The sequence below is a fragment of the Eleutherodactylus coqui genome, chromosome 11 (genome assembly GCF_035609145.1).
Source record: "Eleutherodactylus coqui strain aEleCoq1 chromosome 11, aEleCoq1.hap1, whole genome shotgun sequence".
In the NCBI taxonomy this organism is placed as follows: domain Eukaryota; kingdom Metazoa; phylum Chordata; class Amphibia; order Anura; family Eleutherodactylidae; genus Eleutherodactylus; species Eleutherodactylus coqui.
In genome coordinates this window covers 20,962,016-21,034,104 of record NC_089847.1, presented here as the reverse complement: position 1 = coordinate 21,034,104, position 72,089 = coordinate 20,962,016, and the positions used below count along the sequence as shown (strand labels likewise).

Here is a 72,089-nt window from a genome sequence, read left to right as displayed (position 1 = left end):
CCCCCCCATGTCCCCACCTTGGAATAAGAGTCTTGAATTTAACCCTGGGTCTTGTGCCGCCCCATACAAACTCCATAGATTGCTTGCGGAGTCTGGTCAGGTGGATTTGGGGAGCTTTAGCAGGAGGGTTTGGAAAAGATATAAGAACTTGGGCAAAGAGCACATTTTTAATGTATTTATTCTACCAAACCACAATATCAGGACGGATCGCCATTTCTTAAGGTCCTTTCCAAAGCTATCCAGCATCGATCTAAAGTTTGTGTCAAATAAAGCTTTAGGGTCACTGGTGATATTTACTCCCAAGCATTTAATGTGGTCACTCCTCCACTTCATAGCAGAGAAGCTGCTGACAGCTGAGACTACCTCCGGTGGTACAGTTATGTTTAGAATTTCGGATTTGCTTATGTTGACTTTAAAATTACTAATTCTGCCGAATCTCTCGAACTCCTCCAACGCAACCGGGAGAGCAATCCGAGGATTTGTTATGTACATTAGAAGGTCATCTGCGAACAGGGCGAGTTTGTGAACAGAGTCTCCTATCTGGAGCCCCTGGATGTTTGAGTTGTTCCTGAGGGCATTGGCCAAGGACTCCATCACCAAGACATATAAAAAAGGGGAAAGGGGGCAACCTTGCCTCGTTCTGTTGCCTATTTTAAGAGGAGAGGGACCCGTTCACTCTAACCCTGGCCGACGGATCGCGATAAAGAGCCATGATCTACTTTGTGAATCTGGAACCTAAGCCGGTCTTCTGCTTTCGTTTTAATGCAGTGGTATAAGAATAGAAAAGCTGCGCTGTGATTGGCTGTTATTGGCGACAAAGATTTTTTTATTGCTGGATAGTTTTGATAAATTAGACCTTTTGGCTCATTTTGAAGCTCTCACTCACTACGTAGCACCGCCATGATACTAAATGGCAACTCCACAACAGCATGCACAAACAGTAAATAGTGTGGTATGCCAAAACCAAATCAATAATTTCATTGGAAAGAAAATCTGCATAAAACAATGAAAGTACACATACGAAAATATTAGAGATGAGGGAACGTACTCGTCCGAGCTTGATATTCGTGCGAATATTAGGGTGTTCGGGATGCTCGTTACTCGTAACGAGTACCACGCGGTGTTCCGGTTACTTTCAGTTTCCTCTCTGAGACGTTAGCGCGATTTTCTCCCTGACGGCACATTGGGTGAATTTAGTGGAGGCTGGGACAGAGTCAGAGCCTGGGACCGCTCACGTCCTACCCACCCCCAGAATTGCGGGCCCCAGCTCGGTGGTGGTATCTGCGGCGGTGTATGCTTCCTCCACTAAAGCACCTTCCTCCTCCTCCTCCAACGCAACCTCTGTCTCGCAATCAAGATGTGTCAGCAGCACGTCGCCAGCAGTCGGTGTAACGCGGCGTGGCAGCACAGCGGTGGGCAAGCGTCAGCAGGCCGTGCTGAAACTACTCAGCTTAGGAGAGAAGAGGCACACGGCCCACGAACTGCTGCAGGGTCTGACAGAGCAGACCGACCGCTGCCTTGCGCCGCTGAGCCTCCAACCGGGCATGGTCGTGTGTGACAACGGCCGGAAGCTGGTGGCGGCTCTGCAGCTCGGCAGCCTCACGCACGTGCCATGCCTGGCCCATGTGTTTAATTTGGTGGTTCAGCGCTTTCTGAAAAGCTACCCCCACTTGTCATACCTGCTCGGAAAGGTGCGCCAGCTCTGCGCACAGTTCTGCAAATCCCACACACACGCTGCCACCCTGCGGACACTGCAACATCGGTTTAATCTGCCAGTGCACCGACTGCTGTGCGACGTGCCCACACAGTGGAACTCTACGCTCCACATGTTGGCCAGACTCTATGAGCAGCGTAGAGCTATAGTGGAATACCAACTCCAACTTGCGCGGCGCAGTGGGAGTCAGCCTCCTCAATTATTTACAGAAGAGTGGCCCTGGTTGGCAGCCATCTGCCAGGTCCTTGGAAAATTTGAGGAGTCTACCCAGGTGGTGAGCGGCGATGCTGCAATCATTAGCGTCACCATTCCTCTGCTATGCATCTTGAGAAGTTCCTTGCAAAGCATAAAGGCAGACGCTTTGCGCTCGGAAACAGAGCCGGGGGAAGACAGTATGTCGCTGGATAGTCAGAGCACCCTCCTGTCTATATCTCAGCGCGTTCAGGAGGAGGAGGAGGAGCATGAGGAGGATGAGGAGGAGGGGGAAGAGACAGCTTGGCCCACTGCTGACGGTACCCATGCTGCTTGCCTGTCATCATTTCAGCGTGTATGGCCTGAGGAGGAGGAAGAGGAGGAGGAGGATCCTGAAAGTGATCTTCCTAGTGAAGACAGCCATGTGTTGTGTACAGGTACCCTGGCACACATGGCTGACTTCATGTTAGGATGCCTTTCTCGTGACCCTCGCGTTACACGCATTCTGGCCACTACGGATTACTGGGTGTACACACTGCTCGACCCACGGTATAAGGAGAGCCTTTGCACTCTCATTCCCGAAGAGGAAAGCGGTTCGAGAATGATGCAATACCACAGGGCGCTGGTGGACAAACTGATGGTAAACTTCCCAACCGACAGCGCTAGTGGCAGAAGGCGCAGTTCCGAGGGCCAGGTAGCAGGGGAGGCGCAGAGATCATGCAGCATGTACAGCGCAGGCAGGGGAACATTCTCCAAGGCCTTTGCCAGCTTTATGGCTCCCCAGCAAGACTGTGTCACCGCTCCCCAGTCACGGCTAAGTCAGCGGGAGCACTGTAAAAGGATGGTGAGGGAGTACGTAGCCGATCGCACGACCGTCCTCCGTGACGCCTCTGCCCCCTACAACTACTGGGTGTCGAAGCTGGACACGTGGCCTGAACTCGCGCTGTATGCCCTGGAGGTGCTTGCTTGTCCTGCGGCTAGCGTCTTGTCAGAGAGTGTGTTTAGTGTGGCTGGGGGAATCATCACGGATAAGCGTACCCACCTGTCAACCGACAGTGCCGACAGGCTAACACTCATCCAGATGAACAAAGCCTGGATTTCCCCAGACTTCTGTTCTCCACCAGCGGACAGCAGCGATACGTAAGCAATACGTAGGCTGCACCCGCGGATGGAAGCATCGTTCTCTCTCACCATCCAAAACGGGGACATTTCTGCTTCATCAATCTGTGTATAATATTCCTCCTCCTCCTCCTCCTCCTGCTCCTCCTCCTGAAACCTCACGTAATCACGCCGAACGGGCAATTTTTCTTAGGGCCACAAGGCTCACTCATATAATTTTTCTAAACAATTTTTATACGTTTCAATGCTCTTAAAAGCGTTGAAAGTTTAACTTGAACCAATTTTTCGTTAAACTGGGCTGCCTCCAGGCCTAGTTACCACTTAAGCCACATTAACCAAAGCGATTAATAGGTTTCACCTGCCCTCTTGGTTGGCCATGTCCAATTTTTTGGATGTACATTAGTACTGTTGATACAGCAATTTTTGTGGCCCCTCGCCTACAGTGTAATCATAGCAATTTGTATGTTCTTCGCCTGCACTCATGGTATAGACAGGTGTGTGGGGTTGGCCTACACTTTAGCTACATAAATGTAACTTGTGCCTCGTCTATACTGCAGCTACTGAAATGGAACGAAGACTGCGCTCCCACTATACTGCTGCTTCGGAATTGTTACTGGGGCCTGTCTTGAGTGCTACTATTACTGAAATGGAACGCATACTGTGCTCCCCCTATAATGCTGCTAGTGATATGTTAGTGGGGCCTGTCCTAATGCTACGGCTGAAATGTTACTAATTATGGGCTCTGCCTATACCGCTGCTAATGGTATGTCTCTGGGGTGTGGAAACAGAGGCTTCCCAAAGACATGATGGCGGCGAGGCCATTTCCCACCAACGCTGTTACTGTTAAGGTGCATATAACCACGGACACGTGGAGAGGACACGTAGTGCCTCCAAAACATCCCCCGCCACGGCCCACTTAATCCTGGCCACATTCCGAAAACCAACAAAATAAAACCGCGCTACTAGGTCCGCAGTCACCACCACATTACCACCAACGCGGTTACTGTTAAGGTACATATTACCAGTCTGACTGGGGCATGCAGTGTTGGCCGGAGCCCACCTGCATTAAGCACGACATTACTACCTCAGCTGTGTTGGGCAATGCAATGGGATATTTTTATGTGTATCGCCGGTGGGTTCCAGGGAGCCACCCATGCTGTAGGTGCACACGGAGTTTAACCTACATGTGTCCACTTGTAAGGAACCCCAGTCTGACTGGGGCATGCAGTGTGGGCCGAAGCCCACCTGCATTAAGCACGACATTACTACCTCAGCTGTGTTGGGCAATGCAATGGGATATTTTTGTGTATCGCCGGTGGGTTCCAGGGAGCCACCCATGCTGGCGGTCCACAGGGACTTCACAATGGGGAGTTGTACCTGCCTGTGTCTATGAATTAAAAAGCCCGGTCTGACTGGGGCATGCAGAGACACCTTGACAGAATGAATAGTGTGTGGCACATAGGTTCCCCATTGCTATGCCCACGTGTGCAGCTCCTGATGGCGGTGGCACAGGATTATATTTCTCATTGCTTCTGTACAGCATTGTGGGCTATCGCCCCGCCCCTTTTAAAGAGGGTCGCTGCCTAGCCGTGCCAACCCTCTGCAGTGTGTGCCTGCGGTTCCTCCTCATGGCAGACGCACTTCTAAATAGACATGAGGGTGGTGTGCATGAGGGCAGCTGAAGGCTGCGCAGGGACACTTTGGTGTGCGCTGTGGGGGGGAGGGGGGCAGTTGGGCAGCATGTAACCCAGGAGAAGTGGCAGTGGAGTGTCATGCAGGCAGTGATTGTGCTTTGTTGGAGGTAGTGTGGTGCTTAGCAAAGGTATGCCATGCTAATGAGGGCTTTTCAGAAGTAAAAGTTTTTGGGAGGGGGGGGGGCCCCACTCTTGCCGCTATTGTGGCTTAATAGTGGGACCTGTGAACTTGAGATGCAGCCCAACATGTAGCCCCTCGCCTGCCCTATCCATTGCTGTGTCGTTCCCATCACTTTCTTGAATTGCCCAGATTTTCACACAAGGAAACCTTAGCGAGCATCGGCGAAATACAAAAATGCTTGGGTCGCCCATTGACTTCAATGGGGTTCGTTACTCGAAACGAACCCTCGAGCATCGCGAAAAGTTCGTCCCGAGTAACGAGCACCCGAGCATTTTGGTGCTCGCTCATCTCTAGAAAATATGCATCAAAATCCGGAAAGTTTGTTAACTCTGTCGTTTGTGAAGGTAGCCTGAAAGTGCAGTTCCAGAAGTTTCTCGCGACTGGAAGTGTTCTAAAACGGTCTGGGGTAGCTTGTCGAACTGTTTCCAATGAGAAAGTGGAAGAAATTCAAGCAAGGTTTTAAAGAAGTCCGTTGAAATGAATTCCCCAAGCATCAAGACAATTAAACACACCGTGAACGACAGTGCATCAAGTTCTGCATAACCGTCTATTATGTATCCTTACAAAGTCCAAATGGTCCAAGAACTGAAGACAGACGACAAGCCGCGCAGACAGGAATTTACTACCAAAACTTTTGATCGTGTCAACACCGACAGTTACTTTGTTGGAGACATTTAGTTTTTAGAAGGGGCCACATTTCATCTGTCAAGATATGTCAATCGGCATAATGTGCGGATATGAGGAATCGAAATTCTGTATGTCTACAAAGAACATGTCTGAGATAGCCCAAAACTGAGTGTTTGGTGTAATGAAGGACAGGATTATCACTTTGGGTATTTTTCACTGAATTTACAGTAACTGGCCCCGTAGACCTTGATATGTTGGAACAGATCCTGCATCTGCAGCGTCCGGGAGCAATCCCTTAGTTGAGAAGATAGCGAGGTAGAGAATTAACCTTGTCACAGGGCTCTACCGTCTCCTCCCTAAGGGTGGCTAAGAACCCGACCTCGTTACTAACCGGGGGAGATCATGTTTACTAACCTGGGTTACCTTAAGTCCTGTTTTTGTCACCGTGACGCCAACGTTCTTTCTTCTGTGGCGGTTCACCTAACTGGAATAAAGTAGTCCACACACAGAGAGTACTTTTCAAACAAGAATCGGGAACATTCGGTCCTTTTCCTTTACTTCAACGTTTTGTAAATTAACAGAAGAATAACTTGTTCACACTGAATTATTAGTAGAAGTATGCTTACATTCCTCGCCTGTTTCCTTTCACTCGTGCAGTTCGGGGTTCCCAAGGTATTACATCCACAGTCTCAGTTATCTGTTGGATCCCTCTCTCTTGGTCAAAACTCTCTCAACTGGATGTAAATCTTTCACACTTGACTTGAACATCAGGCGGTTACTCACTTTCTCGCTTAGCTTGCGGTTGTTGCTGACTAGGTACATGCGGTTCTTGTGGTTCTTGCGCTTTCACACCCACGCGTACTTGGCATGTCCTGGGTTCTCAAACCCCATAAGGGCAGGCTTCTCACAAGGAGGGTTCTAAGCTTAGCTGAGCTCTGGCAGGAGCAACAGCCCATCTCTCCTTCTCCTCCATCTCTCAACATTCTTCAACCTCTCAACTCTTCACTAGACATCTCTCTCACCACACATCACGTGTACATCAACTAATCCACAGCTAGACAAAACGACACATTTTCTAGACACTACCAGACATTATCAGACATTAACCCCTTCTTGCCAGCAGTTGCTAATACACATAACATTGACTCATTTAACACTTATGACAATGACATTGAGACATACATATAACATGCATTCAGTGCTGGAGGGAACCCCAAACTTTGGGCCACTACACTTCCTCAACCAACGATCTGCCACCTAACATCATCTTCCAGCAAGATGGGGCTCCCCCATATTGGAGTATGGATATTCGGAGTTCCGTTAATAACTTAGCTGAATTGGACGCGGCGGTCAAATCTGGAGGCTGCTCCACTCACCAGATCGTTGCTGGATCTCTTCCTCAGGTTCATGAAGGAACTTATATTCCCGAATACAGTGAATGATCCTCCAGATTTGTGAGTCCACATCCATGATATGATTGTTACTGTAACAGCAGACATGTTGGAGAGAAGGTGACAAGAAACTGAGTACAGATTGGATATTGTCCATGCTACCAATGGGGCACATGTAGAGCTTTATTAGTGTGAGCCAAAGAAAATTTTGAGTTGTTCTTCCATTTCCTGTAGTTTCATTTTCCTACTCTTCGAATTGATAAAACGTGGGAGGTTTGATTGGAACACCCAGTATATCACAGGCCATCAATAAGACAAAATCACAAACCCCTAATCTTTACCAATCAGTGCATCATAACTGGCAGCTATATGAGCTAACATAAAGTCATCAAGGGATATGCTGTATTACGTAATATGTCAACAACCAGGAAGGGTCTTCCAATCGGGGCCACTGTCTTCCATGCAGAACAGAAACCTACTGCATAAAAGTCCTTCTCTGGAAGACCACTCTCATCCGGGCAACCATTGACTTAGTGGGCATCATATTGTAAGTTACAGTACTTTCCTTGAAGTTGGCACATCTCTGAAATTCAACAGCTGATCGTAATTTAATTAATCCAGGATCACAACCAGCTTTTAGTATATTAATTCAGTTCTCCAATTTGCAGACATATGGGCAAAGGGTGAGGGCCACGAACTGCGCAGTGCTGGGTCTGCTGTGGTGGCAATTACGATATAAGGGAACCCTGTAACAAGATCGCACTCGCTCTTGCAGTTGATGAAACTGTCCACACGACCAGAAGGGCGACCAGACGTACTCATACAGGCAAGTGCGAGAAACTCGGACCGATATCTTTCTTGCAAAACAGCAATTTTCTATGCAAGTGTAATGCTATTTTGATGCATGCGAAAATGACATGTTATTTCAATAGGAAAATTTTAAAATCGCATCACACTTGTAAGAAACTCACCTGTATATGCAAGTGCAATATTATTTTTTAACTCGCCCATAGGAAATAATGGGCACATTTTTTGCAAAATCGAAGAAAAATAGGACTTGCAGCATTTTCTCTATTTCATTTTTTAACTTGAAATTACCCAACCCCTTTTAAATTACTTGAGATGGAAATCGCTGAGAGAGAAAAATCGCACCTGTCAATAGACCCATTTACAATAATGGCTTTTGTTTCTGTGTGTGTTTTGGGCGTCTCGCACTAGAAAATTGACCGTGTTCCTATGGCCTTACAGAGAAAAAATGTTGAAGTGATCATTTAAAATACTGCTAATACAACTACATAAAAAGTAATGATAAAAGCATAGAGGATAATATGAGCTGCACCTATCATCCTAATAAAAGACATGGGAAAACACTCGCTTATATCGATCTGACAATATACTGACCGCGGCTTTCTTGTATCATCCGATTCAGTTTTTATCTACATCCCATATAAGCAGCCAATAAAAAATGAAGATTCTCCGAGGCCGAGCAGTTTAGGTCATTCTAATTTGTGCAATGAGACATGTAGGATTAAGTCTTGGCCCAGTGACATCCGATCCCATTAATGTAGCGCTGAAAGGGCACACAATCCAATCCTATAAAATGCCAATTACACATGTCTGTGGGATACAAAATGCAGATCAACCTCAGAGAACTCTATCATTGTGTTTGCTAGCTCTGGCGGTTGCCTGATAATTGCCGGGCTGAACTTGCAAGCGTTGGTGCAGACTGGCAAAATTAGCTCTAAATTAGTGGCACTGTAATAGCGTCCTAATGGGGATTGACTGATGGATTGATTTACGTATTGCTTTCCATGTCTACTGATATTTAAAGGGGTTATGTGGTTGTAAGTTAAAAACTTGTAATGGTGGGGCATGAGTTAAAATGTAAAAAATAAACTATCCTCACTTGTCTTTGGCCCCCCCTGTGGCACAGTTGTAGAGCGAATGCAAGCAACAGATGTTCCATGTCAACACCACTATTAACTGAGTGATCAATGAGAATTCATTCACTAGTCACTTCTTTTCAGCTCACCGAAAAATAGTCGCTATCATTTTGTTTAATCAGGTAATTGTTGCCTTTCAACGACTAGCCAACAACTTTGCAGGGAGGTGTGTGCTTGTAAGGCTGATTGACTCTCGACTTTTCCTGAACTTTTTGCTCTCCCACTTAAGGCTCATTGGTTCCCGAAATCCCTTAACCCTTTCCAATCCAATTTGTATCCTGGTTTTCCTAGGGAGCTTACTCTTTTTCTGCCATTATACAACGGCGCTATATGCTAGCTAAAGCCAGTACTGCATGAGGTGACACGTTGGATAGGCTCTGACAGCAGAGAGGCTGGCAATATACAGTAAGAGAACCCCGATGGTCGTTTTCCAACATCGGAGCTGTACAGCCTTAAATCATAATGTCTTCATAGGTCAGACAGTGGATTGGAAAGGGTTAAATACATGCCAGTGATCGTCGACTGAACAGTCTCTGCTGATCTTCAAAAGAACACTCGTTGCTGCGGTCTCTCACAGCAGCGAATGTTCACTTCAAGAGCGCTCACACATATTTAGGTGCGTTCAGTGACTTGGCAACCAATGAGCGTGTGTTGGGGAGGGGTCAAAATTTCAAATACATGCTCGCCAAACAACTTTATGCCCCATAACTAATCAACAACTGATATTTTGGCATCCACAGGTTCCTCGCACGTTCACGAGTGTGATATCACGCTCACCCATGTGTAGGCAGCTTAAGGACATCATTCAGATTTTTGATGATAGATCCACTATAACGCTTCGGGGCATATGAATTATGAGGATATTACATGCGGCGTTGCTCTCCTCCGCACAGTGACTAAGGATCAGCATGGCTTCACACCCAGGATATTACTCCTCTTTCCATCAAAGCGTCTCCTCCTACACTTCCTCGGGCTGGTCTGGTTTAGTTTACGATGTCCGATGCAGAGACATGTAGGTGAGATGACAAAGTCAAAACTGAAGATGCAGCAAAAACTTTGAGTAGGTGATGAACTTGTTTCAAGAAAGTTCCCATTTGACCTCCATCTTACACCTGCAGCACCCAGAACCCCTGTGGTTCTACTGGACTGAGTGTGACAGCCATTTTTTAACCCCTTAGTGACGGAGCTTTTTTGCTTTCTTCCATTTTCGTTTTTTCCTACTCCCTTTAAAAAAATCGTAGTTCCTTTATTTATCCATCGACGTCGCACTATTTATTGTACCATATAATTTACTGAAAAACTTTTTAAAAATTCTAAGCGGAGAGAAATGGGGAAAAAAACTACATTCCACCATATTTCGGTGCGTCCTGTTTCTACGGCACACAAACTGCAACAAAAATGACACGATAACGTAATTCTATGCGTCAGTATGATTACTACGATACCAAACTTGTATAGTATTTTTTTTGCTGTAGTACTTGTATTTTTTTTTAAGATATTTAATTTTTTTTAATGTTTTTGGCGACGTAGTTGTATGAGGGCTCATTTTCTGCAGTATATCCCGACGTTTCCATTGCTACCATTTTCACATATAGTTGACATTTTGATTGCTTTTTATTACATTTTTTCTCGGAGATAGGGTGGCCAAAAAAGTACATTTTGGGCGTTCTTTATTTATTTATTTTTTTTGACCACGTTCACCATGCGGGGTACATTACTTTGATAGATTGGACTTTTACAGACGCAGCAATACCAAACACGTATTTTTGGTTTATTATTTTGATTTTTTTATTGCAAATATAGCAAAAGGGCGTTTTTAAAAAAACTTTTATAACTTTTTTTTTTTTAATAATAACTAAAACTTTATTGTTCTTTTTTTACACTTTCTTTCAGTTCCCAGGGGGGACCACAACAAGCGATGCTTTGATCGCTCCTGCAGTATGACGTAATGCTATAGCTGCTTTTTCACAGGCAGTCTATCAAGCCACCCCACGGGGATGGCTTGATAGGCAGTCTGCTAAGGCAGCCCTGGGGCCTTTTAGAAGGCCCTCGGCTGCCATGACACCTGTACGGCTCCCCCGATCTCACCGCGGGGGGCCGTACGGGACCCACGAACATCGTTCGGGGGATTTAAATGCTGCTCTCAGAATAGACAGCGGCATTTAAAGGGTTAATAGCCACGATCGTCCGAACGGCCGATTGCGGCTATTGCCCGCGGGTGTCAGCTGTAATAAACAGCTGGTGCCCGCGCTGTATGGAGGGAGATAGCGGCGCTATCTCCCTCCATACACGTCTTGCAACAGCAGGACGTAGAAATTCTATACAGCCGTCACTAAGGGGTTTAATAAAAGGTTCATATATGAAGGGCTTGCTCACATGATCGATAATAGTGCAAGTTTGGTGCCATGCGATGCGCACAAATATGAATTCCAATCTTTTGAATGGATTTATTCACATGAGCGAGGATGGGTTGTTTGGCGCAGCAGCTTCACATCTGTGCGAGGGTAACGCTTTCCTGAAATATGAGATCTATTTGTCTATGTAATAGCTATCGATCTAACATCTATCTATCTACTGCAGCGTCCGAAGAGCAGGCCTCCAGCTGAGGAGACAGCGGGGTAGAGAAAGACCTTGTCACAGGGCTTTACCATCTCCTCCCCTGGGGGGGTAGCTTGGTACACGGCCTTGTTACTGCTGGTGGAGATCACGGGGGTAGTAACCGGAGGTTACCTGCAGTCCTGTCCTGTTTGTCACTCGTGACGCCATTGTTCCGTCCTCTGCAGCAGATCTCCCAGATGTAATAAAGTAGTCCGCGCACTGGGTGTTTTCTGAAAGAGAACCAGGAACGGTCGATTCTGTTCGTTTACTTAAACTCTTGAAATTATATCCAAATAAAACAGTCTTTGTACAGAAGCAAATTATTGTGGTGCAGAAGGGAGGATTCTCGGGGTAGTTGTATTATCCACAGTCTAAGTTATCTCTCCCGGAAAACTCTCTCTCTCCTGTCATGCACTCACGTTCCTCTTGCTTAGTATCGGTTTTCCATTCCTCCGGATGCATGTGGTACCGGTTCTGTACACCCACGCGTTTCCATCATGTCCGGACTTTCAGTCTCTCTACAAATGGAGGACATAGGTAATCTCTTTGCAGGGCTAGGCCTGGTGGGAACAGCAGACCACCTCTCCACTTCTTCCATGTCTCTTACATTCTTCTGCTCTACTCTGGCTCACTGACTAACCAACTCCACTGTGTCAGCAGGCTCTCCAGACTCTGGCTGACTGACTTGCAATGCATTCAGTAGACACATATATCCAACAAGGTCACATGACACACATAACGATACATTTTTCAGACAGGACAGAACATACCAGACATTAACCCTTTCAGTCCTGCAGTCATCCAATACACTGGTATCAAATGCACTCCACAAGCAGGACACTGACAAGACATTGACGTGAGACAAACATAGAACATTCTCAAACTTTCTGGAAACTTGCTAGAACTTTCTTTGAACTTAACGTAAAGCACTGATTGGTGAGCGCACCGCTGGGACCCCTCCATCTTTTAGGGTTTAAACACATGGGTGTATGCGCTAATTCGCTTGCCGTTACAGAGCATATTAGCTCATGAACCCAGGGGTTTTTTTTTTGACTATTCAAAATCTGAGCTAGTGCGCACAAGTTTGAAAGAAAAAATGTGAACATAGGTCCCGCCCTATCTTACTCACATGTAAGTCCTATCTTTTCTTGAAAACAGTTTTGAAAAATGAAGCCCATCATTTTTATCTCCATCTGTTCGCAGCGCTGTGTTTAGTATATCTCTTCTACCTCTGCTCATTTGACCCCCGGCAGTGCGCTGTGTAGGGAGAAGCTGTTCTATGCTGCAGACAGCTTCTCCCCTCCATAACATGCCCGCTTCCCGCCAGACCCAATGCACTGTCAGGGTGTCAGTACATGGGGTAGTGACATACAGTACTGTACACCGATTGCATTGGGTCTGGCGCTGCGGACTGTTGATGAAGGTGAGCTGAACAACTCCAGCACCTCTCCATACACCTCACCCCCTTATACGCCTCAGAGGGTTTCTTTGAAGCCAGACGCCACCCTGAGAGTAATTTATTAATGATTAGTAAGAGACCTCTCAGCGGGCAGATGAAAGACTGCTCCCCCCCACCTTCCTGCTCGCCTCCAGCTCTACAACCTGGGAAGGACTTCAAACATAGGTTGCATTGTCTCACTGCCACAATAGGGGCTCTTATGGATGCCCCCTCAAGCGCTACCACGTGTACTGCCCACGTCCGGCTCTGATATTATCAGTGAAGCTAAGCAATGTCTTTATATGACCAGGCGCACACTTACCGTTTGTGTGAGTTGCACCCGAGAGGTTCGGGCACAACTTGTATCGGACGCCATACAGATGGCCCACACATTGACATGCATTTGCGTGTTCTAAGGCCTCTGCCACACCCGCGCTTTTTTTTATCCGTCTGTAGTCCACGCATTACACACAGACATCACTGACCCATAGAGATCTATCATGCAACACACGACCGAGTTTTTTTTCGCAGACACGGACTGCGTGAAAATACTTATCACATGCACTGTTCTCATTTGTTCTATGTCAAAGGGGCGAGAAAAAATGATAAGCACAAGCATACTATCCGTGTGCAGTCTGTATTCTGCCCATGTTGTTTTTTGTTTTTTTTTAAAGATACAGAAAAGTAGAAATAGGCTTGTGTCCGTTTTTTTTGTGGATGTGAAAAACGCACGGCATACAGAAAAAAAACTGACCGAACACAAATGTTTTGTTTAATGCAAGTCTGCCCCTAACTTAATTCTCTTAATTCTCCGTGATATGGACAAGAATAGGACCAACAATGAGTTCTTACACGCGGAAGCATCAGTGAAAAAAACACCAATGTGCATAGCCCCAATAGGCTATATTGAGTCTGCATGCTGTCCATGAATTAACAAAGGCAGCACACTGACCCAAATAATGTGCCGGAGATGATCCAGAACTAGAGATGAGCGAGCATACTCGCTAAGGACAATTACTCGGGTGAGAGGTGAGTAGCAGCAGTGAGCAGGGGGAGCGGGGGGGGGGGGAGAGATCTCCCCTCTGTTCCTCCCCGCTCTCCCCTGCCGCTCCCCGCCCGCCGCCAGCAGCCGAACCTTTTCTTCTGATCGAATAATTGCCCTTAGCGAGTATGCTCGCTCAGCTCTATCCAGAACTAATGTTAGAATAGCGCCACCTGCTGTTTATATATCAAGATGATCCAGGACTAATGTTAGAATAGCGCCACCTGCTATTTATATCTCCAGATGATCTAGGACTAATGTTAGAATAGCGCCACCTGCTGTTTATATATCCAGATGATCCAGGACTAATGTTAGAATAGCGCCACCTGCTGTTCATATATCCAGATGATCCAGGACTAATGTTAGAATAGCGCCACCTGCTGTTTATATATCCAGATATTCCAGGGCTAATGTTAGAATGGCACCAACTGCTGTTTATATCTCCAGAAGTTCCAGGACTAATGTAAAGGCCCATTTACACGCAAAGACAATCTTTCAAATGATTGAAAGACTGACAGTTTCAGCGATCGTCTTGCATAAACTGTTGATGGACACTAATGTCCATTAACACTTTATCAGCTTCATTTGTGTGTAAAAGGGCCTCCGGGAGCTGTTTGCAGAACACAGCATGTGGTCTGAGCTATGCACATAGCTCCATTGTTCTTGCACGGGCTGTCGGCAGAATACAATGTAATCTCCGACTCCTGTGCAGAACACAGCGTGCAGTCCCTGCTATCTCTCTCCAGCTGAACAATGGATTTTAGGCTCACCTTCAAATCATTGCTCAGCCAAAGAGTGAAAGATAGCAGCGTTTACACGGAATGATTATTACTCATATGCCATTGTTTGAACGAATTTTGAGCGATAATCGTTGCGTGTAAATGGGATTTAGATTAGTGCCCCCTGCTGTTTATTTCTCCAGATGTTCCGCTCCACCTGTTTCTTATATTCTGAGTCCTACTCGATAATTGTTCCATATTGGTCACTTCGGCTTATGGCCCTTTTACACGGGATGACAGTCGGGTAAAGGACCGCACGTGCGTTTGTGCAGAGCGTTTGCACAGGCACAATTCGCCACTGGATCGCGGTCTCCTTGCTCAGCGCTTCACCTCCAATGTGTGCAGGGAGCGTTTACACGAAACAAGAAGCCCGCAATCTGTCAACAGATTTTATGCTGACTGAAAGTCAACGATAACAACTGGCGAACGAATAGTTGGCCAATCGGGCATCTTGAGAGGGCCTATTGGCTTGTATGGCATTGTAGGAGCTCCTTTGAGATATAATGGTTAATGTGGCCTCCCAGGCAGTCAAGTTGACATGTTATGAGCAGAGGATTGCTGCCAGTCAATGCAAGGGTTAATCGACACACTTATTGCAGATGGCAGCCTCCGTTGTGGGAGAGGCTGCAATTAGCGCACTTCTACTTTGCAGGGATCCTGTGTGCCTGCTCTGTGCCAATCCCCCAGGGTTGGGTAGAGAACACTGTATGCTCCATTTATCTGCCGCTATGTACTATATGATAGGACACCCCGCGCCTTAGGATACAACTTCCTGGGAAGGCTGAAGAAAATGGGCATTTCTGCTAAGCAGCATCAAGAGAGGGTCAGCACTTTGCCCCTTTGAGGGTTAGTGGTATTTCAGAGGTGCGGTGCCCTCACCAGTGGTTCTTCCTATGATACAATTCCCGATACCTAGTGGAAGAAAAGAGTTCTGTCTGTTTAATGACAAACACACTTAGCAGAGCAGAGCTGAATATGCAATGCAACATCATCTCCCTTTACAACAATGCGGTCCATGACCGGCCTTAGCTATGTGCCACACATGGGGTTCCAGCCACAAGCCTGTAATGTGGCATCAGGTAGTTGTAGGCTGGAGGTGATCGCTTCCCTTAGGTCCGCCTGACCAGATGATCTTCTTCTTCCCTGCAGCAGTATGTCGTGGAGCTAGAGGAATCCTCCTCCTCCTGGTTCTGTCCCTACCAATCTGATATTCCAAGGCACTGCTGTCAGTCTATCGGTATCCCTGAACCCAATTGTTTAGTTCTGTTACTGTACTTATGGCATGGGTTAGGTTCTGCTGTTGCATTTATGTACTGAGCTTGGTTCTGGTGCTGTATTTATATACTGAGCTTGGTTTTGGGGGCTCTATTTACAGTATGAGCTTGGTTCTGGTGCTGTATTTGTGTTATGAGCTTGGTTCTGGTCCTGTATTTGTATTTGTATTTCTGGTCCTGTATTTGTGTTATGAGCTTGGTTTTGGTGCTGTATTCATATACTGAGCTTGGTTCTGGTGCTGTATTGGTGTTATGAGCTTGGTTTTGGTGCTGTATTTACAGTATGAGTTTGTTTCTTGTGCTGTTTTTGTGTTATGAGCTTGGTTCTGGTGCTGTATTCATATACTGAGCTTGTTTCTGGTGCTGTATTTGTGTTATGAGCTTGGCTTTGGGGCTCTAGTTACAGTATGAGCTTGGTTCTGATGCTGTATTTGTGTTATGAGCTTGGTTCTGGTGCTGAATTTATGTACTGAGCTTGATTTTGGTGCTGTATTTACAGTATGAGCTTGGTTCTGGTCCTGTCTTTGTGTTATGAGCTTGGTTTTGGGGCTGTATTCATATACTGAGCTTGGTTCTGGTGCTGTATTTGTGTTATGAGCTTGGTTCTGGTGCTGTATTCATATACTGAGCTTGGTTCTGGTGCTGTATTGTTGTTATGAGCTTGGTTTTGGTGCTGTATTTAGAGTATGAGTTAGGTTCTTGTGCTGTTTTTGTGTTATGAGCTTGGTTCTGGTGTTGTATTCAAATACTGAGCTTGATTCTGGTGCTGTATTTGTGTTAGGAGCTTGGTTTTGGTGCTCTATTTACAGTGTGAGCTTGGTTCTGGTGCTGTATTTGTGTTATGAGCTTGGTTCTGGTGCTTCATTCATATACTGTATACTCACAGAGGCAGAAAAAAGTCACAGTTTAGACATAATTTAAAATGACTTCTTTTTATTAAAGGAGATGTCTCGAGGAAGCAGTTAATTTTTTTTTTTGCCCAGTCCCCCCCATTAAACACACATTACTAAGCCCCCCTGTAAATGACATTTCTAGCTGGTTCGTACTTACCGTTCCAGCGTTTCAGCAAGTTATAAAAGTTTCCTCAAGATGGCCGCCGGCTCTTTCCCAGTCGCTCGCTGCAGCCCGACGTGCGCGCTCCCGAGACGCCGCCAGCTGTGTCTCCATGGCAACCGGACGCATCGCAGCCGCCGACCAGACAGCAGGTAACCGGCGCTAGCCCCCGGCTCCCCAGCGCTAGCTCCCCCGGCGCAGCGACAGCCCCCCCCATCGCAGCGACAGCCCCCCCCGGCCTAGCGACAGCCCCCCCGGCCTAGCGCTAGCTCCCCCGGCCTAGCGACAGCCCCCCCGGCCTAGCGCTAGCTCCCCCGGCCTAGCGCTAGCTCCCCCGGCCTAGCGCTAGCTCCCCCGGCCTAGCGCTAGCTCCCCCGGCCTAGCGCTAGCTCCCCCGGCCTAGCGCTAGCTCCCCCGGCGCAGCGACAGCCCCCCCGGCCTAGCGACAGCCCCCCCCATCGCAGCGACAGCCCCCCCCGGCCTAGCGACAGCCCCCCCCGGCCTAGCGCTAGCTCCCCCGGCCTAGCGACAGCCCCCCCGGCCTAGCGCTAGCTCCCCCGGCCTAGCGCTAGCTCCCCCGGCCTAGCGCTAGCTCCCCCGGCCTAGCGCTAGCTCCCCCGGCGCAGCGACAGCCCCCCCGGCCTAGCGACAGCCCCCCCCATCGCAGCGACAGCCCCCCCGGCCTAGCGCTAGCTCCCCCGGCGCAGCGACAGCCCCCCCGGCCTAGCGCTAGCTCCCCCGGCGCAGCGACAGCCCCCCCGGCCTAGCGACAGCCCCCCCCATCGCAGCGACAGCCCCCCCGGCCTAGCGCTAGCTCCCCCGGCGCAGCGGCAGCCGCCCCCCCCGGCGCAGCCCGGCGCAGCGGCAGCCCCCCCCGACCCATCACTTACCTGGGAGGCTTCTCGGGGCTGCTGGGCTGGGCTGGTCTTCTCCGCTGGGCAGCTCCAGTTTCTGCACCTTCCTCTAACAGAGGATGGTGCAGAATGGCCGCTTCAGCGCGCTCCCGAGCAGTGACAGCTCGTCTGCGCATGCGCAGAAGAGCTGTAGCGGGGAGCACACTGAAGCGGCTCGTGCTGAATGGAGAAGACCGGACTGCGCAAGCGCGTCTAAAAAAGCAAGCTGCCAGCGAATTTAGACGGAACCATGGAGACGAGGACGCCAGCAACGGAGCAGGTAAGTGGAATAACTTCTGTATGGCTCATATTTAATGCACAATGTACATTACAAAGTGCATTAATATGGCCATACGGAAGTGTATAGACCCACTTGGTTTCGCGAGACCACCCCTTTAAATAACTTTAAAAAAACATAGAACAAAAAACAGGGCACTACAGATAACCCTCTAAGTTGTCAGTATATTGACCTTAGTCAGGAGGTAAACGACTATAGCTACTTGCTTAATTTTTCATACCCTTTTAATATTCAGGAAGGGCCGTGTATTTATACGATAGTGCAGTAGCTGTCGTTATATCATAAAACTCGGATTCGGGTAAGAGCAAGTTTATTTCTTCTTACGCATTTCTTCCCATAATTTGAGTCTTATGATAAAGGTTGATCAAGACTTAGATTAAATACAGGTATCGCAGCAGATAGTCTTGTATCTTTTCCGATATCATAAGACGGAAGATTTGCGGATACAAAGGGTGTATGCCTTTGAACTTGGTAGAACAGGCGTATAGCTATTGTTTCAGATAAAGTTCAAGTTCATAAAGGCTCCTCACCTATTTGTATCTTTATAGTTTCATTTGTGACATCATAATCTCCAATTTTTTATTTTTCGTGTTTATTTAAATCTCGACGCGTTTCACCGCTTATTTTAGCGGGTCATCAGGAGATTTTCTTAAAACAGGTTATTATGGCTCTGGTTTCAATTTGATGCCGGTTCCAGAGTTTTATTAGCTCTATTTAAAGAAAATACTTATAGCTCTGTCAGAGATAGAATAGGCAGTGCAGATAGTTCTTTCTAAGTATAAAGTTTATGAGTTCTTATAAGAGGACACCTATGATATAGAGGTGATCTCTATATTTAGAATCAGTATGAGATCTATCTCTTTTTCAGAGGGAGCAGTATTGTGGTGGTCAATTTGCTGCTCTATATAATACAGGTCTCATACAGTCAGGTCTGCATGATTGTAAGAGGACAGCCTTAGGTATAGGCAATCACTCTATATAATGCAAAACTGAGATCTATATATTTTCTTTTGTTTTTTTATTATATATATAAATAGAGAAAGCAGTCTGTGATAAATAGGCAGCGTCTCTATAAAATTTAGATCTTAGTATTTTGGGCAATATGCAATCAGCCGCGACCATATATATATAAATAGGGGATATCAGTTAAAGATTTCCCCAAATATGGTTAAAGCAGCCTGACTGCTATCGCTTCTTTGATAGCACTGCCTAATGCTAATAAGTGTATTTCTGATCTATGGTAAGAGCGGTAGCGCCTCTGGCCTTGATGGCATTCATATACTGAGCTTGGTTTTTGTGCTCTATTTACAGTATGCGCTTGCTTCTGGGACTGCATTCGTGTTACGAGTATGTTTCTGGTGCTGTACTCATATACTGAGCTTGGTTCTGGTGCTGTATTTGTGTTATGAGCTTGGTTCTGGTGCTGTATTCATATACTGACCTTGGTTTTGGTGCTGTATTTATGTTATAAGCTTGTTGTTAGTTTTGTAATTCAGATGACAGGGTTGATTGAGATTGTGCATTGCTCGTACATACCGGTATTAGGGTTTCATTAAGGTGACACAAGCGTTTTGCAACATCACTTCACTTCGGACACCCTAAAATGAGGGAAAACAGGGTCTCCTAGCCCAGACCATGTGTATATCCATGACTCATACACCCCCGGATAATTATCAAACTCCACAATCACCTTTGTTCCACATTGACAGCTTTCAACATGGCAGCTATCATATCATATGCTGGGAGTCTGCAGTGCCACAACATAGTATATCATTCTGATGTGGCATGGCTAGTTCCAGGACCTCCATCTGAAGTACCTAGTAAGTTCCAGGACCTCCATCTGAAGTACCTAGTAAGTTCCAGGACCTCCATCTGAAGTACCTAGTAAGTTCCAGGACCTCCATCTGAAGTACCTAGTAAGTTCCAGGACCTCCATCTGAAGTACCTAGTAAGTTCCAGGACCTCCATCTGAAGTACTTAGTAAGTTACAGGACCTCCATCTGAAGTACCTAGTAAGTTCCAGGACCTCTATCTGAAGTACCTAGTAAGTTCCAGGACCTCTATCTGAAGTACTTAGTAAGTTACAGGACCTCCATCTGAAGTACCTAGTAAGTTCCAGGACCTCCATCTGAAGTACTTAGTAAGTTCCAGGACCTCCATCTGAAGTACCTAGTAAGTTCCAGGACCTCCATCTGAAGTACTTAGTAAGTTACAGGACCTCCATCTGAAGTGCCTAGTATGTTCCAGGGGCTTTCTCTGCATTGTATAAGGGGATCAGCACTGAGGTTGGGACCCCATCACTGAGCCTTGCACCTATCTTGAGTTAGGGCTTCCATCACCACCATCCACCTTGAATTCTTTGGTTGGAGGCAGTTAAAGGATGGAAATAGCCAAGGGCCCTGCGCTGTCCTGCTTCTGTAACTCCCAGAGAAGTCAATGGGGGTTACGGAAACAGTGTAACTGCTTCCATAACTTGGGAGTCTGGCTTTGATTTTAATTCCTAATCATTGTTACAAGGCTTATATGAAGATTCTACCTTTGGCTTGAAGGAATGCTGCCTTCCAATAGGTGGCGCTGTGGACGTATTATTTCATCTGCCTTATTTATCGGGAGCTGGAGAAACGGCATAGCTCAGCCATTTCCCTCAGCCAGTGCCCCATGGCAGTCATAATCAGCGGCATTTCTATCTTGGCACTTTTGTTTTCACTGCTGTGGTTAGGAATACATGAGTTTAGGGCACCATCTTGTGGTCAATATGAGCACTGACAATGACTATGTCTCTCACCTTGGTTCCTCTGGAACAACAATCCATCATAGAAAATAGAACAGGCTGCAGATTTTTTTTATGTAACGGTATACAATTTTCCTATTTTTTTTAGCTGCGTAACTACTAAATACCCTAAATTACTGAGGATGTTGGGAGTTGTTGTGTGGGGCATCGGCCAGGGATGCATACAGCATTTGTAGTGCAACTTTATTGAAGTTACAGAAACAGAAAAACCTCTTCTTGTTGGAGGTCGCAGCAGTGTGGACAGTGTCCATTCTTTGTTATGGTAGATAAATAGTACATGTAAGCAAGCAGAGATCTTGAAAATCATGAAAAACTGATAAAAAAATGTTTATGGGAAAAATGTTATAATGTTCTAGTATATAATAAAAATCATCATTGGCATAAACCATAGTGTCCATTTAAAAGCACACTTCAAACACAAGGCCGGGGCGCCGAATGTGGCCCGCTGGCCGTGCGTCAGTCCTAACAGGCATTTAACTCACCCTGTCTGCAGCTCTAGTCTGGCGACGGCAGTGCAGAGTTTATAACCATTGACTTCTCCTCCTTGGTGTCTGCAGTGCCACCGCCAGACTGGAGCTGCAGGTGGGGTGATTGGAAAGTGGGTAGGGATGCTTCCCGGCCAGAGGCCAATAGGGGGGTTGCTATAACTACTGGGACCAAATATAGAGGGTCACTGTTATTACTGGGGTAACTTTGTGGGCTACTATTATTACTGGGACTACTATGGAAGCCACTTACTATTGCAGCCACTATGGGGATCACTATTACCGTATTATTGTATCTTGTCACCACCAGGAAGTACTGGTGGAGACATGAGTGACAGGCCTGTGACGCCCCCTGTAGCTGATTGGCTGCAGAGCTGGTTGGCGTGCAGGTCCAGGCGGGGCACAAAGTTTCTCCCACAGTGGCTTCAGTGGGAGTGCCGGCGGCGCCAGGACATGCAGAGGATCCAGAGACAGTGTGGGCAGGGGAGGACAGCAGCAAACCTGGGAGCAGTGGAGCTGCCGCCGGCAGCATGAGAGCCACAGGCAGCGGCAACAGTCTGAGCACCGGCAGTGGCAGGAGATCCAGAGGATACAGTGGCTGCGCCTGCAGGGGAGGACAGGAGCAAGCCTGCGAGCGGTGGTGGCGCTGCCGGCAGGACATGCTGAGCCAGCGGCGGCAGGAGAGGCACAGCCGTCCGTAATCCCCCAAGTGCAGCTGCAAGGCTCAGAGCGCCGGCAGGAGACACACTGGCAGTGGCGCAAGCACAGCCGGAGCAGTGAGACAGCGGAGGCACTGGCTCAGTGCATAGGGATTGTTGCAGCATGGAGGTGCCGGCTACCGGTTGCCCAGGGGACATGCAAGCAGGACGACTGCTTCGGGGAAACTCCTAACAGCAGCACCTGTATGGATTGTTGCCTGGGCTGCACGGTTAGGTTTAGGGTGAGTTTTCATGTTAGGCTTAGATTATTAACTCTAAATGCTTTCATTTTACCCCTGTTACATGGAAGTATCTACAGCTAATAATGTAAGCCTAACAGGAAAACTCACCCTAGCCTGTGCAGCCTAGGCAACAAGCTATACAGATGCTGCTGCTAGGACCTTACAGAAGTCACCCAATCAGGAGCTGGGGGCGTGACAGGGGCATTCCTCCATGCAAGCCCTGTCAAACCCCTAGCGTCCGGTGGCGACAAGATACAATAACACCCACTATTACTAATGGGGCCACTATTACTACTCTGGCCACTATGGGGGCACTAATACTACTGGGGATATTGTGGGGTCACTTACTTCCGCAGCCACTATGGGGGGGTCACTGTTAGTACTAGATCCATTTTGGGGGTCACTGTTACTACTGTGGCCACTATGGGGGTCACTTACTACTGTGCCCAATATGTGGGTCACTATTAGTACTGGGGCCACTATTGCGGTCACTTTTACTATTAGGACCAGTATGGGGCACTAATTCTACTGGAGTCACTTCTGCAGCCACTATGGGTTTTACTGTTACTACTGGGGCCACTATTACTACTTTGGCCACTATTCCGATCACTATTACTACTAGGGACACTATGGGGCTCACTGTTACTACTGCGGCCACTATGGCGGTTACTATTACTAATAGGGCCACTATGGGGGCACTGATATTACTGGGGCCACTGTGTGACCACTTACTTCTGCGGCCACTATGGAAGGCGACCATAAGGCTGATGTGGCCCTTGCTGGAAAGGAGTTTGACCCCCCGGTTCAAGGCTGCATGGACGGACAGCGGATGGCTGTCAGTGTGAGAATGACTGCAGATTAGAGATAAGCGAGTATACTGGCTAAAGCCAATTGCTCAAGCGAGCATTGCCTTTAGCGAGTACCTGCCCGCTCGAGACAATAGGTTCGGGTACCGGCGCGGGGGAGCAGTGAGTAGCGGCAGTCAGCAGGAGAGAGCGGGGGGGAGAGAGGGAGAGAGAGATCTCCCCTCCGTTCCGCCTCTCTCCCCCGCAGCTCCCTGCCCGCCGGCGCCCGAACCTTCCGTCTCGAGCGGGCAGGTACTCGCTAAAGGCAATGCTCGCTTGAGCAATTGCCTTTAGCGAGTATACTCACTCATCTCTACTGCAGATCCTTCGTCCGCTCCGGCGCGATTCTTACCGCAGAGACCTAATAATGACTGGAAAACACGTTATTTTATGGAAACCATTTTATTTTGTACAAAAAAATATATAAGCGAATATAAACAACGAGGATCCGGCGCTTCCCGTGATTTTTGCGTTTTCAATCAACAAGGTCCTTACAGGGAGCCGCCGGCGAGGATTCATATAGTGTAAGAGTCTAATCACATCAAGTCGTTTTGTTTTTTTTGCTGCGGTGTCCGTAAAATCGCTGGAAAACATTTTCTCCGACATTTTGAGGCAGAACTCCAGTCAAGGGCTAAAAAAATGCAAAACCTTTCCTGTACGTTCCACAGGTTTTGTGCCAGAGGTGTAACTGGAAGCTCCTGGACCCCAGCGCTGAATCCGTAAACGGGCGCCAACTATTGCGTAATGGACTGTAATAGTCTCCCAACACCACGGCCCATGGAGGTGAACTTAACCACCGCACCACCTATAGTTACACCTCTGTTTTGTGCTCCCTGTATTCCCTGTCACAGTACATATTGTAGCAGCTAGTGGTTGTTCTCTACATGACACCTAGTGGGTCCGACTCCGCCCACTTATGTTATATCCTTCAGGGCCACCGCAGATATCGAGTAGGCTTTTAAGGGCTCGTTGCGTGTCCGTGCAGCCAAAATGTGCTTACTCAGATATATTTCATCCACTCCGCCGAGTATTTGTGTGCGCAGATGCATAGTGTTGTTTGCACACAAAAAATACGCACAAAGTCACATTGATTTGGTGCGCATACGCGTTTTTTTTGCGTATGCCATGCGCTTTTCTGCAAGCCCATTGATTTCAATGTAAATGTATTTTTTCACGCAGTCGCATATCACGTTAAAAAATACGCTCATGTGAATGATCCCATTGAGATCGATGGCTTCACTGCATATCACGCACGCAGAATATGCATATGTGATACGCTGCGCAAATACTCTGGAGTGAACGCGCCCTCAAACTAGCACAAACTATTCCCATAACCAAATACGCTTGCTTAAAGCGACCTCCCAGTTTCAGGACAAAACTATGGGGTTGGGGTGTATATAAGGCCAGTTTCACATCTGCGTTGGAACTTTGGGCCAAAGCCCATGGATGCGGCTCAAAGTACCGAAAAGCTGGGCAGCTGGACGGAAACCAAACTGACCCCATTATATCAAGGCTTGGTTCTGTCCTGAGGCTGAGCCGTGTGGATGCAGGGATTCCCCTTTCCTGCATCCCGAACAGAGTAGGAAAGCAGAACCAGGGGTGCAGATGTGAGACCACCCTTACCTGCACTGGTTCTACTCTGCCGCCCATCCAATCATAGAGCAGATATAGCACACTGGTAGTCTAATGCTACCAATGTACTATATGGGACTAGGCAGTCTGAAGCTCACATTGGCCGTCTTGTATAGCCGAAAACGGGACCCAAAACTGGCAATTGAATGGACGGCAGAGAAGAGCAAATGCAGGTAACATACCACCCACCCCCTCCAGTCCTGGGGTAGAATTTTGTCCCGAAATAGAGGGTCCCTTGTAAGGGGCTTTTACTCCAGTGACTGTCATGGCTGCCACCATTTGTCCATCCGACTTCTGATAGGGGAAGACCCAGCAACCAATCAGATTTCATCCGTGCAGGTGAAGGTAGAGCGTTAGTCACCAGCCGTTCTTGGGGTACATAACGTCCTGCCAGTACATTTATTTGGGGTATACATAAAAATATAAATTCTCTGGATAGAATGGTATCGAGTCTTCGTTAACATAATTAAAAGAGTCCGAAGATAAATTATACGAAGAGACGAAATCACATTGTAGAAAATAAACCGAAAAACACGATAGAAGCACAAATATAGACAGTATATGTTTGGCAAAACTACAACTCCCAGCATGCCTCAGCAGTCTGCGATTATCGGGGTATGGCAGGAGTTGTAGTTTGACAACGGCTGTAGAGCCGCGGGTTGGAGATCAGAAAGGCACAAAGGTCAACGAAAATACTCCATTTTATTACAATTAAGGGCTCCTTCACGCGGGCGAATTTGCGGATGCTAAATGCACGCGCAAATGTGCAATATGCCGGAGAAAGAAGACATTTAAATCGGGCCATGTTTGTCAGAAAGTACATTACAACGCGCTGATACGTGCGCAAATCAACCTGATACGTGCGCATTTGCACATACGCTCGTGTGAAGGAGCCCTTAGAGCTGCGTCTCTTAAGGGACGTCTGGACTTTGGACGTAGTACGACAGAAGATGACCGCCGTCCCGCGATGACATCACAGCTTCGGATATGGGGGCAGCGCAGCCGCCTCCTGTCCTGGCTCTTTTTTACAGTGCGACGCCATCAAGAAAAGTCACAGTTTCTGCCGTTATTACTCTCAGGTGTCAGCCACATTCTAGTCCTCGTCTCCTCCGTACATGTCGGCCAGTTTATTGAAGCGAGGGCCCCAGTCTTTCAGACCGCTGTAATCTTGGTCAGCATCTGAATTGGAGGAGTTCAAGGAGCTGAGGGAGGCGGCGTCCGATCCGCTGCCTTCGTAGTCGAACACAAGGAGGGAGTCGTACGGAGGGGCTGTGGGGTCGTTGTCAGCCGCCTGCAGATTCTGGTTAATAGAGGAAAATACCTTTAATTAGATTTATTCGTCATTATCTCCAGCATTAGGCCAGGCTCACACGGGCTGATGGTCACAGTGTATACACTCCACCTTCCGCGAAGTGGCACGCAGCAAGTGCACAATGACATTGTGCACTTGCTGCGTGCCACTTCGCGGAAGGTGGCACACTGCGAGTTGTGGCCGTCTGAGCCTGCCCTTACTTTCAGGTAGTAAAACTAAACCATGACATAATGGAAAGTTTGCAACACTTTAATATGCTTTGTGCTTCAATGCTTTGCCATTTCCAAGATTCTTCTTGCTGTCAGTGAATGAAAGCCTATATTGCTGAGACCTGGAGGCTAAAAACCTGCATTGGTCATGTCTAGGGTGCAGGGTTTGTTATAGTATAAGGCATATGGTTTCCTATGGGTTCTTTCAGATGGATGATTTATCGACGCGCCGGAAAATCGTGCGATAAAATAGAGCGCAGTGGGCGAGATTTTTTACGCCGAGATTTCTCTCCCTCAAAAGAAAGATCATATCCAATCTTTTGACGACACAGTGCCAGCGGCTCTCATAGACTCCTATGGGAGTCGGACGGCAAAGGAAGGGGGCGAGTGGGAGGGGCATACTCGCTAATAGCAGCCATGGCGTGCTCGCGGCTGTTATTCGTTCACCCAATTTAACACTCAGATGGTCGCGCTGTTTTATCGTGGCTGTAGTGCAGCTATCTGAGCGTTGACGCTTGTGTGAAAGAGCCCCTACAGAGCTCTGACTGGTAAAGAGTTGTACATCTGTGTCAGCTAGACTTGATCAGGGCAATTTAGAGCCCTAGTTTCCATTCAATGACAACAAGCACACAAAGCCAATAGGACCGTCAGCACATCTATGGTCACCATGTAAGGACAATCGGGTTGACCCCAATTAGATCTTCACCCGACTACAGTCTTTACAAACATGTCCCTATTAGGCCGCCTGCACACAAAGGGTCAGATTCTGCATGTGGGAGCCCGCAGTGGAATCCGGCCCTGACAGCAGCCGGCGACCTTGCGCACCTGTCTTCTTCTTTTATCTGTACAGAGGATGGCTGCAGCGAGCCGCGGTCAGACATGTGCAGTACAGATTTTTTTTAAATGTTTTTTTCCCCACGCCATCACTAGGCGATGACACGGAATCCGTCACCTTTCCGCACTCTCAATTGCAGGCGGGCCACGGTCGGACAGCTTCCATTGACTTCAATGGAAGCCGTCTGTGTGGAATCTGCATTAAAATGGAACATAGTGCGATTTTTCCTCCACTCGTGGAAATCGCGATTCGATTCCGTGAGTGTGCAGGAAGAAGCGCTTTTCCATAGCATGTAACGAACAGTATTTGCTGCGGATCCGCAGTGCGGACGCCAACCTTGGATTCCGCAATGCAAATTTGTTTGTGTGTAGGCGGCCTAAAGCAGCTTCTCTCATTGATGAAAGGGCACATAAGGGGAAATCCGGCTTGCCCGAAACCATTGCATTGGCTATCTATGGAGCCAACTTAAGCATAAAAAATAACTGTAGGTGGAGCACCCCTTTTACTACAGCTTGGAGCATCCCTTTAACTACAGCTTGGAGCACCCCTTTTACTACAGCCGCGCTACCCTACCTCGTCAATGAAGTTTCCTATTTCATCAGGATTGGCTGGACGTGGCTTGTACTGAGGAGCTGGCATCAGTGTTGGCGCAATGTCACTGCGCATGATTTCTGGGCGGGCATCAAGACCGCGGTGAAGTTGACTCAGATCAAAATCCTTTAAGAGAAGAGGATGTTATAATCAGCAGTTCAGCAATCCGTTGATACTTATGCCAGTAGATCCCCATGGCACGGTACCTGATCCTCCTCTCCTCCACCCTCCTCATCGTAGTGATATACATTGTCGCGCGTTTCATCTTCCGGGGGCAGTAAAGGCTCCTTGACAACCCTCTTCTTTCGCATAAACAGCAGGAGAAGTAACAGCAGTACTACAAATAGATAAGCAAAGAATAGATTAAAGTCTGCCAAGGATTTTATATGAAGTGACATCATCAGAACAGGTTGGACCCTGCGGCCGGTATATAGATGATGTCATATTATAATGTGACCACATGACATCTGAATGAAGGCCTGAGGAGGTCGTGCAAGACACATGGATGCAGGGAAACCATGGGGGAAATATACCATGCCTGGCACTTCCTGTGCCACTGCCTGGCACTTCTGGCACTTCCTGTGCCAGACTTAGCAAGATTTTCCCCGACGCTCATGAAGAGGAATATGCCTTCTTAGAAATGTACCCCAGGTTTCAATGAAAACCTCAGCAGAATTCTACATGTTTAATGCGGCTTTCTGCTGTGGATTTGTAAGTATAATTTCCCAGGCCCACAATGCATCTAATAGATGATGAAGCACACTCTTCTGCATGTGCCATGTTTTCCTGAAAATAAGACCCTGTCTTATATTCATTTTTGCCGCAAAAGAGGCATCAGGTCTTATTTTCGGGGAATGGCTTCTTTCACTTACCTAGCAACGGCAGTCCGGGTCCTTCCCGCTGGTCTTTGAAGTTTTGTAGCTCCGCAGCACATCCTACACTCCTTGGCCGCGGACAAAAACATCATTTCCTGGTCGTGGGGTTCATAAATCCCACCTCCAAGAAGCAATGGTTCTGATTGGTTCAGTGAGTGCTGCTCTCAGACAATCAATGTAGTGCTTACTGAACCAACGTGACCGCTGTGATTGGCTGAGAGTAGCGCTTGCCAAACCAATCAGAGCTATTGCTTCCTGGAGGCAGGATTTATGCACCCTATGACCAGAAAGTGATGTTCTGTTGGTGACGGCGGAGTGCAGGACGCATGGCAAAACTACAGAACCTGGCGAGCAGCAGGAGGGACCTGCACCATGCCTGCTAGGTAATGTATTCATTTTTTTTTTTGGAATGTAGTCTAGCTGGGGCTTATTTTCAGGGTAGGGCTTATATTTAAAGCCTCCCTGAAAGTACCCAAAAATCAGTGTATGGCTTATTTTCAGAGATACACAGTATTAGGCGCATCCGGGAACCTCTGCATGCCTACAAAGAAATGTACGTAAGATCGTACTTCTGGCATAATTTACGCCACTTTCCGGCCTTAAATATACCTAAATCTGTCGGTCTGGGGTGACCATGACCATCCCAATAAGCCCGCCCACTTTTTGGAAAACTGGCGAGCTTGGTGCGAAAAAGCAAAAAAGTCCTAAAATTTATGCAAGTTCTGGACTTCCACACAAAATTTTTGACTTTTTTACACCAGAATTCTGGTGTACAAGTTTTCAATGATGTCCCCCAATGTCTCATAACACAATGCAGCATTAGTACTGATTGAAAACTGATTGACTTACGCAAAAGTGCCAAGATGCCTCCAAGTATGCCAAGTATCACAGGTAGTTCCATCACAGAAGCTAACTTCGTTGGCGCGTTACACGTTGTACCTTTAAGGCACTGGCATACTTGTATCTTTAGCATGGTAGTGTTCTTCAGCCCCTGGCTGTCCCACATGCTGACGGTCACGGGGTACTCGCCTTCTTCCAGATCTTTATTTGGTTTTATCTCTAATTCTGCAGAAGAAAACACAAAAAAATAAGTTTGCACTGCTACTCTGCTAATAGAAACTCGTAAAGTTCAGTAGAAGTGATGACAAGGATGGTCAATGCCTCGGAATGTTACCGCAACTGGTTGACTTATGCATCGGGGATTCCACATATCTGTCTACTTTACTTCTATGCCCCTAAGCCACGTAGTAGTTGGAACGTCATATCCAACATGCACTGACTGTACGGGAAATGGGGTGCATAGCTCTGGCAGCTGTTATTTGGGGGTTTGGGAACCCTCTCTATAAATTTGGATAGCCCTCATAGGGGGTATGTATGGCGGAGGACCCCTTATTCACTGCTCCTATTTGGTTTTCTACTTACGGGTATGCAGCACAGTGACTGTCCAGTTTTCTCGGGCCTCACGGTTGATATCTGCTTTATAGGGGTCTTTAAATGGATTCTCATCTCTGTCGATTATGTTGACAAGTAGAGGCTCGGTGTTCTTCAGGCACCATACAACATTTTCATTTTCCAAAAAGGGACCATTATCGTTTACATCCTGGAGAGCAAGCAGGAGGGTCCCGGTTCCAGTAGCAGTTGGGAAACCTGTATAGACAAGCGTAGCATCAGTTACATAAGTATGTTTAATGCAGAATTACACATAATTATATATAATTTTTTATTCCATTCATGGACAGCAAGCAGAGATCTTGACGTTGTTGAGAAATTGAATACACAGTATATCAGAGAATGTTTCATTATACAAGCTTTGAAGGGGCTCTGCCAAAAAAAAAAGTCCACAGGATAGGGAATAGGTTTCTAATCGGTGGGGGTCCAATGTTGGGAAAGCCACCAATACTAAGAAGAGGGATAGCAAAGGTCACCGCATGAATTGTGAAGCAATCATGGACAGGGCATGACCTTCTGTCTTGGCACAATTTAATTACATAAAGCAGGAAACCTTCTTTACGCTTGGCATAGATATGAAATGTTTTTTGATAGACTCGTCCAATGTCGGTGAGGACTGCAGACAATGTCATGTATGTCATGGGCTCCGGACGGGGGATTGCTGACAGATCCCACCATCACTGGCTCTTAAGGCTGGTGATTGATGTTGATATCATTCAGCATCTTCCCATAGTTACCACTGTCAGCAGCTAAGATGATGGCTTGGTATGTGTTGTTCGTGACAAATATCGACTCTCGATCCAATTGGCCATTTCCTGTAATAATGCCATTTTCTGGGTTCACAGAGAGCCATCCAGCTGGGTCAAGACCAATAGAATACCTGCAGAGGATATAAACCAGTTCAGTACAACCTCAAGAACAGCTATGGGACCAGTTCGGCTAGAAGAATGCTGAACCTTTTAGTCAATACCAAACTGATAACAAAAAATAAATCTTGTTATTTGTATAGCGCCAACTTATTCCACAGTCAGGTCATTTATTTTTTACCCCCCAGCAACCTGGGTGCTCATTTTACCGACCTTGGAAGACTGATTTAACATTGAGCCGGCTACCTGAACCAACAGGGATTGAAACTGCAACCTTCAGGTTGTGAGTGAGAGCTTAGTACTGCATTTCTGCTGCCTTACCACTCTGCGCCACACGGGGCTCTTCAGCACAGTAGAGTCTTACGTTTCAAACATCTAAATCTGAATATATGAATATACTTCCTATTCGGCTGCCTGTGTTGGTCTATAGGGCTTTTCTCATTGTGAACTCTAATGACATATTAGAACCACAACGGTGAGGATCTGGATATAGGGGCACCATCTATGTCCTATAGCGTGACACTTAGAATATGAAATGCCAGTCTAAGTAAATCAGATCCAGTGGTTTTATCTGGAGGACCCAACACATCTGTTCCATTATATGAACAGACTATTGGTTTAATTGAGAATAGTGTAATCCCTAATCTCCCCTGTGGAGGCACTGCAGGGAAATGGAACACTCGCGCCAGATGCCACAGTAGATTATAGCTGGTTTTGTTTCCAGCAGCACAACAACCTGTGACTACCTTATCAGGGGACCCTTCTAACAAAATGGGTTTGTTTAACTCCACTTTTCAAAAAACAGAACTTTTTAATTTTTTCGTCAACAAAGTCATATGAGAGATTGTTTGTTGCGACAAGCTGCGGTTTTTAATTTGGTACCATTTTGGTTATTTTTCTATGGTGTTCACTATGCAGTATAAGTGACATGATAGCTTTTTTCTGTCTATCAATATATATATTTTTTAGCTTTTTACATTTTTTTTGAAGGAGAATTTTTATTTTTTTGCATGGCTGCCTTAAAAGGTTCAGAGCTTTTTTATTTTTACGTAGATGGAGCTCAATAAAGAGCTTGGGTTTTTTTTTTGGGGGGGGGGGGGGGGGTTCGCATGTCCATATAAGATTTAAGATCACTTTTATAGCATTTTTTGGAAGACGAAATGAACAAAAAAAAAAGCATTTTGGCTCCATCTTTTTTTTTTATAGTGTTAGGTTTGCGGGATGAAAAGCGTTTTCAATTTATTGTACAGGTTTTTATGGATGCAGTGATACCAAAATTACGGATTTTGTTTCCTTTTTTTTTAACCAAAAAAGGGAAAAGTCAGTGAAAAAAAAGCCCTTTTAAATAATTTTTTAAATGTGAATTTTCTTTACTATTTTTTTCACCTTTTCCTATGTCCCTTTAGGAGACTTGAACCTGCAATCACATACAATACACTGTAATACTTCTTACTTCTGTTATTTTTTTGTATTTCCATACATTCTTTTGCCTAGCATACTATGTTACTATGTATTCTGTATTCTTTTACAACAGAAGCCACCTCAACCCATTGGCCCATCTGTGATTTCATGGTATGATAATACACTGCAGTACTTCTTACTTCTGTTATCCTTTCGCATTCTGCATTCATTCAAAACAGAAGCCACCGCAACCCATCGTCCCTCTGTGATTTCATGGGCTGTTAACGCCATACATGCCGCATTCAACATTGATCACGACATGTAGGGTTTGATAGGGGAACTCAAGTGCTCTCGCTGATCCCCGCCAATGCAGCAAGAGGCCGGCTATCAGTCAGCTCCTGAGCCTATGGCATCTATATGGTGTAAATCCACGTTGTTTTGTGGGAGCCATACATATATGTCCAGGGGAGGGGAAGGTTTAAAGGGATTGGCCAGGATGAGAAAAACACAGCTGCTTTCTTCCAAGATGGCTGTGTGTGGTACTACAACTTTGCCTCATTCACATCAATAGATTTTTAGCTGCTAAACCCATGGCCAGATGTGACCTTGCTGTGAGAAGAAAAAAAGCCATGATTTTCTAATCCTAGACATCCCCTTTAAATAGGTTTTTATTTTTGGGGTATTTGGGATAAAACGGTTTGTCTCTGAGATAACATGGAAGCAACTTACACAATCTTTTGATTCTGTGCCTTGTCAGGATCCTGAGCTGTATAGGATGTGATCTGCTGGCCACTTGGCAGATCCTCTGGGACCGCAACAGTTTTTACTACCGGATCAAACACCGGAGCCTCGTTTTCATCTGTTACAATCACAGTCACCGTAGCCGTGGAGGTGATGAGAGTAGCCGAATAGTTAGCCCTGTTTGTAGCCGTCACGAACAGAATGTACTCTTTCTTTGTCTCAAAGTCCAACCCCTGCAAAAAAAAAAACCCAACAAAACATTATGGAGGATCAGCACAATAATCTCCTGAAATACTCTGCGCTGCTGGCAGAGGTGTAACTTGAAGCTCCTGGGCCCCAATGCAAAACCTGGAACGGGGCCCCCAGCTATAATGCTTCATTCATAGTACTGAGCTTCCTATATGGAGAAGAGAGGCCTTATGGGCCCCCCAAGGCTCCTGGGCCCGGGTGCAACCGCATCCCCTGCATCATCTATAGTTACGCCCCTGGCTGCTGGTGACTTTCCACATGAGTGGACAGGCCAAGTTGCGCCCCTTGCTGGTGAACTCATCCAATACTTTTCTGGCGTATATCATAGTAAGGGCCACAATTCTGATAAGTATGCCCCACACCCTTTACCTTTACAGTTTTCAGGAGGCCCATGTTGTCATCAGTGGTAGTGATCCCAAAAACACCGGCTTCATTGCCTTTGATGATCCTATACACAGCCCACCATGCATCTGTATAGGGGACGTCTTCATCTGTGATTGTCATCCGTGCTACATCATAGCCAACGCGATTCTCGGGAACATCCGCTCTGTACTGAAAAATGGGGAAAAAATTAACCCATTGCCTGGCAGAAAATGGCTCGTCATCATACCAAAGGGCTTCTGACTACTTACTGTGCTCGGGTCAAAAATTGGAGGGTTGTCATTGGAGTCTGTCACAGTGATCATGGCTGTACCCGTAGTCATAAAGCCCTTGCCCTCTTGATCCGTTGCTGAGATGATCAGAGTGTATTGGGGATATCTCTGTAAATGCACAAAACGTTTCATTACAAGAATGTAAGACAGAATTGTCTTTCTCCTTGCTCACTGTTGCCCCCTACCAGGAAAAGATTGTGTATATATATGCTTGGCAGATCCTCAGTTCACACAGCCTACGTAGAAATACAGATAGATAGATATGAGATAGATAGATAGATATGAGATAGATAGATAGATATGAGATAGATAGATAGATAGATAGATAGATAGATAGATAGATAGATAGATAGATAGATAGATAGATAGGTAGATAGATAGATAGGTAGATAGATATGAGATACATAGATATGAGAGATAGATAGATATGAGAGATAGATAGATATGAGATATAGATAGATAGATATGAGATAGATAGATAGATAGATAGATAGATAGATATGAGAGATAGATAGATATGAGATAGATAGATAGATAGATAGATAGATAGATAGATAGATAGATAGATAGAGAGATATGAGATAGATAGATAGGAGATAGATAGATAGATAGATAGATAGATATGAGATAGATAGATATGAGATAGATAGATAGATAGATATGAGATAGATAGATAGATATGAGAGATAGATAGATATGAGAGATAGATAGATATGAGAGATAGATAGATATGAGAGATAGATATGAGATAGATAGATATGAGATAGATAGATATGAAATAGATAGATAGATAGATAGATAGATAGATAGATAGATAGATAGATAGATAGATAGATATGGATTAATGAATTTCTCTGTCACGTGAGTTTTGATAAATGGTATAAGACAATTAGGACACCAGTGGGCGCTATAAACCTGAAAAGCAACACCACAAAATGCAAGATATGTTACTAATAAAGCGTACAGAAGTTTTTCATGCCATGGAAGAAATGGAGGATGATTCCACATAAATCGCATACCTCACGATCGAGACCGGATTGTAAAACATTTATCATGCCGGTTTCAGGATTGATTGCAAACATTCTGTCGTAGATAAATGGTGGCTCCTGACTGATGATAGCATAGGCCAGAATCCCGTTATCCGTTTTTATCGCATCGTCGGCATCCGTTGCTGTCACCGTCATCACATATGCACCTGAAAGCAAAGGAATATAAAAGTAAATCAATGAAACATCGGGGTATGAACTGTGGGGCAACTTGTCAAATGTAAAGAGGCTTTACCACTAAAGGCATTTATCTCCTGTCCACAGTATAGGGAATACATGTCTGATTGTTAGGGGGTCCGACCTCTGAGATTACCAACGATCCTGAGAAGGGCGCACCCTAAATACCCCATATAAATGCAGCAGTGTGTATGTCTAACAGCTGCTCCATTCACGTCTATGGAATGGATGGAAGATAGCCGAGGGCACTGTTCTTCCTCTGTCCTATCAAAGTGTATGAAGCAGTGGTCATGCATGTGCACCGCAACTTCATTCGCATGGAGTATTCAGGGTGAGTCGTTTTTGGGATCGCTGGGGTCCAGGGGTCACATCCCCAGCAGTCAGGTATTTATTCCCTATACATTTTAGGACTGTATCTATGCCATCATAAACAGGATGGCAATCCTCTACTTGCTACTCATATAAGGTGTGGGTACAGATTTACGGGGCATTCATGTAACCCCATCAAAGGGGAATCCATCCCTTGCTTTTCCCTTGTATGTTGCAATTACCTTTGATCACATCATATAAAGAGTTAAAAGAGCATTATAGTTGGATAGGGCATAACGAGTTGATCGATGGGCGTCTGACCACTGACATCCGCACTTATCCCAAGAACAGGGACCTAGTCAGTCCCTAAATGAATGGAGTGGAGATCGTGCAGGCGCTCTGCTGCTTCATTCATTTCAATGAGATCACCAAAGACTGACGAGTTTAAGCGCTTGGCAATCACCTGCACGACCTCCACTCTGCTCATTTGTGGACGACCAGACCCCCGTTCTGGGGAATGGGGGGAGACCCCCACCGATCAGCTAGTCATACCCTATCCTGTGGATAGTAAATAACTTGATCCAATCGGAATACTGTTAGAGTAAAGCAGTAGCTGTGTGATACACATCAGCAGTGCCTGCACAATTACTGTACCATAACAGTATGGAACCGGCTATTAAAAGGGGCTGTCTAGTTTAAGGGGGTTAACTATTCAGGATTCTCGTTACTTTATCAGAGTCGAGAGCAGTTACAAAAAGCATCTGTCAATCTGGAGGACCCATCATGTCCTTTAATATGTAGAAGACTCACTGATGTGAATGGACACTATGTAATGCTTCATTTACCCTGTGGAGGTGCTGCAGGGAAATGAATCACTAAAGGTACCTTTACACGGGATGACTCTTGGGCACAAAAGCGCCTGACAGCTGTCCCACGGGCTACCGCTTTACACAGGAGCGATAGTCATTTAATGAATGGAGGCGCAGCAGGCCAGCATCGTTCCAGCTCACCCGCCTCCATTCACAGTAAACAGGAGTCGCTCAAATATTGAGCAGTTCCTGTTTACATGGCCCAACAGTCACTTGGTGTTTAGTCCTACTAAAAACAAAGCAACTCTGACAAGTGAGAAATTTCTCACTCAGTTTTCAGCGGTCGCTCCTACATGGGATGATTATCACCAGAATTCACTGTTTCTTTAGGGCAAAAACACATGGGCGTTTCTTTTTTTTTTTATCAGACCATTCAGACTGCGTTCCATAGTGCGCGAATTAGAAAAAGACAGCAGGAAGATACGGCATGCGTTATCTGTCCTGTACGTAGCATAAACGGGCGAGAATACCGCTAATGAAAATGTAACCATTGAAATGAATGGGTTTGTCTAATTATGTGGCCACAATTATCACAGCCACATAATGGGACTAAATCACACCCATGTGAAGACACCCTTACTGCAAGGTTTCTCCATAGCTTGGTGCAGACATTGGAGCATGCTGCACTATTTCGTCTTGGGCGGCATGCTAGAAACCTGATGGACCTCATTATAGTCCGTGGAGGTTGTCAGGGATATCGCTGTCCAGCATATGCGGCAATGTGAACATGGCGTTAGATTACCGAGACATTGCTAGAACGTACCTGGCTCGGAGCACTCAGTCACTGACCCATAAAAGATCTTCTCGGTGAACTCTGGACGATTATCGTTCTGATCCGTGACCTCAACAGTAATATCTAATGGACTCTCCACTATGGATCCGCTTATGGATACAGCATGAACTTGGAGCTAGAAATAGAGACACTTATCAGATATTACAGGTCTCGAACACGTCACAGATCGGCAGGTTATGTCCGATGGTGCACTTACAGAGTAGTACGGTATGTGTTCTCTGTCCAGTTGTCCGGTGACATTCATCCAACCCGTTAATGCATCCATGATGAAAATGCCCATAGGGGGTGTAGAAGCCCCCTGCCCCGTGATGCTGTATCTGATCTGCATTTCGGTGTCTCTGGTGGATTTAATCTACAATAGAAGACATTGGAGATTTCTTATAAGACGTGGTCCTCAGAAGCTTCACTTACTGCATGGGTTTCAGCCATAAGAAACAGCAGCTATCTACATGTTATTCCATCTAGAAAAAATGGGACATAGAACAATACCTCTGCAGTGCCACCTATTGTTACATCTCCCTTATTTGCATATTACCCAGAGGAGCATGAATGGCCTTTTAAGTCTCTTCACTCACCTTCTAGGTGCTCTCCTTAAGGAGAAAAGAGAGTGTTTCTGATTTCATTTACAGTAATGCTGTTTGCCTACAACCTACCTGAAGCATCTTTTGGGGATAGGGACCCCTCCCATTCTCAGGTACGACGAGTGGAGGGATGGTCCAGTCTCTCTTCTGTCTTCTGTGGCCGTGCTCAGAGATTTTGAGGTGGTGGCCATGTTGACCGTGTGCTGACTGCAAAGAGCAAATGTAGGAGAAATGTGTTACATGGTACATCGGAAGATATTGGGTGGGAATTTATCCTGCAACTTGCGCCAGTGTTCTGATGTAAAGGAAAAAAAGTTGCAAACTTGAGCAAAAAAGAATGTATTTTTTTTTTCTTCACATTTTTTGGCGCCAGCACATCACTGTTCTAAAAGTTAACTAAAAGAAGGCAAAACTACTGCCTCTGATCTAGTTACTATAATTTACACCAACTATGGCAATCCGAAGAGCACTATATGCATCTGAAACATGGAAAGTGACCACAGGTATCAACCGGCGACTTGATGCTTCCAACAACGATGCCTTCGTCGCCTGCTCACGGTTGCTTACCGTGATAACAAAGGCATAACTATAGGGAATGTAGGGGATGCGGTTTTCCCCGGGCCCAGGACCCTTAGGGGGCCCATAAGGCCTCTCTTCTCCATATAGGGAGCCTAGTAGTATGAATAAAGCACTAAAGCTGGGGCCCTGTTACAGGTTTTGCACTGGGGCCCTGAATCTTCAGGTTACGCCTCTGGGTATGGGTACAGATGGAGAGGTTGTGGGGGGGCGCTGAACTTTTGCACCCGGGTCCCTGAGCCTTTAGTTACGCCGTTACGTGATAGTGTTACGAATAAAGAAATTTACCGCCGCTCTGGTATGTGACTACTGCATTCCTGAATCTTTGAATGCTGACTCTGTATCGCTGGACACATTCTACGACTCCCCGAGACAAGACTGGCAAGATTCACTATCTCGTGGAATCCAAAAAATGGAAAGCGAAGGTGGGGAAGGAAAACATCCACCAAGCTTATTAGAAGGTGTGAGGCGCTTAATGAATTTGGCACACTTCACTCCGGGGCACTTTAGATTTAAACCAACGAATGAAGCGTAAATTTCACCCATCATCATCTTTTATAATATCAGTTTCTATCTATCTATCTATATCTATATCTATATCTATCTCATGTCTATCTATCTATCTATCTCATATTTATCTATCTATCTCATATCTATCTATCTATCACATATCTATCTATCATCTATCTATCTCATATCTATCTATCTATCAATCATCTATCTATCTCATATCTATCTATCTATCATCTATCTATCTCATATCTATCTATCTATCTATCTATCTATCTATCTATCTATCTATCTATCTATCTATCTATCTATCACATATCTATCTATCATCTATCTATCTCATATCTATCTATCTATCATCTATCTATCTCATATCTATCTATCTATCTATCTATCTATCTAATATCTACCTTTCTCATATCTATCTATCTAATATCTATCTCATATCTATCTATCTATCTTGCTATCTATCTATCCCATATCTATCTTGCCATCTATCTATCTAATATCTACCTATCTCATATCTATCTATCCATCTAATATCTATCTCGTATCTATCTATCCCATATCTATCTATCTATCTATCTATCTATCTATCTATCTATCTATCTATCTATCCCATATTTATCTATCTATCCCATATCCATCTATCTATCTATCCCATATCCATCCATCTATCCCATATCCATCCATCTATCCCATATCTATCCCATATCTATCTATCTATCTATCTATCTATCTATCTATCCATCCCATATCCATCTACCCCATATCCATCTATCTACCCCATATCCATCTTGCTATCTATCTATCTCTCTCATATCTATCTATCTATCTATCTATCTAATATCTACCTTTCTCATATCTATCTAATATCTATCTCATATCTATCTATCTATCTTGCTATCTATCTATCCCATATCTATCTTGCCATCTATCTATCTAATATCTACCTATCTCATATCTATCTATCCATCTAATATCTATCTCGTATCTATCTATCCCATATCCATCTATGTATCTATCTATCTATCTATCTATCTATCTATCCCATATTTATCTATCTATCTATCTATCTATCTATCTATCTATCTATCCCATATCCATCCATCTATCCCATATCCATCCATCTATCTATCTATCCCATATCCATCTACCCCATATCCATCTATCTATCGCATATCCATCCATCTATCTCTCTATCTATCCCATATCCATCTATCTATCCCATACCCATCTTGCTATCTATCTATCTCTCTCATATCTATCTATCTATCTATCTATCTATCTATCTATCTCATATCTATCTATCTATCTATCTATCTATCTATCTAATATCTACCTATCTCATATCTATCTAAGAATTCTACCATTTCTTCTTAGTGAAAAAAATCTGAAAATAGCTAAAATTGATGTGTGCTTTAAGTTATCCAAAAATTAATACATCATCTAGCCTATGACTGTGATATCTCACCCACCTGTTTGTGGCGAGAATGTTCCTTCTTCAGGGTCACAGTAGTGGAGGCAAGACGACTCTTCTCATCAAATGCAAGAACATGGAACTTTCTTGGTGTATGAAGCTTTAAAGGATTCTTTACTGTGATTGAACCGTCTGCTTGGACTTCGAAATTGTGGTCTTTGGAAGTATAGCTTATCGGCTTCTGCATGCCACACTTCTCAAAGTGCACTGGAAGAAACAGAGAGCAAGGGTTTATCAGAGGGATTCACTCTTGTGTCTCCAGGATAAAGAATTGTCTGCGCATAGGAAAAAGATGACTAGAACTGGCATATGCCAATCAAATTATATCCTCACTTCATGATGATACTGTTGCTGAACTAGGCTTGGTGACATCCCTAATATGTGCCACATAGCAGTGCCCACAAGCCTATATAGTGCCAGCTTAGTAACAGAGTGCCATAATCATGGCAGCCACATAGTAACACTCATACAACTGTGCCAAAAAAGTACCAATATGTATACTGTAATAGCCCTATTAGGGCCTGTACAAGTTGGACCAGATGACCCTGTGGGTCCCTTCCAGCTGTACTATTCTATGATCTTGATGGGGAGATTTTTTTACTTTCACATTTATCGTATGATGCATCAACACAGCATTAGCTAGAGGCTATACCATTTGTACCTGCTGGGGGGCCAATTGAATTATCATTACCTTCTATATTCACTTAAATAAGCTACAGTCAGGAGGATGAGCTGTGACCTCCTCTATTATTGCTGTGTTACCGAAGCTGTGTGATGATCATCACTAACTAAGACAGGAGCATCTATGATTCTGGGGTAGATCCATGTAACCGCATCACACAGACTGAGAAACTGACTAGAAAGTGAACACATTACACCAAGTAGATCTGAGCTGGTTAGAATTGAGATCACATGACCATCTAAGGAAAAAGAGGCCAGGAGTGTCAAAGTGAAGAGAAAGAAATAACACACACAAATACATACATATATATATATATATATATATATATATATATTATATATATATACACACACACACACACACACACACACACACACACTGGGGGATAGCTACATAATGAATGAATAAAAAAAATCACCGAAGTGGCGCTTTAAGAAGACCTCCTCTACCATTTTCCAGTGTGGGACATTATATATTTACATATTCGGACAATGAAAATGGAACTGAATGTCAGCAGTGAAAAGGTCTCATAAGAGGCGGGGTCTGGTCTCAGTATGAGCGGGCCACGTGCGATCCTGCTATTAATAAACTACATGTTTATACGAAACCAGCACCTCCCTGCACTTGTTTCACCTGCAGTTATAACTGTAAACTCTCTCCCACTACCGCCACCAGCATTGTCCAGCCTATTCAGCTTGACTGAATGTGAAAGGCCCGGCGACCCGCACGCTGTCAGGGTATACTGGGAGTTGTCATTTGGCAGCAGCCAGAGACCAACAGGTTGCAGAGCGCTGCATAAGGTTACATCCACAGAAAATCCGCTGCAGATTTGATGCAAAATCTGCAGCACAAATTGACATGCTGCAAATTTAAAGGGGCATTCCGGGCATTTACTATTACTATTACTTTTCCTCTGGATAGGCCATCCATAGTTGATCAGTGGGGGTTCACTGCTTGGGATCTCCAACAATCAGCAATGTAGCTGGATGTTCGCATCGGTGGTCAGAGCCGGAAGTGCACTAGGCAGCTTCACTTCCATTGAAATTAACGGGAGCGATGCCTTCTATTACCCTTCCGGATCCTCATTGCAGTCAGAGCAGGAAGTCTAATAGGAGGCATCACTTGCATTGATTTCAATGGGAATGAAGCCATCCACTAAACTTCCAGCTCTGATCACCAATACGGACGTCCGGCCACACTGCGCTGACAGCGGGCTGATCGGTGGGGATACTGAGCGGTGGTCCCCCACCAATCAACGACTGATGACCTATCCTGAGGATATGTCGTCAATAGTCAACACCAGGAATACCCCACATAGCAATACCACTGCGGATTTGGCGCAGATTTTTCCGTACCTTGTAGATAAGATTTGCTAAAATCTCATCTACGTAGAATGTAAATCTGCACCATTTATGCTACCTTTAGATATTCTTAGCTCTCACATGGGTTGTCACCCAGCTTTTCCAGACTCCTGAATGACCAATCTCCCCAGTGATGCAGTCGGTGTTATAGCAATGGCGATAATTGACAGATTTGTCACTTGTGGGTGACGACCCCCATCTATCAGATGTATAGCAGCAGCCGCTGGTCACCAGTATACAGCTGGATAGACTCTCTAGGATTGGGATGTCTAGGTGACAATTACCCTCAATCATTTCCAGTCAAACACACTAATTAATGCACATTGTTGTCAGGACTGGGGTGTAATTTAAGCAGGTTAAATAGAGGCTTTGAGATTAGGCCGCCCCGGATAAGCAAACATATAATTATTTCCTATAGTCCACCCTTTGCAATTAGGGGATTATTTGAGGTGGGGGCATTCCAAATGTACTGCATAATGTAGGTCCATAGCAGAGAGCAATAACGGGCGCTCAGATGGGGACGCTGAATGGCTCTGTAGCATGACATACATTTAGGCTATTGAAAATCCCCCTGAAATAATCATTTTGTAGACTGACACTAAATTCAGTGTACTTATGCACTAATCTTGGTTTTGAGGCTGCATTTATGTTATGAGCTTGGTTCTAGTATTGTACCTATGTACCGAGTTTGGATTGTACTTTATATTATGAACTTGGTTCTGGGGTTGTATTTATGGTATGAGTTTTGTTCTGGTGCTGTATTTATGTTATCAGGTTGATTCTGGGGCTGTATTTATGTATTGAGCTTGGTTCTGGGGCTGTATTTATGTTATTATCTTGGTTCTAGTACTGTATGTATGTTCTGAGTTTCGTTTTTGCAGTCTGTATGTTATGAGCTTATTTCTGGGGCTGTATTTACGTTTTGAGTTTAGTTCGGAGACTATTTATGTTATGAGCTTGGATCTGGTTCTATATTTATGTTATGATCTTAGTTCTGGTGCTGTATTTATGTTATGAGCTTGTTCTGGGCCTGTATTTAAGTTATGAGCTTGGTTCTGATGCTGTATTTGTTTTGAGCTTGGTTCTGGGGCTGTATTTATGTTTTGAGTTTAGTTCTGAGACTGTATTTATGTTATGAGCTTGGATCTGGTTCTATATTTATGTTATGATCTTAGTTCTGGTGCTGTATTTATGTCATGAGCTTGTTCTGGGCTTGTATTTATGTTATGAGCTTGATTCTGGTGCTGTATTTGTTTTGAGCTTGGTTCTGGGGCTGTATTTTTTGTTATGATCTTGGTTCTGGTGCTGTATTTGTTTTTAGCTTGGTTCTGGGGCTGTATTTATACTATGATCTTGGTTCTGGAGGTACATTTATACACTGAACTATTCTGCTGTGGGTTTTCTGCCATCTTGCTTCTTTCTGCACAGGCTGAATACAGACTGCCTATCTGTGCAATTCATATAGTTTTTTTCTTATGACAGGGAAGCAGAAAAACATATTCTGCACAGGTTGCCATGTAACCTAAAGACCGGCACTGGACAAACATAATTGTCGGCTTATGAGAAATTTCACCCATTGTCTTCAAAAAAAGTTGATGTTTTACTGACAGGAAGTCATGCGCAGTGCCAACGCCAGAACCACAGCCCTGCTGCTTCTTGCAACATCTTAAGCAAAATATATGTCTTAACATGAAACCAGACAAGGAAGGAAATAATGGCAGGTTTTTAATAGGTTCTTGCAGATATGTAGTAAGCGTGCGGTCATATATCGGTGATGTAATATGCCCATTCCCCTGTCACTCTGGTCCACAGACAGGTGCAGGTGATACACTAACATGACCAGACTATGACCAATGACAGTGACACTGAGCATGCTCCTGCCATCACATAGGCTGTGTGGATAATAGCAATATTCACTACTGTCCACCAAAAGGGCCTGAAGAGCACAGTCTCTCTCTCTTCCTATATTCTCATGACAACACTCTGTCTCCTGGCTTTTTAGTGTTATCATAGGGATTAATACAAATCACCCTCCCATCGAATTTTATAGTGCCATCCTTAGGTTTGATTGCATCTTGCGCAGAATTTTTTTCGGCTGTCCTCAGGTGATAAGAAAACTAACTTGATTATATGTAGTCTTCTTGTGCAGGTAGTAGCATACCCACCCCAGAACAGCTCAGTGAATAAATACTATACTAGAACCAAGCTCATAACATACAGTACCAGAGCCAAGCTCAAAACATAAATACAGCACCAGAAACAAGCTCAATACATAAATACAGCATTGAAACTAAGCTTAGTACATAAAAGTTGCACAGGACCAAGCTCAGCACATAACTACAGCACCAGAACCAAGCTCATTATATAAGAACCGCACCGGAACTAAGCTCAGTACATAAGTACAGGACCTGAACCAAGCTCACCCCATACATATAGCACCAGAACTAAGCTCACTATATAAGAACAACACTGGAACCAAGCTCAGTACATAGGTACAGCACCTGAACCAAGCTCAGTACATGAATATAGCACAGGAGCAAGCTCACTCCATAAATACAGCACCAGAACTAAGCTCACTATATAAGAACAACACTGGAACCAAGCTCAGTACATAGGTACAGCACCTGAACCAAGCTCAGTACATAAATATAGCACAGGGCCAAGCTCAGCACATAAATACAGCACCAGAACCAAGCTCAGTACATCTGCCTAGTAGCACGCGCCCTATGCAAATGCACAGGTGGCTAGTAGCCATGGCCAGTTGTGCGCACATATAAATACCACTATTGAAGCCAACTAGAATATATGTAATGATGCATATCCGCAGAATGGTCCTATGATAAGTCTGAACCACCAGAGTGACGAACAGGGAAGTTTTATCGTGGATAAATATAGCACAGTACCAAATTCAGCACATAAATACAGCACTGGAACCAAGCTCACTATATAAGTACAGCACCGGAACCAAGCTCCAAGATTTAGGATCAGAGAAGCGGCAGGTCATGGCCTACTGTGCCTTTAATATAACTCTTCTGGTAATTCCCCTATCCTTTTTTAGTCAACTTTTTTAATAGTTGCGGGCACTTAGGATAACACACACAGTGTTGGTGACAACACAATCGCTGTGTACCTGCATCCGCACATTGTAAACTGACGCCCCAATCAAAGCTCACCATTGTAACAAAACACTCGGCGCCTACAATCAACCACTTGTCTTGGCTCAAGCAGCGGCGCAAGAATCAAGAGGGAAACAAGATCCAGGAACGTTCCTTACAAATGATCCCTTGTATGGAGAGCTCCGGGGAGTCGTGGAATATCTGTGGTGTTCTGTGTGCAAACAAGGGGAGAGAAACCGATCTTATCTGCCTATTAAATGTAGGCGGCGGCGCTGTATGGCGCTCTGCGGCGCACCTGTCACCTGTCCGTAGAAGAGGAAATCATCAATATTCATGAGGATGCAGTTAGCAAAGGGATTTTATGGTTTTGCGTATATTATGTTCTGCTACTTTCTAACGGCGGCTACGGGACGGCCATCGCCTAAATAGTCGCTAAAGCGTACAAACAACTGGGAGCATTTACACTGGACGAAATATTGTTCATCGACTAGTTACGGGGCATGAGGTTTTTTGGCGAGCGTGCATTCGGGATTTCGATCCCTTCTTGATGCGTGCTCATTGGTTGCCGAATGCACATAAATATGTGTAAATGGTCTTTGAGTGATCATTCGCACGCATTTTTGTGTTTTCCGGTACCAATGAGTATTAAGCCAGAGAGCAAAATATTCAAGAAAGGGGAGGAGCCAATCAGCATACAGTATAAAGCGAGCGCCAAACAAGCGTAAGCCTCCCTGCAAAGTTGTTGACTAGTTATTGAGAGACAGCAATTGCCTGTTTGCACCAGACGATCATTAATCAACCAGCGACTATTTTTAGGTGAGCTGGAAAGAAGCGAATAAGATCTCTGCTTACTGTCAGTGAACACCTGCATGCAGAATCTGAAAACCTGGACAGAACTCATTTTTTCTCACGGCTGAGGGGTTGTTACAGTTGTATCCGGTCCTTAGCTGGGATGCCGAGGTGACAGACACATCTTTGTCCGCTGTCTATCATTCGCAGCATTTAACTGATGGCGGCGATGTATCGCTGATTTATTTATTATGTCTGCTGTATTTTCGGAGACGCATTGTGATTTATCAGTCCCCTGGGTTAACTGCGCCGACCAGGAGGTCAATAAGACATCAATTTGTTCTCAAGATACAAAGGTCACTCAATCAGCGATGACACAAAGAGGACATTGTGCGCCGCACGCTCTGGTGGGCCGGGATGAAAAAGTTTTCCTGGATGCCATTTTTTTTTTTAAAAATTGACTAACGGCTTCTTCACAATCACGATTTTGCGGCGAGAAAATTTGCAGCCTTTTCCAGCGATTTTTGAGCAGCAATCCTGCTTCTTCTCGTAAAAAAAAAATTTTTTTAAATCGCTGCCGCTTACGTTTTTTAGTGCGAAAGTCAATAGGACTTTCTAATGTTATAAACGCATTGCATGAAAATCACAAGTTTGTGAGTGGTGATGCGATAAAAAGGAAGCTCCACAGGGAAACATGGGCGACAAAAAAAAGTAAACCGCAGAAAGATAGGGCATGACGCTATTTTTTTTCACACAACATCGCAGGAGTGAAACATCCCAAATGTGGAGGAAACCATTAAAAAGCACACTTTGCATAATTCTGTGTTTTCACTTGCTCTCGCATTGAGCGTAAATCACGTGATTTTCTCGCCAGTGTGAAGCCGACCATGCATGCCTTCACATGCTAGAGGTCTCCTTTCTGTATTGCAGTCACTGCACTGCAGCCCCCTGTCTGATACCCATTCTGATTTTTTTTTTTGACTTTCAGTTTCACATCTATGCCATGATGCATCAGCCCATCATTAGTTAAGGCTATAACATTTTTGCCTGCAGGGAGAACAGTTTAATTATTATCATTACCTTCTGTATTCACCTAAACAAGCTACAGCCCATAAATATACAGTCTGGAGGATGAGCTGTGATCTCCTCTATTATAACTGTGTGACAGGAGGTGTGTGATCATCATCAGTAACTGTGACAGGAGTGCCTCTATCCTCCTCTAGGAGTTTCTGTTGTATGATTCATGCAAAAGCATCACACAGACTAAGAACTTGACAGGTTTCAGAGATCATAACCTCAAGTAGATTTGAGCTGGTCAGAACTGAGATCACATGGCTATCTGAGGAAAAAGAGGCCAGGAGTTTCAGACATTATACATACACATATATATATATATACACACGGGGGGGATAGTTACATAATGAATGAATATAAAAAAAAAAATCAATGGAGTGGCCCTTTGAAAGCAACCTGATTGAACGTTTCCTTATAGTAGCTGAAAGTCGATACACTGCAACGTCTGACTACTGTACACTGAATTTGGGTTGGAGTAAAGGAAGCAGAAGACAGGACTTTATAGTTTCAGAAGTCTGCACTCCTCCTGGGAAAGTTGACTACCCCCAGATACAGGACTGACCACCCCTCCCCATACACTGATACACAAGCCAAACAATAGAAGCAGGCAGGTAGGAACCTGCAGTTATTGATAATGACGCTCCCCGCCTGGAGCGGGCACACCCAGGGGCGCTGCACCAGTATCAATATTCAGGAGGTTACTTATTGTACTTGTAATTACAGGTTAGGGCCATTTACTACAGCACATGCAATAGATAAGGATTTGCAACAATTGCTAATGACAGAGCTACAGTGTTCTGTAGGAAGGGGGCAGATGATGATCTGTGGCGATCTCTGGGGTCAGAGCGCCCCCAACCACTTTATGTAAGGCAGTAATAGTGACTAATAGTATCATACATTACCTAGATAATACCGCCATATACTGCCAAATGACTGAACAGAACTTGGCCTGTATTGGCACCATGGAAGTTGTGATGTTGTGCCACGGAGTTGTTTTCCTCACCAGTACCATACAATGATCACATAATTATAGTAGTACCGTACTGCACCCACATAATAGCGCCATGCGGTGTTTACATAAAAGGGCAGTGATGGCAAAATGCAGGGAGGAGGTTTAGGGTAGTGCAGCCAGAAATAACTTTTATTTCCCTGTTATGTCTCTTTGCACTTGCTGGGGTAATGCCCTGTCACATTTCCTGTCCATGTATGGCCATTCCCAGGACCTGTTGATGAAACTGTCGCGTTTCGCGATGACTTTCCAGCATGTCTGCTTTGTCATTTGTTAAGCTTTGCTGTAACCGGTTCAGGTGAAACGATGACATCACCGCCAGCCCAGATCTGACTCACCGGGGGAGGAGAAGCCAGGAATGTCAACCTCCCTCTGAACTGAAACCCTGCTATCTCACTGATAAGAAGAGGCAGGGCATTAACCCTTACGGCCCCTTTCATATTTGCGCTCGCAGAATTTGCGCGCGGGATACTCAGAAAATAAAACCGTTAATATGAATCGGTTTGATCACAAATGCGTATTTGTAAATTCATTATCTATAAATGAATCTTTAGGGCTCATTCACGCAAGCGCATTTTTGTCGTACAAACGGCGTATTTGCACGGCAGAAATGTGCTTACCTCCGTCCGTGTAATTGTGTGCGCACACAAATATGTACGCAAAAAATCGCGGCGCACCTGTCACCTGTCCGTAGAAGAGGAAATCATCAATATTCATGAGGATGCAGTTAGCAAAGGGATTTTATGGTTTTGCGTATATTATGTTCTGCTACTTTCTAGCGGCGGCTACGGGACGGCCATCGCCTAAATAGTCGCTAAAGCGTACAAACAACTGGGAGCATTTACACTGGACGAAATATTGTTCATCAACTAGTTATGGGGCATGCGGTTCTTTGGCGAGCGTGTATTTGGAATTTCGATCCCTTCCTGTTGCATGCTCATTGGTTGCCGAATGCTCATAAATACGTGTAAATGGTCTTCGAGTGAAAACTCGCTGTGCGGTGTCATGCTGGACAAACACCAGCCAGGGACCACAACAGCGGATGTTCTTTCGAAGACCAGAAGTTCAGTCGAGGATCATTCACACGTATTTATGTGTTTTCCGGAACCAATGAGTATTAAGTCGGAGGGCAAAATATTCAAAAAAAAGGGAGGAGCCAATCAGCATGCAGTATGAAGCGAGCGCCAAACAAGCGTAAGCCTCCCTGCAAAGTTGTTGACTAGTTATTGAGAGACAGCAATTACCTGTTTGCACCAGACGATCATTAATCAACCAGCGACTATTTTTAGGTGAGCTGGAAGGAAGCGAATAAGATCTCTGCTTACTGTCAGTGAACATCTGCATGCAGAAGCTGCAAGCCTGGACAGAACTCACTTTTTCTCACGGCTGAGGGGTTGTTACAGTTGTATCCGGTCCTTAGCTGGGATGCCGAGGTGACACGCACATATTTGTGCGCACACAAATATGTATGCAGAAAATCGCATTGATTTTGTGCGTATATGTGCCTCGATTACGCAAATTACACGAAATACAGCACGCTGCGTATTTTTCTGTATGACCGCATCGAGTGCTCCAAATACGCACACGTGAACAAACCTATTGAAATCAATGGGTTCTGTTCACTGCGTATAACACTGCAAACTTTGCACGTGCGCAAATCCGCCTGTGCGAGTGCTTACGACTGTATGCACAATGCACAGAGAATAGAACCCATTGATGTCAATGGGTTTGTTCTCATAAGTGTGTTTTGCGGGCGGACGTGTATAAGTAGAGATACGCCATTAATGTCTATGACTGAGTGAATTCCGTATCCGCTGAAATTGCAGTAAACTGGTGTTCAGCTGTTCCGTCACCAGTTGGCGGCGAGGCCGCACCTTCTCTCTCCTACACAATAAGACGGTATTAAATATGTATGCTCCACGCTGACTCAGCTCATTGTATAGCGCTGGCTGAGTGCATCGGTGTCTGACGATACACAATAGAGGAAGCTTGCATACGTCCGAGAGCTTCTATATATTTATGTGTCAGCTGCACTTACACCACCACTTCTCAAGCGCTGACTGATCGGCGGCAGAAGTCATCCTCGGGGAGGCTTAACACCATTTATCATGTTTCATAATTAATTTATACCCATGGGACATTGGGAGAGATGCTTCAGTGTTACAGATTGGCACATCTTACTATGTTGGCACGTGCATTGTTGGCACGATAGTACAGTCCGCAAAGAGTTAAAGGGGTTTTCTGGGCTATTTCCATTGAAGATCATCCTCAGGATGGGTCGCTAATAGTTGATCGGTTGAGTCCGCCACTTAAGACCTGGACTGATCAGCTGTTTGGGCACCCGCTGTCACTGGCAAAATACAGGGTATAAGCGGAAGTAGATCACTGCGACCCATGTGTAGTGGTCGGCGCTGGTAATTGCAAGCACAGCCCCCATTAAAATCAATAAGAGCTGCGCCTGCACTCATCAGCATCAGTGGCTACACTGGCACAGAGTGATCTACTTCTGATTTGAACCCATGTCTGTTGTGGCATTGATAGCAGGCACCCAAACAACTGATCAATGGGCCCCAAGTGGCGGACGCAACCGATCAACTATGGATGACCCAACCTGAGCACAGATCAATAGAAATAGCCCAGAAAACTCCATTGAGCGCAATATACAGTTACTCTTCCTACCGAAAACACTTGAGTCGCTTGTAGACCCTAAACTGAGCCATTGGGTTTCTGGACAACTGATAGTGCAAATATAATTTTTGATTTGCATTAAACTATTACCGCCGTGCCGCGGTCGTAGTATTTCGAAGTCCTAGAATTGATGTTTCCATACGCCATACGTCATGCAGTTACCTAATAGTCCAACTTGTTCCTGTTTGCTTTCTGTTCCTTCCAGCATGTTTGAGAACATACGCTGTTCATAGCTAGATGGCACTGGAGTCTCCTGGAAGCAATAAGCAGCGAGGCGCGATGACATCATTTCCAGACTCTGCGCCGTAGCGTTGAGCGACAAGTGCAATATTGCAAAGTAAAGGACTAGTGATGCGCATTTTGTTAAAGATCATATGGGATATTTGGTGTCACTGTTGCACCATATACTTCTATTTTGGTTGTTGTTTGGACGGTATCTGCTAGTTTTGAGAAAACGGGCAATTAAGTAAATTAGTTCAATATGTGCTATTTTCAGGCGCATATGCAAAGGAAAATAGAGCACGCTGCGTATTTTTTTTTGTGTGCAAACTTAGGCCTTAATCACACAAGTGTTTTCTCGTAGCTATTAGCCGTGAGAAACAGTCGCTGGAAAACCGTGACCATGTAAAGCATTGGATTCCATTTTATTCATATACATGGGCGAGAAAATATCAGGATTGTAAATCGTCGCCGATTTTTCAGCTGCGATTTTTTTCCTCGTTGGCCATGACCTATCTTTTGATGAAAATGGCAGGGAGCTCCTATGGGAGCTGAAAAAAAGGGAGGGGGAGGGAGTTTACCTGCGTTGTAGAAGACAGCCGACTCTATTTAGCTATTTAAGCTCCATAGAGCCATGCTGCTGACCGCCGCTGCAGCGTCCTTTTCGCGTGATGCGAGCGTGTGAGTGGACAAGAAAACACTAATGCCTTTTGTAATGTAGCGTTGCTGCGATTTTCTGACACGATGCGACCTACCTGAAAATGCATCGCTTGTGTGAAAGAGGCAGGAAAAATACGCTTATGCGAACAATAGGTCCTAGTTAGAGATGAGCGAGTAGTGCCTTAGCCGAGTATCTCTCTGTCTCCCTGCTCGTCTCTAAAGATTCGGGGGCCGGCGCAGGTGACAGGTGAGTTGCGGCGGGGAGCGGGGGGGGGGGGGGAGAGGGAGAGAGAGATCTCCCCTCTGTTCCTCCCTGCTCTCCCCCGCCGCTCCCCGCCCGCTGCCGCCCCCCGAATCTTTAGAGATGAGCGGGGAGATACTCGGCTAAGGCACTACTCGCTCATCTCTAGTCCTAGTCACTGCGTTTGGCGCGTGCAAAATGCTGTGCAAGTACATTCGTATCAATGAGCAGAGATTGATGTTTTCCAGGTTGCAACAAATGTTTTTCCACACAGCATCTAATATAAATAAACTGAAAAGATACAATAAGAAAATGTATCAATATGGTGTGAAGGCTGCAGCTGTTTCTCTTTAGCCCCCACTGAAGGACAATGGGGTCACTTTCCCACTTGTGACTGATAGCATAAAAGTATCAACTTGCTTCTACTTGCATCTATCATAGAGTTTACACAATAAACTTATGGGGGGGCAGGGGTCCATATATTTGTATATAGCAGTTAAAGATCCTCAGCCCTTTAAGACATTCCAGAGGTACTTTGTGCAAATGAGTATGCAGAATCCTTCTGGAATTCAAGTGAGCCAGACAGGAGGGCCAATAATGAGGGGGCAGACCAGAGCGGTGACTATTCTCATACTCACTCCGCACAAATGAAAAATTGAAATGACCGTTAATGGGTTAAAGACGTAGATCTGCTCCCTACAATGCTGAGAACACGACTCTGGAAACAAGCTTATCAGGGAGTCAAAGGGAATTTTTTTTAAACATCAACTATTGCAGGGTTAATGATTAATGAAGCCTTGGTGAGGATAAAGGAAAAATGCGCGGCTGGCGAGGGAGCGGCCATGACTTTACCAGCCTATAAATGCAGGAGGGTAAAGTCCGCAGACTAGGAGTATTGTACATTGTATAAACCGTCTACAGCAGTCAGTGGAGTAGAGGGCGATAGGGCTTTATAGGATCCTATGGCGCTAGCTGCTAGGATACAGGTACCTGAACACCTGTCCGGCCAAGAATACTGATGACAGAGGGATGGAAAACGTCCCACGCATTGCTGACAAGCACTTATAGGTTTTCTTTTATGTCCTTGAGGCTTTATTCCCATGAGCGCATATACACGGCGTTTTCATTACCGGGCGCATATACGGTACCCATGTGAAGCATTGGTTTCCGATGCAGCCGTTCACACTGGTGAATATACGACACATAAATACGCCGGCAGTGCAGAAAAAAAGAACATATACGCGGCCAGCGCATGTACCGTCAGCCAAATATATAGTTCTGGAGCTATGTTTTGGCCAATATACGCGGGCGGGTCCTATAGACTCCTATGAGAGCAGGGAAAAAGAAGGGGGGGGCAGTTATGCAGCATCCAACGCTGTGAACAGCTTACAGGTGCCTCTATATAGGCATTGGAAGGCATCCCAAGGATTTTGGCAGAGCAAGAGTTTCCTGGGGTGCGGCGTATTTTTTCGCTAAAAACGACGCGGTCATGTGAACGGGCGAGAAAACACTGGCCATGATCGCAGAAAAAAGCCCATTCAGGCGGTTATACGAAGCAGGCGTGAAAACATAAAACCGCTGTCGCCGTATATGCGCTCATGGGAAAGAGCCCTGAAAGTGAAGTTGCATTTTTAGGTCTCCTGCACACAGCTAATATACAAGATGGATCCATCATATACGGTAGTACCTATAGACTATTACAGGCCCATATTGTACCTTTGTACCAGGGAACCACGGCACACAGAATTTTTTTGGCATCCTCCGTCATAAAAAAAAAACTATATATATTGCACCGATAGACATCCGGTCTGTATTCTGTGGCAAGATAACAGCAGCTCCTCACTAGAACAACTCAACGAATAAATACTGTCCCAGAACTATGCTCAGTATATTAATACAGTACCAGAACCAAGCATACTGTATATAATAAATACAGCACCACAACCAAGCTCAGTACTTAAATGCAGCCCCAGAACCAAGTTCAGTACATAAATACTGCACCAAAACCAAACTCTGCACACAGTGACAGTACCAGAACCAAGCTTATAACATAAATACAATTGCAGAACTTAGCGCTTGAGTTGTGGAGGTGCTGATGGGCTGATAAGAGCGTATTGGAATATCAGAGAGGAGAGCCAGGAGGATGCTGATTCATGTAGGAAAAAGATCATCTGGCCAGAGGGGGGCTGTGATTGCCCACAGCCTACATCCACCTGGTGCCCCACCTTACAAACAAGTGGCTGTTACACATATTGCCCATAACTGAGGCTGGCCATGGTCCCTTGACAATAAGCTACCCCCCTTGCTATGAACCCCAACAATCAGCTGTGATCTATGGGGAAATTTGGTGGCAGGTGTTCAGTTTCCCTGCAGCGCCCCAAGCATTTCACAGTGTCCATTCACATTAATGCGTTATCTGTATACTGAGGACACCCCGTATCCCGAGGACCTACCTGTATCAACTCATAATTCCCTAATAGGGAATTATATAAGAATCTGCAAAAAAAAACTCATTCCGTGTGAACGAGGCCTAATTAGACAACACATTTTGCATCCTGCCAATAATGGACTGATTATAAGATATCAGCTGCCATATGCACAATGTATAGGCGGTGTCACAAATCCCTTTGATGGTAGATCCCGTCTCATCATTGATCATACAGAAGAATGCATTGATCGTGCAATCCTTACAATCTACAGTGTGAGCAGAGATACAACATTACAGCTTTGAACATTTCCTGCTTACACAGCAATTACTTCATTAACATAGGAGCGGTTTCTTTGAAGTGGGGCAACTTGGCTGCAGCTGTGTTGTTGCCATTATAACCCATAGGCTTGGCCAGCACATCCTCCTCCCTGCGCCTCGAGGCACAACTACATCATGTCATTGTGCAATATCAGATATGCAACATTCCTTTTTGGCAGGCTATTGCTTAAAACAGCCCACTATAGCTATATATAAAGGCTCTATATGCCCAGATGATCAAAATAGGGCAAATGGGTATCAGGATGCCCATAATGGAGCTCAATCGTTGTTCAGCCTCATATCACCCTTTGGATATCCTAATAATGTATCATGGCTTCTATTGCTTAGATTAGCCAAAAATTCCACACATCTGCCCCCCTTCATTCCATTTCATATCCTGAAATGATCAGATTATACATATCTACCAGTTGCCAGCCACTTTGCATGGTTCTGCCAATGCATTTCAATATATCATCCAAGCATGACAGTCAAAAAGATTTATGTTCTTCTAAAGAACATCTAGTCTATAGTTTTGGGCGCATTCAAAACTGTAACCAACGCCTCCATAGGTTTGCACCGGGTACAATGTGCGAGGCTCAATAATGCTACAGTAACATGCTGCTTTGGTCAGGTTGTATAGAAGGATAACCTAGTTGTCTCACTACATGGGAGGTTGTCCCTATTGTAAAACGATCCCCAGACAGTGCTGGCCTTGGGGTACATGGCACACTGTGCAGAATTCATTTGGCGACCCCTACCTTCATAAGAAGAAAATGTATATATTGTATGTGTGTTGCACTGATATCAGTCTGTCCGTATTCTGCCTATGCAAAGGCAGCAAGATAGCATCATACCTACACGAGAACAGCTTAGTAAATAAATACAGTACCAGAACCAACCTCATAACATAAATACCAGAGCCAAACTCAGTACATAAATGAAGCACCAGAGCCAAGCTCAATGCTTAAATACAGCAGCAGAACTAATCTCAGTACATAAATACAGCATTTGAACCAAGCTCGGTATATAAATACATCCCCAAACCATAAATACAGCACAAGAACCAAACTCAGTACATAAGTATAACTCCAGAACCAAGCTAAATACATAAATATAGCTCTAGAACCAAGCTCAATACATAAATACAGCACAAAAACCAAGCTTAGTGCATACATGCAGCACAAGAACCAAACTCAGTACATAAATATAGCCCTGGAACCAGGCTCAGTACATAAATATAGCCCTAGAACCAGGCTCAGTACATAAATATAGCCCTAGAACCAGGCTCAGTACATAAATATAGCCCTAGAACCAGGCTCAGTACATAAATATAGCCCTAGAACCAGGCTCAGTACATCAATACAGCGCCAGAACCAAGCTCAATACATAAAAGCAGCACCAGAACCAAGCTCAGTACATAAATGCAGCACCCAAATCAAGCTCAATACGTGAATGAAGCCCTAGTACCAAGCTCATAACATAAATACAACACAAGAACCAAGCTCAGTACATAAATGCAGCACCAGAACCAAGCTCAGTACATAAATGCAGCACCAGAACCAAGCTCAATACATGAATAAAGCCCCAGTACCAAGCTCATAACATAAATACAGTATTAGTACTAAAGGATAGTATTGTGGGGGTCCCGATGGGCTGACAATTGTACCTGGGAGCATCAGAGGGGAGGAGACAGAGCCAAGGGGAAGATGATTCACCCATTGCAGCTTTATAATGTTTTTATGTTTATTTTGTCTATTTTTTTGCCTTGCACTTTCCAGCGTCCACCGGCGAGCCGGTCTGTAGCGCAGCACTAGAATCACTTGTAGTCATTAATTATTCACCTGTCTGTCTCTTCTTCTTTATGCAACAGTAGAACTAATTTTGCAAGAATTTAGGAAAAAAATTTTGCGCGAATATGAACGCCATTCTTTTGAAGGGAGCCATACACATAAGCCAAATATCGAGGCATGCTCTATCTTTGCTCGTTGCTCAGTATACATTACTCATTGATTTCAATGGGACCTTGAATGCATCGCATGGCTCATGAACCCGTGCGCTGTGAATACACGATTATTGTTATTTGTATCACATTAGGCAGATTACCTGTACGTCTATGGAGAGTATCAGTGTACACATGTTCTGTGACTACTATGTGTCAATGCTCAAGCTATTTATCCGGGCAGCAGGGAGCGAGATGACGACAAGTGGAGACACGCCGCGTTCTGCGCAATCTACAGAAATCAGGAATTTGTGTAGCTGCTGTAATCCCCCTGGAGGCCGTGTCACTAGTAATCCTGATAATTGATAACTGAAAGCCACTGAAACAAGCTATTACAAATGAAAGAAAATCCCTTCCCCCAAATGTAGACTATTGCTCCCTGTTATCAGCCAATCCATTCACTCACAGTAGTGTTCCCTGTCCCACGACCACATCTTTATATAGCAAATATCCAGCTTTGGGAATCTCCAGATAAATGTATATACATATATAAAGGCCCACATACACATTAGACTTTAGTTATCCGAACCTGCCAATAATGGTGGGGCCGGATGACTCTCTGGTGTATGGGGGGCAGCCCAACTTGACAGCTGAGGCTTGGGGAAAGAAAGGTGGAAGATGTTGAATTTTAATGCTCCATTCTTTTATTTTCCAGGAGATAAGCCACCACCAGTGCTGTCGAGCTACTTGATAGTTGTTGAATGTGTACAGGCAACTTAAGATGATGTAATGCCGCCTAAGGTGCTGAATTTGGGGAAACAATAGGAAGGTCCAACTTACCCAAAAGTTTGGAAAAGTAATCAAAACTTTATTGAGCAATCGTAAAAACTCTTTTCTTATGAAAAAATGACCATCAGACAAAAATTTATTAAAAACGCATTTCTGGTACCATCGGGCACCCTCAGTCTTGGCAAGACTAAACTACGACTATGGATGCCAGATGGTAACAGAAATGTGTCAGCAATAAGTTTTTATATGATGGTCATCCTTTCATAAGAAAAGAGTTTTTATGATTCCTCAGTAAAGTTTTGTTATTAAACAACTTTTTCCAACTTTTTTGGATAAGGTGGATATTCCTAATGTATCTCGAAATTTGCCACCTTAGGGCGCCCACCCACTGGCGTTTTTTTTCCCTGCGAAATTCGCAGCATTTTTTTCTCTGCAGGGGTCTATGGGACTTGTAATGTTAAAATCGCGATCGCGCAAAATCGCGATTTCGCGGTAAATTGCGATTTTGCGCGATCGCGATTTTAACATTACAAGTCCCATAGACCCCTGCAGAGAAAAAAATGCTGCGAATTTCGCAGGGGAAAAAAAACGCCAGTGGGTGGGCGCCCTTAGGCAGTAGACCTTCTGATTGTATCTTCTACCCACATCTGATCAAGTGTGTCCGTGTTCTGCCTTTTTTGTTTGGAGGTGATTGGTCAGCTGGATCTTTCATAAATTTTTGGGCAAATTCTGGCCTTGTTAAATCGTCTATTTTTTGTGTATTATTGCTGACACAGATTGTTGGCCGATTGACCCAACGACTATCACTCCTATGCTTTCACACAAGAACAATAATCTCGCACTGAATATAGGCAGAATGGGCTAGAGATCTCTTCCGGCTGTCCGCCTCCATTCACAGTGAACAGGCAGTTGTGCATAGATGAACTGCCTGTTTACACTGAGCAAGAAGTTGCTCACTAGTCACTAATGAGTGACTTTTCACTCAGTGCCCAGTTGGATTCCGCTTTTACACAGGACGACTATTAGTCAAAAATCGCTAATTTGGGCAATTTTTTTCGTCCAGTAGGCAGCTTGTGTAAAAGTACAATAAGACAAGATACTGTAGGCTTATCTCATGTCGCTGCATGTTACCATTCAAGATGAACCAGCTTTATAGTCCCTGCCTTTGTAGTAACTGGAGTTACAAGAAACTCCGGACTGGAAGAAAGGCGATCCTTTATTTACTCAGCGAAATTAAGGTGTGAGATATTTAACTAATTCGTCACAGCTCTTGGTCACGTTGACTGAAGTTGGGTTCATGCTTGGTGATTCTAGGACCCAGTTATTATTATGGCTATGTACAATTGTGCTATGGGTTTACAGGTGATACCTTTTTTTTTGGTAGGATGCAAATGACACCATATTGCAGTCTGATACTGAGAGACCAGTCATTGCCAGGGGTGGAATTTGATTTTGTTGGACCCGCGTGCAAAATTTGTAATACAGTCCATTGATCTGCGAAAAATCCGATCGATCGATCCGAAAAAAAAAGGGAGCATGTGGAGCGCATTCCGTCCGGCAGCTTTTACGTCAGCTGGAAAAGATAGGTCTTGTCCTATCTTTTGCCGGAATATACTGGTCGTTCCCATAGACTCCTATAGGAGCCTATGAGAACCATTAGAAAAGGCAAGGGGGTCTGCTGCTGAAGTCCCTTCCCCTCCCCTTGCCGGCAGTTCCCATAGGCTGGGAAGGAAGTTTAGCATGACTAGCTCTGCTAAGCTTCCGCTTCATCCTGCTCCTTCCCCTTGCCAGCAGCCAGCAAGGGGCGGAGAGGGGGAGGGAGTTTAGCAGAGCTAAACTCTCTCCCCCCACCAACCGACAGTATGCTGGTCTGCGGCGTATACACACCGCACCCGGCTGTCTGAATGGGCGAGAAAACGGGATATGCAGCCACGACTTAGTCGCAGATGCCTCTCATTCATGCGATTTTCAGCCGCAATTCAGGCAGCCGAAAATCGCAGCACCCATGTGAAAGCGCCCTTACCATGATGACCACCACAATTTGACCTGAACTTCATTTGTGTCCATAACCCGCACCCAAACGAACGAAAGTAAGCGATAATCGTTCAGCTTAAACACGAGCCAACAACTGAAGACAGCCGGCATAAAAATCATGGCCGGCTCGTTGGCTTCTCATTGCGTTTAAACACTGATCGTTCAACGTTTAGGAATGTGAAACAATTAATGATAAGTGAACGAGAAATTCAAGATTCCCAACGATGATTTGCTTGTCGGACAAATGAGAATCATGAGGTACTCGTTAGGTGTAAAAGGAGCAGAACAAAAAATGAAACTGAAAACTTCATCAAGAAAGAAGCAGATGGGCCATTACAAGGTCATGCAGTGAAAAGTTAGGGGATTTTTAGGATCGTGGAAGCTGAAGAACGGCGGCATTTCCCATTCTGTCTCCACTTCTATAGAAGAAAATGTGTTCTGAAGAAGTCACTGATTTGAGGACAGGAGGTCACAGAGAAATCCAGAAATACCTCGGCCAAACAAGTCTGCGCTCATCCTCTTAAAGACTGCTAGCTGACCTCAGTCGTGACTAAAGTATCATCATCTTCACCAAGATGTCCTGAGGCAAAGGCTGGCCTAGAGAGAGATCTGGCTCCTACAAGAATTACAATAAAGGTTCTAAATGCAATAAGAAAGGTAGCTTCAATAGACGTTCTAGATTTAGTTAGGGTTCTAGCTCCCGAAGACGTTATTGACAGTGTAATACAAGGTACAGAATCCTCTGCGTTGGCCCATTGGTTGTGTCTGATAGCATCTTATACAGTGGAACATAATATGATAAAAAACAGTCTAGATAGTTGGAGTTAGAAGGACAAGTGAACAAGACTTAGTTGCCTATACTCATTAAATGAGTGTTGACTGAACCTTCCAGTTTCGGCATGACTGGTTGACCATCTTCCATGTATGGGACTGTAGTGACTTTTCCCCAGTGACATATGTTGGGGGACAGAAGGGTTGGGCATGTTGAATTTCAACATGCTTGGGTTTTTTTTTGCTTTCAAGAGGGATAAACCATCACTAGAGGTGTCTAGAAGTGGATTTCTTAGGAGTTAGGAGGAACAGTGACTTAAGGAGGAATAGCTTTCAGAGAACAAGCCAACACCTATCTAAGGTGGATGGCCATGTTTATGTGGGTTCTGCTACTCCCTTATTTTGCTAGCCATGTTTGTACTGACTGCTGCTGTGGTGTTTATGTTTGGTGGGAAGGCCACATTCGTGTTTTTCATGTGTAGGATGTCTAGATAGCCGGGGGTTGAGGTGTTTGCTCAGGTAAGAATTAGCACTAATTAGGACTATCTGATTCCTCCTCTTTACTAAGGGCCCTTTTACACGGGCCAATAAATCATTTAGATTCCCACATCCGGCAGGAATCTGAACGACTATCATTCGGTGTAAAGGCACACCCCGACTGAACGACGAATGAGAATTTGTTCACTTCTCACCCGTCATTCAGTATCTGCATGCATAAAACTGAACGCCATATCTGCCAGTTTAAACAGGCTGTGATCCATCTATAAGCGACTGCCTATTTACTGTGAATGGAGGCGGGTGGGCTGGAATGATCCCCTGGCCGCTCCAGCACCAATCACTGAGCGATGATCACTCCTGCGTAAAAGCAAAGGAATGATTATTGCTGGGACGATCTGCCGGGCATCTTACACCCAACAGGTTGTCCCATATGAAAGGACCCTAAGAGCACATCAGTGATTATCGCTTGGACAACTCATTGGCATCTGCGCCCAACAGGTTGTTCCATGTAAAAGGGCCCTAAAGCTGATGGCTCTTTTGTTATACATCTGAAGAAGCGACTTCTGTTCTCATGTATTTCCGTTTGGACGAGTTCCCTGGCACTTTGTGTGTACAGCGAGGTCTCAATTAGTTATATATCTGCATATTGTGTGCAACTAATTTTTCATCGTTTCTTATGGAAAATGATAAATTAAGTATTTAAAACGATGTTATGGGTAATTTGCTTTCCTGCTTGTTCTGGATGAGATCCTACAAACGACTCCAGTTCTGTATGATTTCAAAGTTTCACTTTTGAAAAGTTTAACAGACTTTTTGCTTAGAAGTGGGATTTGAAACTTCCCAAGCCGAGTCTCTACATGATGCTCAAAACAAGCAACGCTGTAGGGACCGATAAGAGCAAAAACGATCCAACTAAAGAAAAAGAATCAGAGAAATGAAGGTGGTTCTCCAGCTTCTTATACATGGCAGATCTATAGTTATGGCTGAGCCGCTCAATAGAGTGAACATAAGCAACAGTTCTCCCATGTAAAGGGCCCTTTTACACGGAACGAGAATTATTCTGAACGGTAATCATTTAGTATGAATGCCGATAGCGACTGAATGACGAACGATAATTCTCTGCATGCATATACATCAAATGACGATCGGCCATTGTGAACACATAGTTGCTCATCTATGAACAACTGCCTGTTTCTTGTGAATGGAGATGGGCGGCCTAGAGAGCTCTCCAATAGTCATGCCATGTAAAAGGACTGGAAACATCCTTTTTCACGACTAATCCAATTTGTATCCTGGTTTTCCTAGGGGGCTTACTCTTTTTCTGCCGTTACACAATGGCGCTATCTGCTGGCTAAAGCCAGTACTGCATAAGGTGACACGTTGGATAGGCTCCGACAGCAGAGAGGCTGGCAATATACAGTAAGCGAACCCCGACGGGCGTCTTCCAACATCGGAGCTGTACAGCCTTAAATCATGATGTCTTCAGACGTCAGACAGTGGATTGGAAAGGGTTAAATGTTCCCAACAATTCATTTGGCAATCACGGAATTGAACAACAAGTAAACAGCAATCGCTCTGTGTAAAAGTGTACAAACAGTCATTGGTACGATTTAGCAACTATTTCGAATTTCTGTTCAGATATTGGTTGTCCCATCTAAAGCCACCCAAACTCCTTAGGTCTCGGGGAACCTAGAGAGGGGGAACTTTCCAATGTGTCTTGTCTATGTCTTCTCTATAGGGATACTCAACAGGTATTTCCTACACCTCTGTATGGCAAAGCTGTTTATATAATCCCACATTTCCTACTCCTTGATGCCATACAAGACTGTAGAAAACCTGGGGTGCAACCCTAGAAGTAACCACTGATACAAAGTTGGTCATACAGCTTGTCGAGAAGTCAAATAAAATGACTAAATGTTGAGTAATTCCCATGCTATAAACCTGTGTAGTATGTAATGAGTTGATAATATACTAATATATGCCGTAATAACAGCTGTAATATATTATTTCTGTCCTGGACGTAGCCCTCACGCTGGGGCACGGCAAGCACCCTGCTCTTAATTCCCAGACACCCAAGAACACAGAATGTCACACAACAGGTTTTCTACAATTGCTCCAGCACACCCGTGACCACAGCGGGCTTGTGATGACACGCCAAGAAACAAAGGTCTGGAGAAATAAAGGGTGCGGAGTGACAGGCCGCCATGTTAAGAGCATTCCCGGAAGAGAAACTGAAATCAATATATCAGAGTGGATTTATAAATTATCCATAATTTAGGATGTTTCTCTCAGTTGGGGGTTTCCATGGAAAGTCCCCTCATGTCATTGATGCAAGGAAGATGTCTAATGTAGGTTTACGAGAATGACACATAATGGAGATGACAGGAGTTTTATCATAAGAGATGTCAGTACTTAAAGGGATATTCGAACTTCTCAGAGCCAATGTTAGGACTAGGATGGCCCATGGTGATCAGAGCCAATGGTAGGACTAGGTAAATGCCAGGGTCTACTGGGCTAGGATGGCCCATGGTGATCAGAGCCTATATGTGGCCTCTGATACATCTGGCATTGGCCCTCTGTATGGATTATATAAGAGTGTCTATATTAAAGGCAGAAGGACTGGTTATTTAGGATCTGTATGTGACAACTCCTTAGGGTGGATTAAATGGATGTGCACTTAATCCCATGTGGTCGAACAGGTGACAAAATCCACAAGTCCTTGCTTCTGCTCCACCCAAGAGATTTGGAATAGGAAGCAATAGCAAAGTAGAGAAGATTACCTTCACCTCTAATAATAATATTTGCAGGGCAGAATCAAAGATGGTGGAAGCCCCGGGGCAAAAAAAGTGACTTTTGCTGGCGTGCATGTAGCACTCTGCTCTTAGCTTAGAGGAGTCTGTCCAGAACTAGAAAAAGGGGTCTGTTATTTATCCTGGAAACAGCGCTACTCCTGTCCATCATGGGTTGGTCTGATCTGGTATTGCAATTCAATTTCACACATTTGAATGGGGATGAGATGCAATACCAGACACGGCCTGTGGAGAGACGTGGTGCTGTTTATGGAAAAACAGCAGACTATTTTGTCTAGTCCTGGACAAACCAATGACCTTCTGGTTTCGGGACATAATTCTGTCCTAGGAGTGAAGGGGTGAGTGTATATTATCTGCTGTCTTTCGACTTTACCGATGTCCCTCCGGTCTTCTGGTTAAGGATACCATTTTCAGTAGTCCGAATGGCTACTCCAATTTTCTAACTAACTAATGCACACTATGCGCTTCTCTCTGATTGGCCAGCACTGGTCACATGAGCAGTGCTGGTCAATCAGAGAGCAGTTATAGTGCAATGGTAGTCTTAAAGCCCATTTACACGTAATGATTATCATTCAAAATTCATCCAAACAACCGCAAATCAGCGATAATCATTACATGTAAACGCGGGCATAGTGCACTTTTCGTCTGAACGATGATTTTAAGGTGAACTTAAAATCCATTATTCAGCGGCAGAGAGATAAAGTATCTCTCAATAGACCGCATGCTGTGTTCTCTACGGGAGCTGGGAGATTACATTGTAATGTGCCAACAGACAAGAGGAGAACAATGCAGATGTGTGCACAGCTTGGCTCTGCAAACAGCTCCTGGAAGCCCTTTTACATGCAAATGAAGATGATAAAGTGTTAATGGCCATTAACACTTTATGCAAAAGATTGCTAAAACTTTCAATCTTTCAATCGTTTGAAAGATTATCTTTGCATGTAAATGGGCCTTTAAGATTACCAATGCACTGTGGGGATTAGGTAGTCTAAAGATTGTATTGGGCAACTTGGAAGCTGAAAATGGGACCTAGAAGTAGCGGATCAGAGGGGCATCAAAACAGAAGGCCAAAAGCAGGTAATATAATAGCTTCTTCCAGTTCAGGGACAAAATTTTGTCCCAAAACCAAAGGGTCAGGAAGTCAGAGAGATAGCTGAGCCAGAAACTTCCTTAGACTTCAAAAGAGAGCCACACACCACCTCTTCTGGACTGGATAGATGAGAGGAGGGGGTCCCAGATGTGAGCAGTGTATATTACAAGGGCGTAGCTATGAAATCGAATGGATAGATAGATAGATCAGGAAACGTGGGTGGTGGGGGCCCCCTAGGTCCCAGATTTGGTGGAGATCCCAAGGCAAGTGTCCACTGTTCCCTTCCTGTAAACCAGCCTTTACCAGGGTTGGACCATTAATCAAGGACTTCCTGTTGAGTTCTCATTACACCGGGTGCAGTGACATCACTGTTCCCAGCCTAAGGGTACCTGGGGCAGTATCAGTTCTTCCCTGTTAGAACTTGTCCCCTCAAATTATTTCTAATCTATCTCCTCTCCTCTACCGAGGAAGCATATAGGTTAAATACAGGCATCAAGAATAGTATCATATAAAGTGCCCCATACATCACTTCCAGCAGTCATTAATGTTGGAAATAGAAAAGGACACAATGTATCAAAGGCACAAAAACGACTGTGAATTATACATGTTAATCACGTCATGAGGCTTTTTACAGCTGCACACCATCTCATCAATGTTCTAATGATATAATTATGTCTCGTTGCACGGCCCCTCCCAGGTACAAGGTTGGATGAAGCTAGGAAGCTAAGATAATGTGATTTTTAAGAGATCAGAAAGAATAATAGGTCCACCCAAACCTACAGAATACAATGAACAATACTATGCACCCTCCTTAAGTAATTTCAATCAATACATGGAAATATATGGTTGCAACTATACTAAAGAGCCAGGAGATAGGTGAAAGCTGGCCATAGACATTAGAGGAAGGTGTACAAGCCCACGGAGGTTCAGTCATTCAGCCAGTCCCCCAAGAACATAGTCCATAGAAGCCACCTATGGCGCACTACACAAACTATTGTAATCCCATGGAAATGTGCATACTTAGTTACACAAGCCTATACTTTCTTTCACTGAATATCTGTTGGGTTGCAGCCTTGATAATGATCAGTTGTGTAAAAAAGGTCACCCAGAAGTTGGATGTATCCGTTGAAATTATCTGTGGAGCACCTGCCGTAAAGTGCCAACCGAACTGCTGCCTGAAGAAAAGTAGCTATGGCATCAGCCAAGGTTCTTGTCTTTGTCCACATGTCTGTTGAATTTGGTCTTGGAGAAAGAAGGACTTGGTGGGTACGTTCACATGTAGTGGGGAATGGAGCAGATTCTCCATAAGGGCACCACCATTACTGCAGATCCACAAGAGACTTCGCCCATTCTATCAAAAGGGTGAAATTAACTGCAGATTTTGGCGTGGTTCTTGGCACGGAATGGGTGTGGATTTTGCACTATGTGTGAATGTTCTTGGTGGTGATATCTCAAGAAACAAAGGAAGGATTGGTGGCTGTGGACATGCATGGGCGGTAGTGGCGATATGGAGTGTTGGCGCAGAAGCAATTGGCTGCACTAGGAGGGACCCTATTTAGTTCTCTTTCTTTTTTACCCTCTGAAGATATTGTTAATGTCTATGAGCGACCCCCAAAGATACACCTGGGTTAGGGTGCTTTTAGACAGAGCGATTCATCATTTGCGAATGGTGATAGATCCGCTTGTGTTACCCGTTTATACAGGCAAAAAATAGTTCGCTCACAAACTGTTCTGTAGTTCACCTTCTCTGTACCAGTGAATGAGAATGAATGAACGATGATTTTCATGCTTGTATGAAGTGAACAATAAGCAAACTAATTATCATAATGATAACTTAATGATCGGTGGGGGTCTGACTGCTGGGACCCCCGCCGATCCAGAGAATGGAGGTCCAGTCAGTTCCTGAGAAAACAGAGCAGAGGTTGCACAAGTGCGCCACTACTCCATTCACTTCAGTGACACCGCCTGAGACTAGTGAGTGCAAGCCCTTGTGCATTCTCTGGCACTGTTACTTGCACGATCTCCACTCCATTCACTTGGGGACCAACCGGGACCCTGTTCTCAAGATCAGTGTATAGGGTATAACTTGGCACAACTCCTTTAACTTGACAAAAAAGTCAACCACTCAAAGACCGCCCTTACCTTGACCCACTACTGTTCCTGCTTCCAAGGACTTGGGCACCATAAATTGATAATCGTCATCCTTGAATCCGAATATACAAATCTGCCATTCTGCCAATCCTCCAGCAATCTGCCACAGAGACCGAAATGAGTTAAAATACTACCAAAGACGTCATAAGTAATATATATCATTCTACATCTGCCAGGTGGTACCCAAACCACAACCGTCCAGGCCAACAATAAAGATGCATGCGAGTAATTAATGGTTTTGGGGGTAGGTGCTTGACTTGCTATACCAGTGGGTAATACTTAGTATTATCTCATTGAACGCTTTCTGATGTATATGTGATGCATTCCACATGCTATAGTCAAGACAAGTACTGGGGAAGCCTAAAACGTAACAATAAAGGGGTTCAATATAGATACATAACTCATATAACATGATATTGGGGTACCGAGTTGGCATCGGTTAGAGGGAGGGGTGCTTTTTCTCATGGTCTATACGTATATAGCGATCAATGTAGCATATTGTCTATATGGACTTAAGCATTATTTGTACAAGAGCTCCTATGAGTGTTAGTAATTATGTAACAAAAACGAGGGAAATCATATCAGAAGCTATGACTTCCCTGTAGTAGATACACGGAAACAATGACATACAGCAAACATATCAGGAAACAGAACAGTAAGTGACAATAACCATAAAACATTTTAGTACATGACGGACCCCTTGTGTCATCGGAGGTCACTAAAGGCTAAAGAATAGCAATAATCCACTTATTTGGGACAATCATAAGTTACAACTAACCTGCAGGAGGACACACAGCAGCACAAATCCACAGTAATTCCTCTTGTTCATCCCCATCGGGGATTCCAGTTGAGATAAAGTTCCAAAAAGTTGTATCAGATGTCCTCGAACAGTAATGTGTCCCTTGCAGAGTTCTGCTTTCAGAATGACTGTACCCGCTGCTTGTTCACTGTTCTCCTGGGCTGGGCTGGGCTTCTTCAGGTGTGGTCACCTGGGGGTGGCAGGTAGAGTAATCAGTGGGTGGTGACTTCACCAATATGTATCAGGGTGAGTGCAACATAGTATCAGTGACAATAGTTGCAGTTTAATCATGATTAAGTCTCAGTCACGCAAGCAGGAAGTGTAGAAGTGTATATGTAGTATAATCAGCCAGGGAATGGGGAGCAATCTCTTCTCCGTAGCAGGGACAGCATCTATAGCGCCTCCTCATCTCAGGACTCTGACTTCTCCATTAGTGGGAAAAGCAGGGAGTGTCCGAGTAATAATGAACGAGAGAGAAAGGTTTCTGATGACAGGACATCTGTTTGTAAACAAGCTGAATATAGCGCAGAACTCACACTTTGTACTCATCCTTGGACCTACTCAGACCGGCGTCCCGACAGTTCATTACTTATTCCATTGTCTCATTTATAGTTTGATAGTTGGGGGGGGGGGGGGGGGGGGCAACAAGCCATTCTGTCTTGGCCGGGGTATTTAGAAAAATTAATCTTTGCCTATGGCGAAGGAAAGTATAGCTTCACGTGTAAATACCTATCAGGACTAACAGTATCTGGCTGACCGCTATTTTAGGTTATTGACTCTTAGGGCCCTTTTTCACGGGGCGACCTGTTGGGTGCAGATGCCCAACAGGTCATCCCAACGATGATCCTTCCTCTACACAGAAACAATCCTCTCCAGTGATTGGAGGTGTAGCGGGCCGGGGATCGTTCAGTTTCCCCCCACCACCACCACTTCCATTCACACTAAACAGGCAGCTGCTCATAGATGGACGACTGCCTGTTCACACGGGCCGATACGTCGTTCAGTTTTACGCATGCAGAAACTGATCGACGAATGAGAAGCAAGAATCTGTTCGCTTCTCATTCGTCGATCAGTTTCTGTATGCGTAAAACTGAACAACGTATCGGCCCGTGTGAACAGGCAGTCGTCCATCTATGAGCAACTGCCTGTTTAGTGTGAATGCAGGTGGTGGTGAGGGGGGGACGGAAACTGAACGATCTCCGGCCCGTTACACCTCCAATCACTGGAGAGGAACCTTGAAACTCTGTTGAAAAAGAGGACTGAAGACTCAGGGCTTCTTCAGACGCAATATGCAGAGAATAGAACGCATTAATTTCAATGGGTTCATTCTAATTTTACTTTTGCATTTCTCGCTCAAGCAAAAAATAGGGCGTGCTCAAAAGTGCAAGTGTGTGAAAAAAAAACATATCTGGACCTTACTAGCCCTTTAAATCACGGGAGAGGGGCATATTACACATTACAAATTTTGCACTTGTGATACATTGCGCAAATGATTAAGCGCATCATTGTAGCGCAGGTTTACAAGTGCAATATTGGTCCGACTTTCTTGGAGCGATATCGCACCCGCCCATGTATATACGTCTCAAGGACTTATTCAAATGACCGTGTTTGCTTGAGTAGTTGTGCGCACTAATACTAAGAATAAAACCCATTGATTTCACTACAATCGTTCCTATAAGCGTGTTTTGTGTGGAAAAAAGTAGGACCCGCTCTGTCTTTCTGCGTATTGCGCAGCAAAGGACCCCGTAGATGTCTATGGGAGGTGCGCAAAACCTCGTTCGTGTGCAAATACTTTGTGTTGCGGTGAGCGTTTTTGCGCATACGCTTGTGTGAAGAAGCTTTAAGGTGGATTCTCATCCCCTGTATTTAAGAATGATTCCATTCACTGACGCCCAACAGAGATGATGAAAGAGATGAAGAATTGAAAGATAAGGCATATTAGAAAGCTACATAATTCTGGATGGGGCTTCTTAGGACCACCATACATATAAGATGAACCCGCTGATCCCGAGTCTTCCCTGACAGATGAGGTTGGGGAAAAGAGGGATTAGGATGCTGAATTTCAACACCTGATGCTTTTGTCCTAAGTGTGTATGCATATGGGGGGGGGGGGGGGGGGGACTGGGGGCTGAATGAGCATCCAGCCAACAGCTATTGACTCAGGTGCATGACTATGAAGAAGAGTGGAAGAGAACATTCAAAAATTAGTTGTACTTTCTATGGCTAAAAGCCTCATGCCACAGGGCTGCTTTCCTTCATCCAATGAGAACATTCAGTTCCATATCCAGCCTTACATACATGCGACCCATGCAGTTGCACAGGGCTTGTAGGTGGTCACCAGATGGTTGTAGGCTTAGGGCGATTGTCATCTAAGGTCTACCTGGCCAAAAAAATCTTCTTCTTCCATCTGTGCAGTGTATTGTGGAGGTACATGAAACACCCTCCTCTGGGCTCTGTTTCCTCGTCTTTGATGTTCCAAGCCACGGACATCAGCCCCTCGCTGCTCCCGCAACACAGTCGCTTAGTTCTGCTACTGTATTTATTTTATGCGCTTGGTTCTGTGGTTGTATTTATGTTATGAATTTGGTTCTGGTATTGTATCTATGTACTGAGGTTGGTTCATGTTGTATTTACATTATGAGCTTGGTTCTGGAATTGCATCTATGTACTGTGGTTGGTTCATGCTGTATTTATATACAAAGCTTGGTTCTGGTGCCGTATTTTAGTTATATGTAAGACCTTGGTTATGGTGTTGTATCTATGTACTGTATTTATGTTATGACTTTTGTTTCAGTGCTATATTTATGTTATGATCTTGGTTTTGGTGCTGTATTTATGTTATGAGTTTGGTCCTGTTGCTGTATTATATTACAAGCTTGGTTCTGTTGCTGTATTTATGTACTGAGCTTGTTTTTGGTATAGTATTTATTCATTTAGGTGTTCTGGCGTGGGTATGCTGCTATCTTGCTGCTTTTGGCACAAGTAGCATGCAGACAGACTGCTTATTACTACAGTATGTGTAGTTTTTTTTTTCTCCTTACGACAGGTGGGGGTGCCAAAAGAAATTCTGCAAGAGGGAGAGGGGAAAAAATTGTGCATTTTGGGAGGGGGCAAAAGAAATCCTGCAGGTGAGGAGGGAGCAAAAAAATCCTGCAGGTGAGGAGAGGGCAAAAAAAATCCTGCAGGTGAGGAGAGGGCAAAAAAAATCCTGCAGGTGAGGGGGGAGCAAAAGAAATTGTGCAGGAGGGAGGGGGGCAGAAGAAATTCTGCAGCTGCGAAGGGGGCAAAAGAAATTCTGCAGGAAGGAGGGGGGGGGGGGGGTAGAATAAATTCCGCAGGTGGGGAGGGGGCAAAAGAAATTTTGCAGGAAGGAGGAGGGCAGAATGAATTCTGCAGGTGGGGAGTGGGCAAAAGAAATTCTGCAAGAGGGGGATGGGGCAAAATAAAGTCTGCATGGGGTGTCATCTAACCTAAGTCTGGCACTGTTTAGTTTACTGTCTTAGCCCTGTATCTAAATATCCTGGTCAAAAGAGTGACTTTTTGCCCCCCTCCTTGCACCTGGGGCACATGCCCCTCCACCCTCTGAGTAATAGATTGTAGCTGCATCTGTAGCGTCCCCAGGTCATACATCCCTCTAGTTTCGCAGTAATTCTTGACTCTTTTCTGTGGGTGTGGATGGACATTTTACACATAGGTCAAATTAATAGTTGCAATTATTTGGGCAGAAAATGGACAGATGGATGTGACTACAAACGAGCGTTCCCCGTAGCTTCAGAGTGTACTCCTCCATTATCCTCCAGCTAATATAACATGGCACCATCAACCGAATCTGCCCCATAAACTATCAACTGTACTTAATCAGAGACATCACATTCTTATTTAAACTGGAAACACGATTATTTGGCGCCGAGTTCCAGTGAACACTGCCGACTGTTTGTGGTGTGGACTTTGGTCTGTACATTGATAAGAGGTTGGGTTTCTGCAACGAACTATATTCAAACCGACTTAAGCAAACAAAATGTAGCAGGTGACATAAAAATGAAGAAGTAATACTATAAAGGGATCCCAAGAATCATATATCAAACTAGTCGGCGACTAGGTGGTACATCTACAGTACACAAAAGTTTTGATCATTGGAGGTCCGGCTGCTGAGACCTCCACAAATTTTAGAA

General features: G+C 44.9%; 1 protein-coding gene across 1 annotated transcript; it reads right to left on the bottom strand.

Moving 5' to 3' along the window:
• Nucleotides 1-24,479: 24,479 nt before the first annotated feature.
• Nucleotides 24,480-68,065, bottom strand: LOC136582743 (cadherin-1-like). The gene is made up of 16 exons (XM_066583975.1): nt 67,897-68,065; nt 67,110-67,218; nt 40,450-40,658; nt 37,958-38,092; nt 37,501-37,656; nt 37,275-37,419; nt 35,130-35,305; nt 34,090-34,218; nt 33,827-34,009; nt 33,197-33,441; nt 30,938-31,080; nt 30,174-30,398; nt 29,601-29,816; nt 28,083-28,213; nt 27,859-28,002; nt 24,480-26,229 (listed from the first exon to the last, which is right to left on the bottom strand). Exons 1-16 carry the CDS (start codon nt 67,951-67,953, stop codon nt 26,023-26,025), a joined length of 2,610 nt encoding a protein of 869 aa, XP_066440072.1. The 5' UTR covers nt 67,954-68,065; the 3' UTR covers nt 24,480-26,022.
• Between the last annotated feature and the right edge of the window lie 4,024 nt (nt 68,066-72,089).

What these genes read in the sequence shown, in the direction of transcription:
- LOC136582743 (XM_066583975.1), bottom strand. Translation starts at nt 67,953, where the DNA reads ATGGGGATGAACAAGAGGAATTACTGTGGATTTGTGCTGCTGTGTGTC. An exon ending in GACTGAGTGCTCCGAGCCAG is followed by an intron (nt 35,306 to 37,274) that starts GTACGTTCTAGC and finishes CTTTGCTTTCAG; the next exon opens with GTGCATATGTGATGACGGTG. An exon ending in GCACAGAATCAAAAGATTGT is followed by an intron (nt 31,081 to 33,196) that starts GTAAGTTGCTTC and finishes TATCCTCTGCAG; the next exon opens with GTATTCTATTGGTCTTGACC.